Genomic DNA, 72,089 nt, shown 5'->3' with positions numbered 1-72,089 from the left:
TATATAACTGTCTATTGTGTCGCTGGAGGAAGAATTGCTGTGGTGCATGTATGGCTTTTTTGGGTACATGTGCTGCAATGCATTGCTGTATAGATATTGATTGATCGTGCACAAAACCTGGTAACAGTATATAGTCATTTATTTAAACCCTTATCAAATCCAGTACACTGTAATATCTAAATAAACATAATAATAATAATCCAGTACACTGTATACTGAACGAAGATGATGGACAAATGTTACACATAAATGTTAGTGTGTGCGTGTGTAAAATCTCAGTTCCTTGCAGTTGTACTTATGGATGCAAACCATTATATTTACACCTCTTCCTTACAACTTTGTAGCATTTCTCTTCCACTTTTTTAGAATAAATTTTATAAAGTCAATTTATTCAAAAGAAATTTTTATCAATGCAAAATAAAAAACACATTTAATAGCTTAAACTTCAGTGGTTGTTTTGTGAATGAGTCTGTGTTAGGTGGTGATGTTTATTTTCATGGGTGTTGTCCTCGGGGTTGTTGAAGGTAGGGTTTGGCTAGGTGTTGTGTGTAGGGGTGTATTTTTTGGTGTTCCGTCTATATACAACACTTTTTGTTTGTTTTCTCCGAATCACCGGTCTCTGTTGGTCTTGAGCAGGATCGGGTTTTTAATAAAATTTGTTGTTTAAAAAAAATATCTTAATTCATAGAAACCATTGTACTTTGTATTTACAGCAGTTGGAATGTTGGATTCAACTCCAGTAATGAAGGATATGAAGAATGGTTTCTACTTTCTAAGGGAATTCTTAGCTGTAGATATTATTTCTAGGAACCAAAATTTTGTGTATATGTTAATTTGTTGTATAATGTACCTTTATTTTTTCAACCACACAACGGAACTAATTTTTCCAGCACTTTTAGTTGATTAAGATGGCCATTAATGCCACTTAAACTAATAAAAAAAATTCCTCTTCCTTTTTTTTATAATGAAAAATATATCTTCACAGCAACAAGTTTGAACCATTGTAATTTGTGAGATATATGAGTAAAACCCTTACTCGTTATTATCTTAAGGAAGAAGTTTAATTTTTACTCCTTTATGAAGTTTATTAATTTGGTCGTGCTCAATCTCCTTGTCATTTACTTATCTCAGAAGGACTCCTAAGTATAAAGAATACTTATCATAGAAGGACTTCAGTTGGTCCATAATTATTAATTTTGTAAAAAAAAAAAAAAAAAAAAAAAACATAAACCTAGCTGAATGGCTACCAAAAAGTTCCTTCGCATGGCTAAATGAAATTGTTGAGTTCTTGTGTATTTAAAGTGAAGTTAAGTAAAACAAAGGGAAAAATGAAGCAATAAAAAGCATATTTCAATTTTTTTAAATTAGAGATAGTTTTATTTGTCTTAAAATCAACAACTAGGTTACATTTTTTAAAATAATAAATATGTCATAATAACTATTTTCTGAAATGCAATATCTATACATAACATTTTATCTTCTTTTTTTTATTTTATCAAAATGACTTATTTAAAAGACTATATTTGTTAACAAATAAACCAACAAAATTTAGGGTCAATCTAATATGGACCTTTAAAATATGGTCTAAAGGTGGATTCTGACCGTTTTTGGTAAAAGATGAATTTTATATTAATAAAAAATGGAGAACATATATAAAATTTTATTCTTTCAAAAAAATATATATAAAATTTTATTTAAATTTACTAAAAATGGTAAGATCCATCTTTAGACCGGGTCGATATTAGACACGTCTAAATTTTAAGGCATGAAAATAAAATACATTTTTACAAAGTAAATATGTCTCAAGATTAGATGCATCTAATACGAACCTCTAAAAAATATTCTGATTGTGAGCGGTCTTATAAATAAAGTGAATCTTATAATAATAAAAAAATGAAAGACATATATGGTTATTATTAAAATTTACAAAAAAAAAAAAAAAAAAAAAAAAAGGTTAAATCGATCTTTTGATTTGATACATAATATATGGTAGCCCTAAGTTCAAAATAGAACCAATGTTTATACTAATACTCAAAGGCAAAATTAATAAATATAGTGAGGTCTCTAAAGCCATTTTCATCTTAATCTTTAGTGCAATTCCTCTCAACTATGACCCATTTAGGGTGATCAAACGATGCTACACTATATACATAAATATGAACACATCAATCTCATGCTTCACAAAACTACTTAATGTAGTTTACTAAAAAATCTATTTAGTGTATGTTTGGAATAAACTTTGTGAAATCACTGTACGTCATCGTAGTTTTGACAAAAATATACATTTTAAAGCATTAATAAATTTAGTGTCAATGTGATTTCGTCAAACTCGGTGTAATTAGAAACATACACAAGCTAATAAACAAAGGAAAAGAATTTGCTTCTTATACCATATGATCAGTACACAGAAACCAAAAACCTGCATGCACAGTACATGTTTACCCAAACAGCACACTAAAGAAGCATGAGGAGAAAGGATGAAAACAGTAACCAACTGATGTAAACATAATAACTGAAGGGACAAACATACATAGCAATAATACAATTTCAATCCCATCTTCATGCATTAAAGTAAAGAAACTCACATGATCTTTTGTCATATTCCAATAAGCAAGTGAACTTTTCCACTTTATCTCCATCACTAAACTTGAACACATTATTTTTCTACTAGAATTCCCTTAAACACATCAAATACATATTTGGAATCATGGAGTGAGTTTGACGAAATTACAATCACCCCGTGATTTCGTAAAAGCTTTAAAGTGTAACGGATTTTTACAAAATCAAGGTGGTTCATTGTGATTCTGCCGAACTCACTGTCAATCCAGACATGCATTTAGATCGATCGTTTAACAATCATCGATATCTATACATAAACCCTCATCGGTTAATGGTTTTGGTTTACTTTATTGATCTTCAAGCCAAAATTCTCCCACAAATTTCCACCCTCACTAATCATGAAAGGAAAGCAAGTATCACCATTAGCAACATTTCCAACATTAGAATCAGAAGGTGAAGAACCATGATCATTCCTTTGAAGTTTCACAATCTCCTCTCTTTGATCATTAACATCACAATAACCACTTCCTTGATTGTACATAGAACATTGTTCATTATTGTTGAAGTAAAAACTCTCCTTTCTCTTTCTGTTTCCTTCTTTAGAATCATCCCTTGGAGTACAATTATCAGAACCTCTCACAGTACTATTCAAGATTTCACTCCCATCTTCATTTTGATTTTGAATCTCTGCTCCAGTTATTACATTTACACCCTTATGATCATGAGCTTCTTCAACCTTAACCATTTCTCTACCTCCTAAATTCTTCAAAGCTTCCATTAAAGCAGCATCCCTTGCTTCAATCCATGCTCTCTCATTACTCCAAAACTTTTGTTCTTTTTCTACCCTTTTGGCCTCTTGTTTCCTCCACTCTTCTTCTCTTAACGCCCTCTCCTTTTCCTTATCCTCAAGTGTTTTCACAAGCTTACTCAACCACTCCTCTTGCTTCTCCACAAGCTTCTTCATTTGTGCATCAATGAAGTCTTTTATCTTCACCTTCCAACTTCTTCTTCCACTACTCTTCCTCTTTCCCTTCACATCATTTCCATCATCAGACGACGACGTATCGATTTCAAAGTCAGTTGAGTTAGTAGTGAGACTGAGGCTATGATCATTGTGAGGGTTTTGGCTATTACTTGTTTGTTGGAAATGGAAATTATTGTTGTTGACAAAATTGGTTTCTGGTAGAGAAGTTTGGTTACTGTTTTCACCATATAAAGCTTCAAGTTGACGAAAAAACCTGTAATGCTTACCATCATGCCTTCCTGCTTTACCTTCTTTTGTCTTCTTGTAATATTTGTACAGATTCTCAAATTTTTCTCTGCACTTTTTTCCACTCCTTTGATATGCATGTTCTTCAGACATTATCCTAACCAAAATGGTATCAAACAAATATTAATTATTAAACAACTAACATATAAATTACATCTACATGAGAAGGAAAACTAATTTTTTATATTAATTATAGCACAAAATTGAAATAGAATTAATGATGACATCATTGTGGAGAAAATAGAAATAGAATGTATAGAACCCTAGCTAGCTAGAAATGTGTGAAGAGAGAGTTTAATTCCTAAAGAAGTCTAATCATGTGATGTGACGATGAGATATGAAAATTAATAATTTTATGCAATGCCATGCACTGACGTTTTTGTTGTTCTTGTTACCTAGTTATAGCAAACATAACTAAGCATAGGACAAGTCAAATTACAATAGAGAGAGAGTAGTTTTTGAAGCAAGAGCTAGCTAGCTTGCCTCAGCTTGATGTCATTTCATACAGATTTGTAAGCAAATGCAGACATTGGAATGGTCAATGAATTGTTTTATCAAATTAATTTTCCAATAAAGAAAATGTACATGATGATGATATAAAGATGAAATTTAATAAAGGGAAACAAATTTTGCACTTAAAAGAGGGGTACAAAGTTTCAAAGTGGAAAAACGAGACAGTGGTGGAATCTTACTAAACTTGGTATCTAAACTTAAATGCTTAAATGCTTCTCTAACCAAGTACATATCAAAATATTATAAACAAAAATTAGAAGATTATTATAAACATTTGATTAATTAATTTGTCATCACATATACTCATTTTAAGCTTAACAAAATTGCTCATTATCATATATATTAGTTTCTTTCCCGAATCCCCAACAAACAAATTAACTCCAAGTGCAGTCATGTCATTTCAGAATTTAGTAAATCCCAAAGGAGCTATACACAATCTAGAAAAGTAGCATTTTGTCGTCATTTTTTTTTTATTTCTAAGAATCAAATCAAATAAAAATAAATAGACTATCATTTTGAAATGATTAACATCTTCAAAATAAATAAATAAAATTTAAAAAAAAAAGATGCAATCTAGCTACAGTGCTACTGAGATGAGTATGAATGGGAAGAAATAATTACATAAATAATTAGGAAAGAAAAAAATAATTAGTAAAAAAAATTTGTACCTAGAGACTTCATCCCATAAAGGACCTTTTTGATTAGCTTCTTTAAATTTAGGGTCAAGACGAGATCTGATTTCAAGAAGAGTAAGAGTTTCTTGTCTTGGCCATCTTCCAGTGGATGCATCTCCACCCATATAACCTGTGGTCTCAGGAGTTGAAACACTAGCACTAGCAGTGGTGGTTGCTGTTGTTATTGTTGTTGAAGGTGGTGGTGGTACATGAGTAGTGATACTATTGAAATCTTCAAGAACTACTCCACGCCCTAACATCATCATCTCATACTGGTTTTGATGTGTCTGTGGATGAGTAGTAGTTAACAAAGCTGTCAGATTCCGGTGACCGGAGAAAAACTCATCCGTAGCCGCTGTCGGTATAGATGGGAAATGGGTTGACCTTGTTCCATTTACTAGCTGTCTTAGATCATATTGTTGTTGATGTTGATGTTGATGATGGTGATGGTGATGGTGATGATGACCATGATTGTTATGGTGGTCATCCATTTTTCATGTATATATGAGAGGCTAGGGTATATAGTTTGAGAGATGAGATAGAAAAAAAAAAGAAAGGTTGAAGAAGAAGTAATAAGTGAGGGAGAGAGTGAAGAAAGCAGCGGCAGAGTCGGATCCTGTCGTGCAGGAAAAAGGCTCAAGTTTGAAGCTAAGGACAATGGTATGGTCCCATGTCTGTGTGTACACAAGTGTGTGATGAGAGAATGAGACTGTATGAAGTGAGTGAGTGAGAGAGAGAGAGAGAGAGAGAGAGAGAGAGAGAGATGAGAAGAGTAGGAAACTCTCTTTCTCTCTCTTTCTGTCTGTTTATACTACAATATTGTATTAGAGTATATGTGTATGTGTATTAGTGTTTGTGAGAGTACATTAGTCTCTCTATTTGGCTTTTAGAACATTAATATGCTGCTTCCTTCTCTGTCTTTGTTCCGTACGGTGGGGTTGGATATGGGGTTGGACTTTAGAGTAGTGCTTTTAGAGAGGGAGTGAGTGACTTTTGAGTAGGCACCAAAAAGGGCCAAAAGCCCTTAGGGTTTTATATGTGCATTTATTCATGTGGTTATTTATTTAAATAAATAAATGTTATTAGTTAATTTGTTAAAGAGTTCGACAAACTTCGAACATATTTAAGATGAATGTAAGATTGGATATGTAATGACACTTACACCTCTTTCACACAACTTTTAGTTGTTTGAGAGTGTATATATATATATTTATTTATCATTTACTAGAAAATTAGTGATCAATTTTTTGCGATTTGAAAATTCACTTAAAGAGTTTATCTCTCATTAATTGTTTATCTATACACAATCAACCAGAGATAAAGGGGTCACATGTTAAGGACTTTTTTGGTTGTATATCAAAATCTTTATATGTTTAGTATCAGAGTAGTAGTTGATGTTCCTTGTATTGTCTACGGTTTTTCGGTAGCTCGTTAATTAGTGGCTTGGAGCGAGACCCTAAGAGTCTCTTTTATTCGATTTCCAGACAAATTTTGGCAACTTGTTCTAAATGGGGGGCTTATAGTGGTATTATTGGTGTTAGAGACTATATATCCCTTTAGGAGCTCTTTGGCATCTTTGTTGTTCTATTTGGTGTTGTCAAAGGGTTATGTCCTCTAAAAAGCATTCTTGTTATTTTTGAACATCTTTTTAACATTTCTTGTACTAGGAGATGTTCTTCCATTATTTTAATAAAATCATATTTTTGCTTCTTAAAAAAAAAACTAAAGATGAATTCTTTGATTACGTATTTGAAGGACTCAATTATCTCTCAAGTGAACCACACTTTGTTTAGTACCTCACAATTTAGTACTATGTAATCAGATTATTATTTATTTTAAACAATTAATATTTTTATACTACGTACGGAAAATAATTATTAAAAACAACAGCAAAAAAAATTCCTGTAATTTATTTTTGAAGGGACATTCCTATGAAAAAAATTAAGTAACACTCCTATAATATGTTTATTTTTACAAGACACTCCTATAATATATGTTTAATATAATTTGTCACCTCTCGTATAATATGTTTCTAGATCTATCTCTGCGTCCTCTTTCATTGTTTAGGGGATATCTCTGAGTCCTTGTTAATGCTCTTTGAGCATCTCAATCTTTATCACTATGATATACTTTTGGGGACATTGACTTAATTGATTTGAAATCAGATATTATGCAATTTAATTATCCTTCAAATAATATCACTTTCTATTTACTTTTTAAATATATTGATATAACAACAAATATTTAAGATTATCACTTTCTATTTACTTTTTAAATATATTGATTTAATGGGATTCTTTTTTTTGTTACAGTTAATGAATGAAAGGTTAAACTACTTTTTTTAACCAATATAGGTTAGACTACTTAAAAAATATTAATTGATAAATTTTTGTTATGGTCATTTGTCTTATGGACTACTTATGAGAGATGGTTATATTTCATAATTTAAATTTAGATCTTCTTTTTTTTTTTTGACAAAAATCTTATAATTTTTCTTTACAAACTATAAATATTACGGTGAAATTGAATTAATTAGTCACGTGTGTAAATTTTTTTTTGCATAAATACATACTTATAAAATTCTTAAAATATATTAAATGAATAAAAAAATTATTTAACTGAACAAAGTAATTTTTTGAAAATATTTTTTTAATATTTAAAAGTTGAATACGATTATCATTTTTACATATATATATTTTCATCAAAATATCAATATTTACTTTTTTTTGTTGTAAAATTTCATTATTTTTTTATACTTATTTTATTTTAAAAGGAATCTCTGTTATGCTTATATAAATTAAATAAACCATTCCTAGAAGAAAAATTAACCAACTACTCCTTCCATTTTAAAATGAGTGTCAATTTTAGCAACAAAAAAAATATGTTTTAAAATGAATGTCACTTTCAGTTTACAATGCAATAATAAATTTTTCTTTTCAATTGTACCATTCAATTAATACTATATACACTATTTCCAAAGAATTAATTTTTCTTTAATGAAAAACAAACCAATAATTGATTAGGATAATTTGGTAAAATAACATCTCTCTTTCTTTTAATTAATGTATTTCTTAATATGTGTGTAAAAACCTTAAACGACATTCATTTTGAAACGGAGGGAGTAGATACATATTTCCCTCTATAATGATAGAGGGTATAGTTTTTTTTTTTTTTTTTTTTTGTGAAGGAGATAAGGTGTAAGTTAATATCTCAATTTCATTATTTCCAAGTTTTTTTTAAGAAGCTCAAATGAATTAAATTAACCAAACACATTGCCTCTTCCCAGCACAAGAAGTATCCAGAAAGGCAAAGTACAAAGCATACGCTATATCATAAGAACCAAAGAAACAAAAGAGCTGACAACCAAAAGAGGGTCGTTACAAAGAACCTCCCAAGCACAAAACTGGATTAAGCCTCCACAAATGATAGTGAAAAGCAAAATTAAGGTGGTTCACCTTCAACCACCAGAAAGATGGTAGCTTAAATTTATCGAGTAGCTGATCGAAAGTATCCTCTCTTTGTTGGAAAACTCAAGCATTTCTTTCTCGCCAAATAAACCACACATTGACATTCAGATCAGGTACATAATTAATCGATTTGTGTTTGAATTGCCTCGCATTGAGCCGAACTAAATAAGATGGTCTGAAACAAACATTGGATTGACTGTTATAATTCATAACTGTTAAGGATGCAACAGTCATGCAGACAAGTCAAGACATGTAATTTAATTACTATCAAGTCAATGCCAATATCATATCTCTCCCCATAACTTGTAATTAATATAATGGTTCTCATGTTTGGTCTGGTACTGGTCTTGACTTTGTTCTACCAATTATTATCCATAATTGTATTTGTCTCAAGTCATTATTCCCTGTAAACAATCACTGTATAAATGTATCAATAGCAATATGAATAAAATTATCGATTCATTCATTCTCTCATATGGTATCAGCCTTAAACTAGCCTTAACAAGCAAATCGATCCTTCTTTCTTCCTAATGGCAACCACTACCACCACTCCATCCAAACAGTCCCTTCTTCTCAATGCTTCCATTACCTTCAAACTGTCCCGCAAAAACCATCGTGCTTGGAAGCGTCAGGTCATAACCTTACTCTCGGGTATCCAAATTATGGGCCACATCGATGGAACCACCCCAACTCAAAATCCTGACATCATCACCGACGGCAAATCCAGCCCCAACCCGAAATACACCAATTGGTTCACCATTGATCAATTAATTATAAATCTTCTCATCTCATCCATGATTGAAGCTGACAGTCTTTCCTTTGCCTCCTATGACACTGCTCGAACCCTATGGGTTGCCATCGAAGCTCAATTTGCAAACACTTCCCGCTCTCATGTCATGACCATCAAAAACCAAATTCAGCAATGCACCAAAGGTGACAAAACCATCACAGACTATCTGTTCTCTGTCAAAAGTCTTGCAGATGAACTTGCTGTCATCGATAAAACACTTTCGGATGATGATCTTACTCTCTACATTCTCAATAGCCTTGGATCAGAATATCGTGATATTGCAGCCTCAATTCGTACTCGTGAGCGTCCTTTCACTTTTGAGGAACTTCACAATCACTTGTTGGCCCATGACGAATACATTCGTCGTGAATCCCAAGTGGATATACAAGTACCAACTGCCAACATTGCACAACGTCATTCCAAAAATGATGGTCTTCTTCCAACACCATCACATGGCAAACCACCTCATCTCAATACATCTAATGGTCGTGGCTATCAATCTCGCAAGACGCGTGGATTCAACTCACGTGGAAATAGACCACCACCGCGTTGTCAATTTTGCTCAGCCATTGGTCACATAGCTCGCTATTGTCTAGAGATACCTAAGTCTAACAATTCTCCAACAGCTCACTATGCATCTGCTTCTCCTACAACTCCTAATTGGGTGTTTGATACTGGGGCCAGCCATCATATCAGCACAAATCTGAATAATATGCACATTCACTCTGAATATGATGGCCCAGAAGAAGTGCAAATTGGTGATGGTACAGGTTTGAAAATTTCCCATGTTGGATCCACCACTCTTCCTACACCAAAAACTATTTTTAATTTGCAAAATATTCTATGTGTTCCTCATGCAAAACATAATCTTATTTCTGTCTCAAAATTTTGCAAAACAAACAAAGCTTACATTGAATTTCATTCTTCTTATTTTTGTGTGAAGGATCAGGTAACGGGGGCGGTTTTGATGCGCGGTCCAAGTAATGGTGATTTGTATACCTACAAGCCAACCTCTCCATCACCCACTGCCCTATCAACAACCATAATCTCTACCCCCCCTCTGGCATGCTCGATTTGGTCATCCTACACCCAAAGTTCTCACACAAATGTTTTCTAGTTCTGGCTTATCTAGGAATTTGAATAACAAAAATTTTCATTGTAATTCTTGCTCTATCAATAAAAGCCACAAACTTCCTTTTTCTATATCATCCATAAAAACTAATTCTCCTCTAGAACTTATTTTCTCTGATGTTTGGGGACCATCCCCTATAACATCCATTAATGGTTATAGATACTATCTTGTGTTTGTTGACCACTTTACTAGATATACATGGATTTATCCTCTTAGAAGCAAAACTAATGTAGTAGCCATCTTCCCACAATTTCATACTAAAATTGAAAATCTTTTCTCCAACAAGGTAAAATCAATTTACACAGATGGTGGAACTGAATATATCTAACTCAAATCTTATTTCAATACACATGGAATATCACATTACATAAGTCCACCTTACACTCCTGAACATATTGGCATTGCAGAACGCAAACATTGCCATATAGTCGAAACTGCACTAACACTCTTATCTCATGCTTCCATCCCACAAAAATTTTGGTGTTATGCATTTCAAATGTCAGTCTACCTCATAAATCGCATGCCTACACCTAAGTGTCAAAACAAGTGTCCTCATGAACTAATCTTTGGATCACAACCCAATTACAACAATCTTCGTGTATTTGGAAGTCTATGTTACCCATGGCTACGTCCTTATTCTCAAAACAAACTATCAAACAGAAGCATGCCTTGTGTCTTTCTAGGTCCATCCACTCAACATCATGCCTACCAATGCTACCATCCTCCCACTCAAAAATTATATCTCTCCAGACATGTAGTTTTCCATGAGTCAATCTTTCCTTTCAATTCAAACTTATATGCTTCTAGCCCTACAACTTCAACCACACATTCACGTCCCCCCTTGCCCATATCTCGCCACCTATTAATTTTTGAGCAACTAGACACACATATACCTCCTACAAAAACTCCAACCATTGCTCCCCAAAATTCAATATCTTCACTATCTGCCCCTCTTCTCACTACAAACATCCCAAATACACCTACATCATCCTCTCCATCAGTTGACCAATCACCCCAACATACCTCTATAGAATCATCATTACACAAGGAATCGCACGCATCAGTACAGCCGCCGGAACCTACAGTTCTTCGCCCAATCACAAGAGCAATGAATGAAATATCAAAACCAAATCTCAAATACCTCCTTACCACCAAATACCCACTTCCTATATCAGTTGAACCCACATGTGTAAGTCAAGCACTCAAAACAATTGAATGGCGAGATGCCATGAGCAAGGAATTTGATGCCTTAATCCACCAACACACATGGGATCTTGTCCCTCGGCCCAACAACAAAAATGTCATAGGCTGCAAATGGATCTATCGAGTTAAGAGGAAAGCAAATGGTGATATTGACAGATACAAAGCCAGACTAGTGGCCAAAGGCTTCCACCAAAGACCTGGACTTGACTATACTCAAACATTCAGCCCAGTCGTTAAACCTATAACAGTAAGGTTGGTTCTTTCCTTAGCCTTACAACATAATGGTCATTACGCCAATTAGATGTGAACAATGCATTCCTACACGGCTCTTTATCTGAAGAAGTCTACATGCAACAACCTCCAGGTTTCATTAATCCTGACAAGCCGCGGCATGTTTGTCGTCTCAAAAAGTCATTATACGGCCTTAAACAAGCACCACGTGCTTGGTACCAAACTCTGCGCAAGTTCCTTTGTGACTATGGGTTTGTAAATTCAAAATCTGATTCATCTCTATTCATTCCCAGAGACAAACAGTTGGTGTTATACACTCTTGTGTATGTTGATGACATTATCATCACGGGAAACTCAACTGATAAAATCAATGAGTGCATAACCAGGCTTGCAAGTTCATTCTCCATCAAAGACTTGGGTCCATTGCATTACTTTCTTGGTGTTGAAGTCATTCAAACCGCTACAGGTTTATTCCTCTCCCAACATAAATACATTGCTGAGCTACTTGAAAGAACAAAAATGACTGATGCCAAAGCAGTGCTCACTCCATTATCAACAACCATTTCATTAAACAAAGATGATGGTTCGCCAAGCACTGACGCTACATTTTATCGCAGCGTTGTAGGCAGCCTCCAATACTTGTCCATGACACGGCCTGACATTGCGTTCTCTGTTAATAAACTTGCTCAATTTATGCAAAGACCCACCACTACTCATTTGACTGCTCTTAAAAGGATTCTGCGTTATCTCAAAGGTACAATCTTTCATGGTCTTCTACTTCAGAAACCAACATCTTCTGCCCTCATTGCATATAGTGACGCTGACTGGGTTGGGAATAAAGATGATCACACATCTACATCAGCTCACCTTGTTTACTATGGCCCCAACCTCATCTCATGGAAATCATCCAAACAAAGAGCAGTAGCAAGATCATCAACTGAAGCTGAGTATCGATCCTGAGCAAATACTGCAGCAGAATTATCCTGGATAACCTCTCTTCTCATTGAATTAGGTGTATCTTCTTCATCCATACCTTCTATTTTGTGTGATAATTTGACTGCTACATATCTTACGCACAATCCTATGTACCACACTCGCATGAAACATATCGCCATTGACATTCACTTTGTTCGCGATTTGGTACAACAACAGAAACTCAAAATTCATCATGTCAACACAGTTGACCAACTAGCTGACTTCCTCACCAAACCTCTCTCCAAAGCGCGTCATCAACTTCTACAGAACAAGATCGGAGTTACCGACGGCACTCCCATCTTGCGGGGGCGTGTTATGGATGCAACAGTCATGCAAACAAGTCAAGACATGTAATTTAATTACTATCAAGTCAATGCCAATATCATATCTCTCACCATAACTTGTAATTAATATAATGGTTCTCATGTTTGGTCTGGTACTGGTCTTGACTTTGTTCTACCAATTATTATCCATAATTGTATTTGTCTCAAGTCATTATTCCCTGTAAACAATCACTGTATAAATGTATCAGTAGCAATATGAATAAAATTATCGATTCATTCATTCTCTCATAATAACCAATTAGAAATGACATGCCAAACTTTGCCAAAAAAAAAAACAATTGAAAAAGAGAAAGATGGTTCATATTCGTCCATATTTCCACAACCACCCACACAAATTTGCGCATCAGCCTCCAAGACCCCCTTCTGATTAAATTGTTTGTCGTAGGAATTTTTCACGGAGAAGCAACCACACAAAAAAACATCCACTTTCAAAGGGACCTCTTTATGCCAAATAATATTGTTGTTGTAAACTTGAATAATCTCATCCGTGGTAATCAAATAATCATAAGGGCTACTGACATGGTAGTTTTAAAAAAAAAAAAAAATGCAATTTTCAATGCTACATGTCATTCACATCATACTGCAAAACAATTGAATTTAGCAAACACTACAGTCCCAACTTGTTCCTCCTCCCCAGCCAACAACCTTGTATGCCGTTTTCAAGCCTCCCACCCGCAATCTAACCCCCTTCATCTCAGCCATTGTAGCCTTCTTGTTGTCTGCAAGATTAAAAACCTGACTAAACCTATCCTTTAAAACTCGTCCAGTCAACCAAGGACCCCACTAAAACAATGTCGTAAGAGCATCTCCCACCTCGCGCCAAACATTAACATCAATTCATCAATCACCTTGCGCTCCAACACCATTTCTTGTGTTTTAAAAATTATTGCACCAAACTGATGCCCGCGTGTCACCCTCAATAATGATACCCCCTCCTCACCATACCTAGCCGAAAGCACTTTATACCATAAACATTCATGCTCCTCCTTCAGCCTCCACCACCACCACCACCACTTACCTAACAAAGCCTTAAACGACAGACCCATAACCCACTATTTTCCTTTTTTAAGAAAATAGTATCCCAATCTATCTAAGATATTTTCATAAGATTCTCACATAAAAAAAAATTATATAAAGATTTAATAGAGGAAATTATACATGCAGGAGCCTTGAAGAAGAAAACAAAATAGACTAAAAGAGAGGACATGACCTACTTCAGAAGAACCAAACGGCCACCTAAAGAAAGATGTCTACTCTTCCAATTTGACAATATATTTTATTTTCGAACTATCAAGGGATGCCAAAAATTCAATTTGTAGGAATCACAACCAATAGAGAGCCCCAAATAAAGGAAAGGTAGATGACTATTTTTACAATTCAACACCAAAGCGGCCTCTATTAACTAAGAATCAACCGCATTGACACCATCCAACATACTCTCATGAAAATTAACCTTTAGACCCGGAATCGCCTCAAACAAAATAAGTGATGCTTTAGGTTCATAACATTCGTCCAAATTTTGACACCCACCAACAAAGTGTCGTATACAAAATGTAGGCGAAAAATCAATACGGTATCTGATAGGCCACCTGAATAACCCTTCAAAAGACCAGCCTCTACAATCCCTTGCATCATAAGATTAAGACCTTCAGCGACTATTAAAAAGTAAAAAGGTGAAAAAGGACCACATTGTATTAATCTTCTTTCAAATTTTTAATCTTTGATTGGGCTCCCATTCACAAGAATTGACGCTAAAGTTGTACTCATAAGTTCCATAATCCATTTTCGCTACACAGTTGGAAAATTCATTTTAATCATCACTGCTTCAAGATACCTCTAGTCTTTTGAATTGTAGGTTTTTTCAAAATCAACTTTAAACAATAACAACTCAACTCAATTTTTAACTGCCTAGTATCATCCACCAATTCAATTGCGATAAGAATCTCATCGAGAATCTACCTACCTTGAATAAAAGCTTATTGAGATTCTGCAATTACACTTCCCATGACATTTTTCAATCTATTTGGTAATACCTTAGCCAACACTTTATACAAACTACTCCCCAATGATATTGGTTTAAAATATGCAAGGCCTTTAGGGCTCTCATTTTTTGGAATAAGAGCAATAAAGGCGTTGTTAATGCCTTTCGACAACTTTATTAAATGGTTTAATTAAATCACTGCTTTGCACCAAAGTAAAAAAATTAAATTTAGATTTTCCACTCCTGAAAGTGGGTGGAAAAATGATTCAAACCCGCAACCCTAACACAATTCACACCTTTCACTTGCGACCCATTAACAAAAATCTAAATAATATCATTAGAGCGTCGCCTAGTAGACATAATACCATAAAAAATTTAGAGTTAGTGTCTCCCTCTTTCAACCAATTCAATCTTGATTGTTGCCATTTTGTACTTGTATTTAATTTTGATAGAGAAAATAAATTGAATGTGATAAATAATGTAATTTCTCCACCTCTTTCTAGTTTAAATTATATCAGGGAAGCGTATAATTTAGACGAGGAAGAGGTCGAGTAATTACCTAAATATTTCCTTAAAAAATTAATTATTTTTTAGTCAAAAATATTAAACTAAAAAAATTAAATAATTGTTTTTAATATATTGTTTTTAATAGTTGTTTGGTATTTTAATACTATACGTTGAAATTAATCTCATATAAAGTTAATGCAAATTATTTAGTTTTTAAAATTAAAAAAAATTATTCATGCAAATATTTGGTTAATATAACTAATTAATGATAATTTGTTAAACAAATTTTGTCAAAAATTGATAAATTAATAAAACTACAACTTATCTAAAATAAATTGGGTCTTAAATTATTGGAGTGGTAAGCCAGCCACACCATGTAGCTCTGTATTATTTTTTTTGAAAATTCGGTATCTGATTCAAGAACACACCATGTAGCTCTTAATATTCTAACTTGACTGACTTGTCATACCTTACTATGCACTAGTATGACTTTTCAAGTCATTGCAAACTCACCTCGTCCAACAAGGTTCAATGTGAAGTTGTGTCAGTTCACTTCGTCCAACAAGGTCTTACGCAAACACTAGCTTGATTGTTTAAGTCATGTTAGCTCACCTCGTCTAACAAGGTACTACCTCGATATTTGTATGACCAATTAAGTCATGTCATCTCACCTCGTGAATCCAAATCTTGCTTCAAAATTGGTTTGGTTGTATCAACTCATGTCAGTTCACCTCGCACGTATCTTCTGACTCCATATGTTCTGTACAAACAACCAAAGTATATGAAGTAAGGTTGTCATACTCGCGAGTTTACATGGACTAAATGGTGTCTCGACTCGTAAACACGACCCGTAGACTCGTATGAATCTATGAAAAATTTAAATCGATTAAAAAAAAGAAGTAAGCGGCACGTAAATGACACATATATTTACAATATAACACCAATTAACATAAAAAACTAAAATTTCAACATTGCCCCCACCACTACTTTACACATCATATTAGCATCATTAGTTTCCACAATATTTCGACATACACGAAGAGAACACCGTCGCTGAAGGAAGAAGAAAATATTGTTGACAAAGGGGAGCGTGACATGGATTCTTCTAACATCCGTGAGAGTTTTGTTTCTAAATTGAGAGTGAGAGCAAAAAAGATAAAGGACTCTAGGTTTTTTTTCCTTTCAAATTTTGTTTAGTTTGAGCTTGTTTGATTTTTTTTTCAAAAAAAAAAAAAACTCATAGACTCGCAAGTCTGGACAAGTCTAAACAAGTCTATTTGAGTATATCGCATAAATGATTCTATGTGCGATTTCACTCATTTTAACCTTCTATATTCATATACGAGTTAAGTCTACTCATTTTAGACAACCTGATATGAAGAGCATCTCAAATTCACACGTCCAACAGCCAGATCCACGCATACCAGACAATTAATGAAAGATCTAGAACTTAACTTAATGGGTTTGTGTGATCAAAGAAAGGTCATTATATTATATCCACAAATAAGGTCTATAAAAGTAGAGAAATGATATTTGAACATCCATTTAGTGACAACTTTTGCAACAACTTTCTCTCCTATACTCACATTATTTTTTACTTTATCGCTCTATTGTTATGGTTTCCGTGTCAATACCACTTTTTTCTTTGTAAAGTATGGTTGTCAAATAAGTTGTCATCAAATTGGTTGTTCAAATAACACTCCTCATAAAAGTAGGAACTTATGATGCATTATGGATATATTCTAATGAGAACGTGCACAATGTATTTTCATCTTCAGTTTTAGAATATTCTTAACATTCTAGCTCCATTGAATAAAGAGTGGTGATACATGTACACCCCCATGCGGCAATACATCTCTTACATCCACACAAAATCCTGACATGTGGCAAGGAAAAGGGAGAGGAGATGAAAGAGAAAGTATGATTGCGAGATGAATTTACTAAAATATCCTTAATGCATGGGGTGTACAATATAGTGTATGATTAAAGAATGTTCATCTAACATTTTCCTTGAATAAATCAGTTGTTGTATTATATTATTATATAAGCTTTTCTATCACTTGCAATATTACAAATGTTAAGAAATTTAAAATAATAAATTTGTATTCAAAACTATCACTTTAAACTTGCTACTTTTAATTACTTTTAAGTTTGACATGTTATAGAAACTTGCTACTAAAAATTGTCGATTTAACTTTCATTTATTTTAAATCGAATGAAATATTAAGAGAAATGATATTTGTACAACTATTTTGTGATAACTTTTGTACAACTTTTTCTCTCATAATCGCATGATGGTCTTATCCTCTCTCTTCCTTTTTCTCTCTCCATTATTTTTGACCAATAAAAAAAAAAACAAGATTATCACTAAAGTTATTATAAAATAGATGTATAAATATGATTCCTCCATGTATTAAATATGCTCATGCTTGTTCTAGTGCTATTGAAAGCTCTAAACTTAGCCAAAACGAATGGAAGACAGCCAGTTTGCGTTGCTGACGCGTGTATAGTGCCTTGGATGCTGCCTTTTTGACTTTTTGGTAATCATTCGCCACAACCCATCACTCACACCATTTGCTCCCCATATTTTTCTCGTTTATTTTAGATATATAAAATATTAACAAATGTCATGGAATAAAAATGTTTTTATTTATCCCCGTGAGCTTAGCTCAGTTGGTAGGGATATTGCATATTATATGCAGGAGGCGGGGTTCGAACCCCGCACACTCCACTTCTCCACAATTAAATTGTGTGAGCTCTAGCCACTAGGCTACTTGACCAAAAAAAAAAAAAAATGTTTTTATTTTTGTTAAATAGTCTAGTGGCTAAAACTCACATAATTTAATTGTGGAAAAGTGACGTGTTTGAAATGCAATATCTTTACCAATAACTGAACTAAATTCACGGATATTGTTTTTTATTTTCTTTTTGGATACATAGAGGAGTTTGTCAAATAGCCACTATAAAATATGTATGAATTGAAGTTTAAAATCTAAGTACTCTACTGTTTTTCCATAAAAAAAAAAAAAAAAACTAAACTAGTTATTTTTTCGGTCAAGATAACTAAACTAGTTATTGTTTAGTACCATCTAAAATTGCAATAGATAATTTAATATCATTTATCAAAAGTCTCAATGAAATAACACTTAAAATAAAAAAATATTGAAGTTTTTAATTGAAAAATTTTCAGACTAGGCATCAGCCCACATCGTCGGGCGAACACATGAAGGCCCCATGACCCATAATTTTCTCTACTTGAGGATGAAAAGAGGATTTTCCATTCGCTCGACGACGATGACAATAGATACCTTTTGGACATGGTATTAGAGTGTTCATCTCTATACTCACATTTATAAATAATCTATGTGTCCGAGCTCATACCTTCCTAGACAATAAATTTGGTGCCTGTTTCCATATCCTATGGGCCCCTAACTGTTCATACTCGCGCCTATTACACACACTTTAACAACAAAAAGACGATAAATAACAAAATATATAACAATGTAATCAAAATATGATCTAAAATCTTATAAATCAACTTAAAAAATATTACTCCCTCCGTCCCATTTTAACTGAACCCTTGACTCATTTCACACTTATTAAGAAAAAGTGTATAAGTGAAAGAGAGAGAAAAATGAGTTTGAGTGCCTTTATCAACTATTGGTGCATTCTTCTTTATCATAAATGCAAAATAGAATATATTGAATTGGGAGTGATGAAAATATTATTAATTAGTGTTATAATTGGAATAAAGTAATTAATATTGTATTGAAAAGTGAAATGGGTCAATTTTTTTGAGACAATATTTTTTTGCAAATAGCTCAGTTATTATGGGACGGAGGGAATACACAATATAGTACTTAACCAAACAAAAAACATCAAAAGTATAAAAACAAGTGCATATAACAATAAATATTAAAGACTTAAGATTAATTAACTAATTTTAATATTATAAAATTATAATTATAGTAATATAATGTGCAGGGTGCGGGGAAGCTGGATACTAGAGTGCCCGTATCCGTGCCTATAATCATTTGAATTTGCGGGTAATTACCTAAATCCGAACCAAAACCCAACAAAGTGTGTATTTATCTGCCCATCGTTGATATTTTTTATGGATGCCGATTGGGTTTGGATCCAATCGACAAAAGAATTATTCTCCCTGCATAAAGATGGCTTCTCGCCACAATGAAGACAACACACGCAAAATTCTATATAGTCTCACTAGAGAATTACCTCAACGATTCGCCGCATCTCGGTTCATAACCATTTTTTCTTTTCTTTTTGGATTTACTAAAGTTAGTGTTCTAAGAAAATTTCTTAATGTACTCTAATATCAAAACATTTTCCCTTCTCATCCTCTCTCTCTCTACCCGAGCCTCACTATCTCTTCTCTCACCTTCATCAATTCTCCACCAAACCACCATACAGTTCAGTTCCACATCCAATCCATCATTCTTCATAATTCCATCATTTTTGAGAGAAAAGTTCGAAGAAAAAAATTAAAGTTGTATTGGAAATGTAAAGTAACATTTATTTTAAAACAATTTTTTAACTAAAATGACACTTATTTTAAAACAGATGGAGTATAAGATAAAAAATTGAACTTCTAGTGAATTTTTGAAGTGCTACGTCCGTAGTGCCCCAATACGGGTGGTCGTAGATTCGTAGTCACCTCTGGTTTATGTACCGATGAAGAATTCCCTCCACTGCAACTGTTACGGCCATATATATCACTCTACTACAGATGGCTGTAGGAGCCTTTGTACTTAGTACTAGCTAGCTATATTTTTTTAACCCTAGACTTAGGTTTTTGTCAAGCTGTGATTATGCAAACAATCCATTAGTTATAAGCTATAATAGCTTGTATATGGTAGACAATTTCCAAGATTGTAAAGGTGTTAAGTGATTAGTAAAGAAGTTGAGGCTAACATTAATTATTGATTTAGTAAAGTTTATATGTCTAACTTCATATAAGTTAAAAGTTGATCATGAATAATTGATTTAGCAAAGGTATCACATTTGTAGTAAGTTCACACTAATGTTTTATGCATGTTGTAGTAAAAAAAATGATAATAATTTTCGAGTAGTTGTCCAATGATTGGATTATTGATGGTCGATTTAACATATATACTAAATTATATTGTCATCGTGTTGTAATATTTATATAAGTTCGTCTCTACAAGAATCGTGAAATTTTAATTTAACTACAATGATTAAAATTAGGAAGTTTAAATTGCTCGGGGTTTGCACATGGAAATATTAGGTTCACACTTGATGAGATAAAATATGATAAAAAGGGTGATTATATTATGCTGGATTCCCTTCTCTTTTGCTAATTGGTAACCGTGTCGAGAGCCTACAATTGCCTATTTAGTTTCACGAAATTCTAACAAAATTATGAACATTGTCTTGGACCATAACCATCTTCACTGATCATAACCCCCCAATATCTTAGGTGAGTTCGTAAACATTGAAGGTTTGGTTGCACGTCAAAATTATTGCCACAAAGGTGGTAATATAATATGTCTAAAGCTATTACATATTGAATAGTTACTATTAGACCAACTTCTAAAAGTTAGGGTTAATAGTCATTCAAAACCTAGATTGATTTATGAATATTTATAAAAGGAGAAGAAGCATCAAGAGAAAATTTTAATTGAATAAAATCAATCAACTCTCTTGTGTTCAAAGATACTCAACGGATTATATAGCTCAAGTAATTACAAAGAAGAACCTCTACATAGGATCACTAAACATAAACACAAACATAAAAAAAATGTAATACATGAATATAAGTGATGATTGATCATCTTACATTATTCTTAGCATGTTTTTCAGTTATTTTCAATCAGTTTTCATCCATAATGGAGGAGTATTAGAATTATTGCCTATGGTTTTCGGGACATTTGTAATGTTTTCTATATTGAGTCATGTAATTATAGTTCTTCCTGAAACATAGCAATTTTAGGGTGTTTTGATGTAATCAAAGAAGAAATCATCCAAATCGGCTAAGCAAAACATTTGAAGGCTTGTGAAGACTTTGGAAAGACCATGAATGAAGATTCAAGAGGCATGATAAGACATTTCAAAGGGAGGAATTCTAAAATCAAGTCCCAATACATCTTATATGGAAGCAAACACACAAAAAGACAAAGAAATAGGAGATTTCACGACGGAAACATCACTCATGTGCCTAAGGCAAGAGCCGTGCGCCCAGCCATGCGCCTGGGGCATGCTGGGAGCTGGTCAGAAACCACTTTGTCCACATTTTAAGTGGAAAAAGCCCGCCTTTTCAGCCCAACTCTAGGTCAAATCTCTCTCTATAAATACCACTCATCTCATAATGATTCATTCAGAATAAAGCGGTTCAAGAGGAAGGCAAGCACTAGGAGCTTCAAGGGATGAGTCTTTCTCCTCAATCTAAGTCTCTAGGGTATGTTTTGTTTGTTTTGTTATTTGTCTTTAGTTATCATGAGTAACTAACCTTTCTAGGCTTGAGTTTTAAGATGAACCACTAATTTATTTGTTGGATAATTTAATTTAAGTTCTTTATTCAGTTATTTTTCGAATCCTATTTAATTTTACTATTGTGTAAGATTTGTCTCCTCTGAAGCGAATCACTCTGAGATAACGGTGCTTAGAAAGGAGACATACCTAATATTGGTGCAAACGTACCTAATGTTAGATTCCTGACATCCAACATATCACCTAGAGGGTTCTTCTTGAGGTTAACATTCTTAACCCAGATGATCTTAGTTATTGAGGAGTGATTTCTCACAAAAGAGTGAATGCCTCGAGGCATATAAACTTCTCTTCTTCACAAAGTCTTCAAAATTTGCGAACTTAACTGATTAAAATACATGACTTGACTTATGAGTCTCTGACTAATGGTAATCCTGAAATGCATATAGACTTTGATAGTTCATTGAAATTTCAAAAGAAATTTCTCACTATTTGGTTAGAGTAAAACAATGGTTGATTCAACTTAGGCCCCGTTTGGATTGGCTTATTTTGAGCTTATGTGGGCTTATCTATTCCCATAAGCCTTTTTAAAGGTGTTTGGGTAAGTAAATAAAAATAGCTTATCATAGTTTCATAAGCTGCTTATGCCATATTTTAATAAGCCTAAATTTTCAGCTTACCTTCTGGCTTAACAAGGAGCTTATGAATTTATGTAACCTCCTTCGATTATCTCTGGATCCACATTTTCAAAACATATATTTTAATTTAATTTTTTTGTTTTTAGAAAAAAAACATATATTTTAATTATAATGTTAGTTATCTTTGGTTGTGCATGAGTAACAAAATTGCTATATACTTATCTTACTAGAGTAACACACGTAACTAAGATTTTTTTTAAGGAAGATTTTTATTATTTTTTTGTTACGTAACAAAAAGAAACTGAATAAAAAAACAAACTTAACTGATCTTTTTTTGGTAACAAACTGTACATTAATATTTATATATATGGTAAGTTTACAATCATAATTTCTCAAGTTTTATATTTATATTATTATACTTTTTTTAAAAGAAAGCTTATCATATATTATTATACTTGTGTATGATGATGTTTAGACTATTTATTTACATCTCGAATGTTAATTTTGTCTTATATGCAATACTAATATTTTTTTAATGACGAATATTGATTATACTATATATATAATTATAATTAATATATTATAATATTGTTTTTTACATCTTGATTAATTTTATAGAAAAAAAATCTTGACAATTGTGGTTCGATTTTTTGATTTTTTTGTTAAATTAAAAATATTTAAAATTTCGATAATTGCTTATGTAATGTCACATCCAAACATTTTAATTTATGTAAGTACTTTTTAGTGTACATATCCAAACATAAATAGCTTATCAAGTATAAAAGCTTATGATGTAAGCTCTAATATTATAAACCCTAATGCTATAAGCATCTATATAAGTTGTTTATCCAAACGGGGCTTTAGTTATGTCTCCACGAGTACTTAACAACTCTTTGAGACGTTTGATTAGGACTCAACTACTAGTGTTTTACATTACAATGATCAATTTTCTCTAACTAAGCTTCGTATTCTACAAAGTAGAATGATTAGTTGCACACAATATTTTATTGAAAATAACAATCATAAGTTAAAAAAAAAAAAAAAAATCAGTTTATACACAAAGAAATTGGTAATTGAAGTTTTCCACATAAACTTCCACCAAGTTTTTTGAAAAATAGTTGAAGTATTTTCTCATGTGAATCATGATTATAACTTGTAGGTTTTCTATTTGTATAACAAAACTTGGTTTTATCGTGAGATAAATCAAGGGTTTTTCTATTAATGTCTCTTCTCCTTTGAGCAATAAATTACGTAACAGTTTTTATTGTAAGATGTTAGGACATAACAAAGGTTTTTATACTATAAACGACACCGAGACTCAGTTATAAAGATCACTGAAAGTTGTTTGGGTTTCTAACTATATAATGAATCATATGTTATTCATGAGATAGTATTTTAACATTCAAAAGATGAAAATAATATTACATCGTTTTATAAGAATAAAATTTAATATTCTCTTTCAAATTTACTATCAAACTAGTGATTTAGTCGAGATATCATCTGATTAGTCCTCAATTATGATTCTCTTTTTTCAAGAGATTAACATTAAGGGTGGAATCATAATCCTCAGTTGTGGGTTCCTTAATTGCTAGTAGAGTGTTAATTACACTTGTTTTGGGTTTGTTGCTACAAGACTAAAAAATCCATGTAAATAAAGATAAATATAGTGGTAAAGGTTTAAATAACATAAGTAACTTGTGTGTTGATCGATTTTTTCTCCGTGATCCACAGACAAAGTTCAATATGTGCAACCTTACTCAAAACATTCTTCCTTCTCATCACTCCTTACAAAGTTAATGCCGTTATCGAGTTCTATTGAACTTTGACATAGTAATAGTATTATATCCTCAAGGTCCACGCTCGTCTAAACCTAGCGAGTATGTCTGATTATTTTAGTTTGGTTTAATGACTCTTTGGGCAAAATAAATTCAATCGAGAGATGAGAATATGAATTGAATGACGTGCACGAGTGGGGTGGATGGAGTTAGGGCCACCCACTGTGTCCATGAAGCAAGCTGACCAGGTGCTGCAGGCTGACATATACTCACAGCGTAGCATAGCATAGAATGGCCTGTGCCCTAGCCCTACTCATAGACGTTACAGGATGATGACGTGATATATTGTAGATTAAAATGATTGGTTGATCTATATATTTTGAACGTAAGAGGCTATGGTCTGGCAATGAATTAATAGTATACTGGGTTTCGTGAACTCAAGCCCCAAGGCTATTGTCTGGAGGAATTAATTGAAGAAAAGGAATAGGGATGTGGGATCCATCTATCTAGCTGGCCATTACATAGTGGTAGTACGTCATTGTCTCCTAATATGGTTTTCTGATGGACGGACAGGATTGGATTGATGGATCACAAGTTGACATTTGATTTCACTGTACACACGAACACACTGTTTTGAACACTCCACAATCCCACACTCTTTTGTCCATTCATTGAAACATCGGATCACACAATTTGCAAAGGGTAATATCAGAATAGAAATAAAATGTGCATATGTGTTTCAAATTTAATTCGGAACGGTTGGAATTTAATTTTGAGACATATTGATATCTCTTATTTTAGAATGAGAAAAATTAAGATATAAGGCTTGCGGGTGATGGATGGCGTATGTATGTGTTAGCAGTTAAATACGAAACTGAGAAAGGGCGAATTAACAGAGGGGGTTGGTTGTCTTCTGTGTGGTGGAAAGACTTGTGTGATATTCTTGAAGGTGAGGATGATAATGACAATTGTTGGTGAAAATACTTCTTTTTGGAGTGACACATGGTTAGATAGTTGAGTGTTGCGGTATAGGTTTCAACGTTTGTTTGTGTTGAGTGTAGATCCTTCTGTGGCTGATATGTGGAGGGTGGGTTGGGAGGTTAACGGGGTGGGTTGTGCGGTATAATATAAATGACAAATGGATTTGGAAACATGATCGTATAGAAGGATATTCGATAAAAAATGTCTGTCATATTCTTACAACTACTGATGAACTTCCTAATGACATTCACTAAGAGGTCAATTGGAGTAAATTTGTACCACTCATGGTGTCCTACAAAGGACAATTTAAGGCGTAGATGACTGTTTCTAGCCAATTTTGGTTTGTGTTTAGGCGGTTGCAGACAAGAGGATGTTGGAACAAAATGTGTTTTACAATGAACCTTAATGAGTTTTGATGATAACAAGGTATTAAAAATTGTCAATTGATTATTACTAATAATTGTTCAAGTATACAGGACCAAATGCTAGTCAAGTAATTTCAATAGGTCTTGGAAGAACAATGGAAAACAAAGGAATTCATAGCATCTGAAGAAAACTGCGTCTGAAGCTTGAAGTGCTCCTGAAGCTGAAGTGCATCTGAAGTGATGACGTCATCAGAAGCAGAAGCTCATCAGAAGCAAGGTTTTCATCAGAAGCGATATCATCACCAGAAGCTACATTTTATCCGTAAATTCAAACTGAAGATCCAAAGTAGCTGTTTCTCATTTCAACATTATCTAAGAAGAACGAAGAATTGAAAGGGAGGTATCAACGGTCATTTGGATAGCACTGAGTATTTGTCCTTCGTTAACAGAGTTGACAAAGTACAAGTGTACAACCACTACCTCCACTACTCTGTTTTGTCCACGCTACAAGACAAGACAACAGCTATGCCTGCAGAATTTGTGCCTTCAAGATGAGAATGAATTTGAAGCTAATTCTTCAAAGGACTACACCCAAATCAGGCAAACGATTACTGGTGAATGATCAAAGGATTCCAAACGACTCTTTAGACGTGCAAATCATCTCAACGTCTCTTTCACACCTCTATATAAAGGAGTGAAGACTTGAAGATTGTAGATAGAGATATACAAGTTAAAAAGCGTCAAAACTCTGTCAATTTGATTCTACAAAGCACACTAAATTTCTGCACTGATTTGATACATCTTAGAAATTCAAAAGTCTAGAGTCTTTAACGTATTGTATTGTGAACACCACTGATTATATATCAAGTGTTCAAGTCAAACTTATTTCATTGTATTTTTGTTTGATCAGAAGCCTCTTGCCTGCGTGCTTGAGCATTAGAAGACTCTTGCTTAGTGCTTGAGCATTGGAAGACTCTTGCGTGTGTGCTTGAGCATTTTTGAGAAGTCTCATACTTAGAGAGTATTGAGCATTTTGTAATCTTTGTGATTATAGTGAAATCTCCTTGGAAGTGCAAGGGGGACTGAACTACTTCCGATTTGTGGAAGGAACCAGGATAACTGCTTGTGTCTTGCTTTTCTTTTCTCTGCTTTGATCTTTTCCGCTGCATATCTGATTCTGATCTTTTCATCAGAAGCATTCACAAACTGCTTCTGAAGTTTTATCAGAAGAAGTATTATTTAAGAGAGAAAAAGAAAACACAATTCAACCCCCCTTCTTGTGTTTTTCTCACCTTCAATTGGTATCAGAGCTTGCTCTGTTATCACAAGCACTTAACCGTGTGACAGTTCAAGATCCAAAAGAAAAACATGTCTGGAGGAGAGGAATCAACTACTACAAAATACACAAGCGTCAAACATGACTATGATACTGCTGACAAGAAAACAGACTCTGGAAAAGCTCCAAAGTTTAATGGAGATCCAGAAGAGTTTTCATGGTGGAAAACAAATATGTACAGCTTTATCATGGGATTGGATGAAGAGCTATGGGACATACTGGAAGATGGAGTTGATGACTTGGATTTAGATGAAGAAGGAGCTGTTGTGGACAGAAGAATACATACTCCTGCTCAGAAGAAGCTTTATAAGAAACACCACAAGATTAGAGGAATCATTGTGGCTTCTATACCTCGCACCGAATACATGAAGATGAGTGACAAATCCACTGCGAAAGCTATGTTTGCGCCACTATGCGTCAACTTTGAAGGCAGCAAGAAGGTGAAAGAGGCTAAAGCTTTGATGCTAGTTCATCAGTATGAACTTTTCAGAATGAAGGATGATGAGAGTATAGAAGAAATGTACTCAAGATTTCAAACTTTAGTTTCTGGATTGCAAATACTGAAGAAAAGCTATGTTGCTTCTGATCATGTTAGTAAGATTTTGAGAAGCTTGCCTTCTAGATTGAGACCCAAAGTAACTGCTATTGAGGAAGCTAAGGATCTAAACACTTTAAGTGTTGAAGATCTTGTTAGTTTACTCAAAGTGCATGAAATGAGTTTAAATGAGCATGAATCCTCTAAGAAGAGTAAATCCATTGCTTTACCATCTAAAGGAAAGTCTTCAAAATCTTCTAAAGCCTACAAAGCCAGTGAATCTGAAGAAGAATCACCTGATGGAGATTCTGATGAAGATCAATCTGTGAAGATGGCTATGCTGTCCAACAAGCTTGAGTATCTGGCAAGGAAGCAGAAGAAATTTTTGAGCAAGAGAGGTGGCTACAAGAACTCCAAGAAAGAAGATCAGAAGGGGTGCTTCAACTGTAAGAAGCCTGGTCATTTCATTGCTGATTGCCCTGATCTTCAGAAGGAGAAGTCTAAAAGCAAACCCAAGAAATCAAGCTTCAGCTCCAGTAAATTCAGAAAGCAAATCAAAAAGAGCTTGATGGCGACCTGGGAAGATTTGGACAGTGAATCTGGTTCTGATAAAGAAGAAGCAGATGATGATGCAAAAGCATCCATGGGGTTAGTGGCAACAGTATCATCAGAAGCAGTATCAGAAGCTGAATCAGATTCAGAAGATGAAAATGAGGTATATTCCAAAATTCTTAGACAAGAACTTGTTGATTCTCTAAAAGAACCCTTATCACTATTTGAACACAGAACCAATGAGTTGACAGATTTAAAAGAAAAATATGTTGATTTAATGAAACAACAAAAAAACAACTCTATTGGAACTGAAAGCTTATGAAGAAGAACTCAAAGGGTTTAACCTCATATCAACAACATATGAAGATAGACTCAAGATTCTTTGTCAGAAGCTACAAGAAAAATGTGATAAAGGTTCAGGCAACAAACATGAGATTGCCTTGGATGATTTTATTATGGCTGGCATAGACAGAAGCAAAGGTGCTTCTATGATCTACAGCACATACAAAAACAATGACAAAGGGATTGGATATTCTGAGGAGAAATCCAAAGAATACAGTCTCAAGAGCTACTGTGATTGTATCAAGGATGGATTGAAATCCACCTTTGTGCCTGAAGGTACAGATGCTGTAACTGCTGTTCAGTCAGAACCTGAAGCTTCTTGTTCGAAGGCTAAGATCACATCAAAGCCAGAAAAACTCAAGTCTAAGGTTATGACAAAATGTGATCCTAAGACTCAAAAGATTAAAATTCTGAAAAGATCATAACCTGTTCCTCAGAATCTGATTAAACCAGAATCTAAAATCCCAAAGTCAAAGGATCAGAAGAAGAAAGCAGCTACTGCTTCTGAGAAAACAATACCGAAAGATGTTAAACCTAAAGTATTGAATGATCAGAAGCTACTCAGCACTCACCCCAAGGTACAAGGGAGGAAAAGTAAAACCTCCAGAACTAACCCAAAAGGACCCATGAAGATATGGGTACCTAAATCTAAATTGGTTAAAACTGCAGGTGTGCCTAAGGGCAAGAGAGAAACAAAGGTCATGGTACCTAGACAGCGGATGTTCAAGGCACATGACTAGAGAGAAAGCCTTGTTCCTTACCCTTACCATGAAAGATGGAGGAGAAGTGAAGTTTGGTGGCAACCAAACTGGAAAAATCATTGGTACAGGTACTATTGGTAATTCCTCCATTTCAATTAATAATGTGTGGCTTGTAGATGGTCTGAAGCATAACCTATTGAGTATTAGTCAATTTTGTGACAATGGGTATGATGTAATGTTCAGTAAGACCAACTGCACACTAGTCAACAAGGATGACAAATCCATTACATTCAAGGGAAATAGAGTTGAGAATTTCTATAAAATTAATTTCTCTGATCTGGCTGATCAGAAGGTAGTTTGCCTTCTATCATTGAATGATAAAAAGTGGGTATGGCATAGAAGGTTGGGACATGCAAATTGGAGATTAATTTCTAAAATTAGCAAGTTACAACTTGTCAAAGGATTGCCTAACATTGATTATCATTCAGATGCACTTTGTGGTGCATGTCAGAAAGGAAAAATTGTGAAAAGTACTTTCAAATCTAAAGACATTGTAGCAACCTCAAGACCCTTAGAATTACTCCATATTGATCTTTTTGGACCAGTTAACACAACATCTTTATATGGAAGTAAATATGGATTAGTCATTGTTGATGATTACAGCAGATGGACTTGGGTAAAATTCATTAAAAGTAAAGACTATGCATGTGAAGTGTTTAGCAGCTTCTGCACTCAAATACAATCTGAAAAAGAATTGAAAATTTTGAAAGTCAGAAGTGATCATGGTGGAGAATTTGAAAATGAGCCATTTGAATCTTTTTGTGAAAAACATGGGATTCTCCATGAATTTTCTTCTCCTAGAACTCCACAATAAAATGGGGTTGTAGAGAGAAAGAACAGAACCTTACAAGAAATGGCCAGAACCATGATCCATGAAAACAATTTAGCTAAACATTTCTAGGCAGAAGCAGTTAATACTTCATGTTATATTCAAAATAGGATCTATATCAGACCTATGTTGGAGAAAACTGCATATGAACTCTTTAAAGGAAGAAGACCCAATATCTCTTACTTTCATCAGTTTGGATGTACGTGTTACATTCTAAACACTAAAGACTATCTGAAGAAATTTGATGCCAAGGCTCAAAGAGGAATCTTTTTAGGTTACTCTGAAAGGTCAAAGGCGTACAGAGTGTATAATTTAGAAACACATTGTGTTGAAGAATCTATGCACGTTAAATTTGATGATAGAGAGCCTAGAAGTAAAACTCCAGAGCAAAGTGAAAGTAATGCATGTACAACTGATTATGAAGATGCATCAGAATATGATCAACCTTCTGATTCTGAAAAGCGTCCAGAAGCTGAACATACTCCAAAAGCTGAGTCTATTTCAGAAGCAGAACCTAGTCTAGTAATACAGAATGATAATGCTTCTGAGGACATTCAAGATAACACTCAGCAAGTTATTCAACCAAAATTCAAGCACAAATCTTCACATCCTGAGGAGCTAATCATTGGAAGCAAAGATAGTCCTAGAAGAACAAGATCACATTTCAAACAAGAAGAATCTTTGATAGGTTTGCTTTCAATAATTGAGCCTAAAACTGTTGAAGAAGCTCTCTCAGATGATGGATGAATATTAGCTATGCAAGAAGAGCTAAATCAGTTTCAGAGGAATGATGTGTGGGATCTGGTACCCAAACCTTGTCAGAAGAACATTATTGGAACAAAATGGGTATTCAGAAACAAGCTGAATGAACAAGGAGAAGTAACCAGAAACAAAGCTAGACTTGTTGCACAAGGTTACAGTCAACAAGAAGGCATTGATTACACTGAAACATTTGCTCCAGTTGCAAGATTGGAAGCAATCAGGTTACTTCTATCCTATGCAATTAATCATGGCATAATATTATATCAAATGGATGTCAAAAGTGCTTTTCTTAATGGTGTTATTGAAGAAGAAGTGTATGTCAAACAACCTCCTGGGTTTGAGGATCTTAAGCATCCTGACCATGTTTATAAACTTAAGAAATCACTATATGGCTTGAAACAAGCTCCTAGAGCTTGGTATGATAGGCTAAGTAATTTCTTAATTAAAAATGATTTTGAAATAGGACAAGTTGACACAACACTCTTCAGAAGGACTCTCAAGAAAGACATTTTGATTGTGCAAATATATGTTGATGATATAATATTTGGTTCTACTAATGCATCTCTTTGCAAGGAATTTTCTAAGTTAATGCAGGATGAATTTGAAATGAGCATGATGGGAGAATTGAAATTCTTTCTTGGAATTCAAATCAACCAAAGTAAAGAAGGAGTATACGTTCATCAAACAAAATATACAAAGGAGCTTCTGAAGAAGTTCAAGCTAGAAGATTGTAAAGTGATGAACACTCCAATGCATCAAACCTGCACCTTAAGCAAATAAGATACTGGAACTGTAGTAGACCAGAAGCTATACAGAGGTATGATTGGTTCTCTGTTATACTTCACTGCATCTAGACCTGATATTTTATACAGTGTATGCTTGTGTGCAAGATTTCAATCAGATCCTAGAGAATCTCATTTAACTGCAGTTAAGAGAATCTTCAGGTATCTGAAAGGAACAACTAATCTTTGACTCCTGTATAGGAAATCCCTAGATTATAAGTTGATTGGATTCTGTGATGTTGATTATGCTGGTGACAGGATTGAAAGAAAATCAACCAGTGGAAATTGTCAATTCCTGGGAGAGAATCTGATATCCTGGGCAAGCAAAAGACAAGCAACTATTGCTATGTCTACAGCAGAAGCAGAATACATTTCAGCTGCAAGTTGTTGCACACAACTACTTTGGATGAAACATCAGTTGGAAAATTATCAGATTAATGCTAACAGTATTTCCATCTTTTGTGATAATACTGCTGCTATTTGTTTGTCTAAGAATCCAATTCTACATTCTAGAGCCAAGCATATTGAGATCAAACACCATTTTATCAGAGACTATGTTCAAAAAGGAATTTTAGATATACAATTCATTGATACTGAACATCAATGGGCTGATATATTTACAAAACCTTTATCTGTTGAAAGATTTGATTTTATTAAGAAAAATTTGAACATGCACTTTGTGTCTGATTGAAAAATTTGCTTGCCTCTGAATAAGAAGTTTGGTTCTGAAGTTCATTCAGAAGCATCTGGTCCATCAGAAGCTCTTAACTGAGGTTCTGAGGAAAATGTGCTTCTGAAGATGACGTCAGCACCAAAACTTCAGAAGCGGTATTCTTTGCTTCTGAATACCTGGCTAGTGGGATCGTTTGCAGTTACTTTTTTGTAACAGCTGTCCCATTACCCAAAGGTTAGTTTTCTGAAAAGTTTCTGACGTGGTCTATTTGTACTGGAGTATAACAAAAAGGGCAATGATGTTTTATTTGTTTTTAAACATACTAACACGCGCCCCCAATGTGTCATTAATGCTATGTTTGTTTGTCTCATTTGAATTGCAAACGTTTTTTTATAAAAACACTTAAACAAACACAGACTACTCACTTCACAACTCACACTCTCATTTCACTTCAAACCTTTTCTGCTAAGAAACTCCAAAAACCCTAGAAACCCTTTTCTTCTTCAATCAATCTTATGGCTTCTTCAAGTTCTGCACCTGGTTCATCATCAAACATGCAACAAGAAGAGGCTCCTGCCTACGTGATTAAAGGAAGAACCATGTCCTTGGAGGAATGGGATTTGAAGATTCAATCAGAAAATCCAGTGGATTTTGCTTCTTTGGCCGCTCACAACTGCGATATTGGAAGTTTCTATGAAGCGCAAGGCTTGGGAAGCTACTTCAATTTTCTGAACGGTCCAACTTATCAAACGTTGGTACGACATTTCTGGGTTAGAGCCAGTATCTTTGATAGAGATGCTGCTAAGATGGAAGAAGATGAAAAAGTTCTTCTCTATCCAGAACTCAAGGAAAAATCCAGACAGGAAATGGGCTTGGAACCATTTACTAAAACCCATATACGATCAAGCATCATGGGGATTCCTGTATGGATTAATGAGGATGTGATTGCTTTCGTCCTCAGAAGACCGACAGAAGGAGATTATAAAGCTGGAATCACTAAACCCAAAGATAGTCCCTGGAATGATATTGTGAATAAAACACTCTACAACAAGGTCAAGGACTTCGCCTATGCAGATATGAATGCCAAGACCAAAGTGATGTTGAAAATTCAAAATGACAACCTACTACCAAAAGGTGGTGGTAGTGATCAACCTTCTCTGGAACACAAAATCCTCTTACACTTTTTCATAACTGGTGTAAAGACTAATGTGCCCAGATACATCTTCTGGCATATGGTACAACAGCTCAGAGAGAGCCAGCTGAAGAATAGGTGTTGGGTACCCTATGGAAGGCTACTCTCTGAGATTCTTCATCAAGGAGGTATCATCAAGATGCTGAAGGAGGCAGAATTCTTCACGGATGAACAGTTGGGAACTGTTAGAGGAAAAATTATTAATGGAGAAACACTGAGGTCCATGCATCTGGTTGGTGTAAAAGACCTTAAGAAGCTACCCACAGATATGAAGGCATCTGATGCCAAATCAGCGTTGATTCCCAACTTTCCCCTCATCTGTAAGCAAGATCCTCTGGATGTTCAGATGAACTTTATCAGAGATCATTTTGAAAGGACAAGGGAGAAGATCAGTCTGAAAGATGTGCCTGAACAGATGTTTGGAGGTGTTCTTCCTGATGCCAAGAGCAGGAAATCAAAAAGCAAACCCCTTTCTAAAGAAGAATACTTGGAAGAAGAAGAAGCTAAAAGGAAACCTTTCAAGATGACCAGAAAAGAAACAAAGGTAGAGGTTGCAGCACCAAAGCCCAAGAAATCCAAAGCAAATGTTTCTGCTTCTGAACAAGCTGCTGCTTCTGAAGAAGTTCCTGCTTCTGAAGAAGATGCTCAGAAGCAAAAAATCAAGAAATCTGATGTTAGGGAAGCTGCACTTCAAACCATCAGAAACAAAAGAACAAGAAATCTGAAGACTTCTGAAGGAAGCACGGAGGAACATGTTGAACAGCCAGGAGTGTTGGAAGAAGAGCCAAGTGCTAAGAAGGCTAATAGTAAGCCTAGTGTAATGTCAATGTTTGTTCCTACAGAAGAACAATGGCAATATGCTAGAAATTATACTGCAACTGAGATGGCTAGGAGGAAGCAGTTGAGACAGCAGAAGAAAAGAGAGGAACAACTCAAGGCTGCAGGGTATAAGCTTGCTCCTGAGAAGGCTGCTGAGTTTGCTGCTTTAGCTGCTGAAGTTGAAAAAGAAACTGTCCAGGAGGGAGTAAAACTGCTATCTCAAGCTTTGAAAGACAAGCAGGCTTCAGGAGCTACTTCATCAGAACCAGCTTCTAAAGCTCCAGAAGCAGCTCATCCAGAAGCTCACACTTCAGGTACTTCTTTAAAAGCTGATATCAATACTCAGATTCCTGACCTTCCATCTTCACCCTCATCATCATCCACAGAATCAGATGACCAACCCCTTAGTCAACACATTGAAAAACTACTAAATCGCAAACCTACCAGACTAACAACCTATGGAACAATTGATTATGAGCAGACACAAATTGAATTCTCTAAACAGAGGATAAAAATCTGTGAAAAATTCAATTTGCCTCCTGATCACTTTTTTCAACCACAAATTCCAGAAGCTGTTAGCATACAATTTCCTGAATCCAACCCACAAAATAACCAATCTCCACAAAAAGCCTCTGAAGTAGTTTCAGAAGCAACTACTTCAGAAACCCCCCAACACCAAGAATCATCAACTCTTCATAACTTAGAAAAGCATTTAGGTGGTGAAATGCAACCTACACCCACAAAGGCCTCTAAGACAGTCCCTGAAAAGACTGTTTTGGAAAACCAACAAACAGAAACCCAAACAGAAACTCAAACCATCCCTGAGCAAACTGTTCCTGAACATACTGTTCCTGAACAAGTTGCTTCTGACCTAGAACAAACTGTTCCTGAATCAATTGTTCCTGAACAGACTATTTCTGACCTAGATCAAACTACCATAGAACAACCCCAGACCAACACAGAACAACAACAACAACCAGAACCACCAATAATTGACCTAACCTCTTCTGACCATCAAACAGCCTCTAATCAACCTTCTACATCTCAAACACCCATCCCAGACACCATCCTGGAATCTGAATATATTGATGAACAGCTTATAAGGTTAAGTGATGAGATTCAGACACTGATTCTTCTCAGAACAGTTCCTGTACCTCCCATTCACTATCTTGATCAATGGATGAATCTGAAGAAAGGCTTCAATACACTGCTGGATCAACTGAGCACAAAATGTGTCTCATCTCACTCTGCTATGTTGAAGAAATTATTGGATGATATGCATGAAGCAGCTAGAGTGAAGGAGCTTGATTATGTGCCTCTGCTAGCCAACGCACCGTTCTATCCAGAAGCTGTCTACATCTCAAGAGCTGATAGAATTCAAGAAGGGCTGAGAAGAAGACTGAGAGCAAAGGATGAAGAACTTCAGAAGCAGTCTGAGCAGATCAAATTCTTATTGGAACAAATGTCTAAGCTATCCAAACCTTAGTTGCACACCAATTCTTTTTGAATGTTTAGATCTTGTTTTAAGTATTGCATTGCTTTGACTATGTATTTTAACTGGTTTATCATTGCTTCTGAATCAATTCAATATTTCTCATGCTATTTTCAAGTTGTTGCTCTGAAAATAATTGCTATATTTGTTTATCCTTCTGTTGCTCTGATACTCTTTCTTTTGTTTTTCATTACTTACTTTTTGTTGATGACAAAAGTGGGAGTAGATGTATAGTATTTTAAGGCTTTGAGCCCCATTATAATAACTTGATTAAGTTAACTTTTTGATATGAGCTTTGCTCAGAACCACCTTCTAATTTTTTTTAATACTTCTGATATTTTATAAGTATTTTATTGAAATTTAATTAATGAGTAGAGAACTCAGGGGGAGCTTACAAACCTCACCTTAAAGATCTATAAGACTCAGGGGGAGATTTCAAAACTCTGCCCCAGTAGTCAACTTATTAATTAGATCAACAACAATTGAACATTTTAAATACTATTGTTTGTCATCATCAAAAAGGGGGAGATTGTTGGAACAAAATGTGTTTTACAATGAACCTTAATGAGTTTTGATGATAACAAGGTATTAAAAATTGTCAATTGGTTATTACTAATAATTGTTCAAGTATACAGGACCAAATGCTAGTCAAGTAATTTCAATAGGTCTTGGAAGAACAATGGAAAGCAAAGGAATTCATAGCATCTGAAGAAAACTGCGTCTGAAGCTTGAAGTGCTCCTGAAGCTGAAGTGCATCTGAAGTGATGACGTCATCAGAAGCAGAAGCTCATCAGAAGCAGAAGCTCATCAGAAGCAAGGTTTTCATCAGAAGCGATATCATCACCAGAAGCTACATTTTATCCGTAAATTCAAACTAAAGATCAAAAGTAGTTGTTTCTCATTTCAACATTATCTAAGAAGAACGAAGAATTGAAAGGGAGGTATCAACGGTCATTTGGATAGCACTGAGTATTTGTCCTTCGTTAACAGAGTTGACAAAGTACAAGTGTACAACCACTACCTCCACTACTCTGTTTTGTCCACGCTACAAGACAAGACAACAGCTATGCCTGCAGAATTTGTGCCTTCAAGATGGGAATGAATTTGAAGCTAATTCTTCAAAGGACTACACCCAAATCAGGCAAAGGATTACTGGTGAATGATCAAAGGATTCCAAACGACTCTTTAGACGTGCAAATCATCTCAACGTCTCTTTCACACCTCTATATAAAGGAGTGAAGACTTGAAGATTGTAGATAGAGATACAAGTTAAAAAGCGTCAAAACTCTGTCAATTTGATTCTACAAAGCACACTAAATTTCTGCACTGATTTGATACATCTTAGAAAGTCAAAAGTCTAGAGTCTTTAACGTATTGTATTGTGAACACCACTGATTGTATATCAAGTGTTCAAGTCAAACTTATTTCATTGTATTTTTGTTTGATCAGAAGCCTCTTGCCTGCGTGCTTGAGCATTAGAAGACTCTTGCTTAGTGCTTGAGCATTGGAAGACTCTTGCGTGTGTGCTTGAGCATTTTTGAGAAGTCTCATACTTAGAGAGTATTGAGCATTTTGTAATCTTTGTGATTATAGTGAAATCTCATTGGAAGTGCAAGGGGGACTGGACTACTTCCGATTTGTGGAAGGAACCAGGATAACTGCTTGTGTCTTGCTTCTTTTTTCTCTGCTTTGATCTTTTCCGCGCTGCATATCTGATTCTGATCTTTTCATCAGAAGCATTCACAAACTGCTTCTGAAGTTTTATCAGAAGAAGTATTATTTAAGAGAGAAAAAGGAAACACAATTCAACCCCCCCCCCCCCCCCCCCCCCCCCCCCGCTCTTGTGTTTTTCTCACCTTCAGAGGAAACAATTAATCATCTTTTTTTTTTTTTTTGGAGTGCGACTTGTTTGGTAGAATTTGACATCTCGTTCATCGCTGGTTAGATATTTTAATAGTTGTTTTGTCAGATATTGGTTTTCATGCACAACAATTTTTTTGCACCCATGCTTTCAAAAAGGAAATTTGTTCTTGTTTTCAAGTTGTTTGGTTGGTCTGTCTTTGGGTCATTTTGAAAGAAAGCAATCTGAGATTTTTTTTTTTAACAACCAATTTGAGAATTATTAACAACAAAGGTTCGTCTCATGATCAACTTATCGATAGTACACTACTAGAATTTTGCGTATTATTGGGGAAATTAAACCCTCAGTAATAAATAAAAACCTCAGTAATAAGTATTACCGGCGGATTGGTGACAAAACAAATCATTCAATAATGCTAGTAATGTTACTGGTGGAATTTTTCCTTAGTACACTACTAGAATTTTGCGTATTATTGGGGAAATTAAACCCTCAGTAATAAATAAAAACCTCAGTAATAAGTATTACCAGCGGATTGGTGACAAAACAAATCATTCAATAATGCTAGTAATGTTACTGGTGGAATTTTTCCTTAGTAATGGAGTGGTAGATCTGACAAAGCACTACTAAGGATTTTTTTTCCTCAATAAATAGTGGCGGAACAATCTGTCAATAATTACTGACAGTATAATCCATCAATAAGATTCATCCCATTAATAGTAGCGGATTAATCCACCCATAATGATTGCGCAAGCATTACTAACTGAAATTTTACCCAGCGATACAATTTCAACTTTTTTTTAGAGCACTTCCCACTTTTTTTATTTAAATTAATGAAATAAAATTTTTAATATTTTTTGGATCAACGAAATATCATTAGCAGAAGAATGTATGAGAACTACCAACTCTCGCAAATAAAAGAGATACAAAGGTGCCTAAAAACACGGACACCTTGAACCCATTCACATCCCATAATAGTAAACTAAAAAACCGCTTGAGCACACACAAACAGTCCTTGGGTGTGCTCCCAAAATCTTACGGATCAACATTACCGACACATTAGGATGAACACATTATGACCAATATTATAAACACTCGCATTAGCAAAAGTGCAAATGACATATCGGTCATGTCGATCAACAAAAATCTGCACATTAAGATCATGCAGGTCCTCAGGTGTATAATCGAAGTCAGAAAGACTAGGATCAACAGGTAGATCTACATGTGGTTGTCTATCATGCAGATCTACACACGGTTGTCCATCAGGCCGGTGAGTCTGTGGCATCGGAACAAATGATGAATGATGGTTGGGATTTCAGGTCCTCTTCCATGTGGCCTTAGTGGCTGTGGTGGTGACAGGGACGGCTGTGGTGGCTCTTCTTCGGCCATCTATATATAGCAAACGCAAAGAAACATGTATTATGTTTAGTTGAATTAAAAACATGTATTTTGTTGAGCATCATTTTCAGAAACATGTATGACTCTAAAGCATCAAAATCATTCAAAAATTTATCAAAAAGAGAATAAATTGTCATAAACTCACTAGATGGGAAGCGATTCAGTTTGGTGACATGCGTGTAACTCAATCCCTCTCCATTCCCCTCATGCCTGAAAGTTTAGTTACCAAATTAACACGAAAATTCAACCTAAAGTTCCCTTCATTAGGCAAAATGGAAATTCATATTCAACATCACATCAAGGAAACATCGAAGCAAATGACGAGGGTATCTTAATCTGAAATTACATGAAGAATTTAACTTCATGACTTTGGTGGCTGTGTTTATTGTTAGCTGTTAGATTACCGTTCACATCTGATCATGTGGCCATTCTAGAATGCTTTTGAGTCTCTTAAAGTACTCTGATAGACTCCTATTTGTAGGAAAATTTAGTAGCAGCAGTTATGTGCTTTCTATTAAGAAACAACTCACTAAATATTCGAAACCAGATCATAAATGATATTCTTTGTATTATTTATTACTCTTTTTTCCAATACTTTTTGCCAAGCAAAGACATTAAGGTGAAAAAATGTCGATTCACCCAACAAGCAAGCAAATGGCGAATCAAATTATCACTTTACATAATCTATAAATAAAGCACTTCACTTTTCAGCCATTCTATCACTTGATCAATTTGAGAAAAATATAGAGTGAGTAGGAATAAGAACAAGGTTGATCATTGAAGGCTTGTAGATTCAAGTCATTTGATGCAATATCTTGTCATTCTCTTTTTTGAATTGTACATTACCTTGACAATGTGTAACTAATTTCCCTTTCACTGTACTTTACCTTGGTCCGACTAGTTTTGTGTGTCTGTATGCGCGCATGTGTGTATTCTGAATGTTTCTATTCTTGTACTGAATGTTTTTCCAACGTGCAATTCGAAATTGATCTTTTAATTTCCAACCTAGAAGTAGACTTTTTTTTTATCTTAAGAACATGGAATATAAACATTTGTAGATGATAGTTGCAAGACGTGAATCTAAGTTTACAATCACAAATATTATAGCAACTCAATGCTATTTTATCATCAAACTGAACAAGATATTAAAAGTTAGGGGAAAAATAGATTTTTCATTATCTACGAGACATCGAGATGTTTTAAAAGCAATAAGGGAATGCATAGTTAAAATAGCCGTTGGATTATATAGTCGATTAAGGAAAGACATCCCGAACAAAACTTAATTCAATAACAGTTTTTTTTTTTTAGGGAGTTCAATCACAGTAACTAATAGTTTCACCAACTTTTACCTCAAATCAAACAAACAACTTTTCAACAACCCCGAACTTAAAATAGCTGAACAGTTGGCACTACCAATTCGCACTTATCACCAGCATACACTTCTGTATTGTGATTCTTTGGCACTTTAATTTTGCTTAAAATATAGAGAAATAAGAGTTATTCAAGTATACAAAACAATGAAGCATAATTTATTTAAATTTTTTATTAGTCTTCCAATACAAATGAAATTGCGCGGTGAATGCTCTCAAATTATATGAGAAGGATTTTTTTAAATAAAAATAAATATTTATTTGAATTGATAAAAATACATCAAAAATAAAAAAATTCAACTTTTTTAAAATTGAAAAATGGTAAATCTATGAACAAACTTACAATAGTATAAAATGAGAAATTGTCCACATATATGACAAAACTAATGTGACCAAAATACACGTGCCTACACATCTATAACCTGTTGACGCTCAATTTATTGATTAAGTCTGCAATGGATCAAACTTATATTTCGATCTGAACCAAATGAATCCATAATTAGACCAGAACATGAACAATGTTGCACCAAGACGACAAACAAAATAACGTCGTTGCACCCAAAGGATAAAATAACAAAACAAAGAATACAAAAGAAAGTCAGATCTAGGTAAAAAAAAAGAAGTAAAAAAGGACGTCATAAAACATGTATGCTAATGAGTATGCTATTGTGATTATTTGTCTTGAGAAATTCTTGTGTAGGATCGAACCTAACCTATCATCCTTACAAACAACAAATTAAAATATGACACGTCGTTGTTTTCTTTTAAAATAATTATAAAAAAATAAATCAACTAGTCCTTTCTCTCTCTCTCCACCGCCACTAGTTCGTGATCTTCCATCACCATTCACCACCAACACCATTCATGGTGGAAAAACAACGACGTGCCATATTTTAATTTTTTGTTTGTAAGGATGATAGGTTAGATTCGTTCCTACACAAGAATTTCACATTTATCTTCTCTCTCGAACTTTACTACTCAGACCTAAAACTTCATCTACTCTTTCGCACATCAACTCCACTTGTTCTCCATATGCACTTTTAACGTTTCGGAAACTCATGTTTCTACCTTGTTATCCCTAATATTTTTTGGTGTTATGTTTCTCGTAATTAGTCAATGTTTCTGAAACAAAGCCCAAAATCTATGTTTTCTTTATTCTAGGAACTATAGATTTTGTTAATTTATTACTCCTTCCGTTCCAAATTGTATGTCACTTTGAAGAAAAAAAATTGTCTCAAATTGTATATCGCTTTACAATACCAATGAATCATTAATGTTACTTTTCCTATTATATCCTTCACTATTTATTGCCTTCTCTACTTCCAAGTCATTCATTTATCTTTCCCATATCATTTATTAAGGACAATTTTGTAAAATAACTCATAATATCTCATTCCCACACAAAATTAATTATATTTCTTAATACGTGTTAAATGTTCAAAACGTCATACAATTTGGGACGGAGGGAGTAATTGTATAGTGTTTTGACAATTAGTAGATATAAGCATTGTCACAATTATTAATCTGATTTAAAAACTTGTGAAAAAATTGGGGATTTAATTGTATGAGTTGTAAAAAAAAAAAAAAAAGGTCGTGATGGCATACATTTAATCTGATGGTGATTATTTAATCCTTTCACCTCTTACAATACGACACTCATCTAACACAATTCCATTAAGATGTAAAAAGATAGATAAAACATTGGGTTCTTAATCCCTCGAAATACAAGTTTTATTAAGATCAAAATGTATTACATCAATGATTAATATTCCAAGGAAAACATTCAGAACCCCCATGATATAGAACCCGACATGGTCCCGATTTTTGTATATACCAATTGCAAATGTAACATTTGGTACTATCTCTACTTGCTATGTATATATCATACCATTTAAACTCACCCTTCCATTGAAAGGAACAAAAGAATTGTGTATCACCAAAAAAATTATTTAGAAATTTAAAGCCATAACTATCACCATGATGAAGAAGATGAGATCCAAGATCATCATCTGCAGACTTGCAATGAACGGTTAAGTCCAAATTATCTTCCAAAGAGTTAAGAATGTTCACATGGCGACGGGGCACTCCAAGAACATTGTCCATTGATAGCAACGTCAATACACATATGAGAAGCAATTTTTGGATTAACAGAGACATTACACCTTCAATTAATTTTATTTTTTTTGGAAGTAAAGAAATTATGTTTTATGAAGGTTACAATAATTGTTAAAAGAGAAATATATATTTATAGGATTATTTGGTGATTAAAAAAAGATTAAATTTATTAATATATTTTATTAAATGTACTATTTTTATTTTTTTTATCAAGTAGCCTAGTGGTTAGAGCTAACACAATTTAATTGTGGAGAAGGGAGTGTCCGGGGTTCGAACCCCGGCTCCTGCATATAGTATGCAATATCCCTACCAACTGAGTTAAGCTCACGGGGATAATGTACTATTTTATAGAGTATAAAAAAAAATCAAAGAGAGTATTAAATATTAATACTCCCTCCGGTCATATTTATAAGAGACAATTTACTTTTTAGAAACATTAAATAATTTATGTATTTGCTTTAGGTTCTTAACTAGATACATACATTATTCAATGTATCTAAAAAGTCAACTTTCTCTTGTAAATAGGATCGGAGGAAGTATAAAACTTCAGATATTCAAATACATTTTAAAGTATAATAAATGCTTGATTGGAGAAAATGTTGACCAAAGATATTAAACAACATAAATTCAAGAAAGGTAAGGTTTTTATTTAATCGAATAATGATATAGGAAAACATTATCCTTTAATTTAATTGATTTGAAAAGAGTTTTAGTTTTGAGTAATTGTATTGAATAAAGTACTACATCCGTCCTTAATTATAGGGTCCTTTTGAAAAAATAACGGGAATTAAGATAGTGGATATTTGTATTAAATATGTTTGTATTAGTATTGTTTTTACAATTTTATCCTTTAAGAGAGAAATTGTTTATGTTTTCAACATGTTATTTATTGTTGATTGAAGAAAAAGATGTATAATTAATAGGGGCATGTATGTAAAGAAATAATTAATATAGTTGGAAATAGCAAATGGGTCTTAAAAAAGGGACAATTTTTTTTCTTCAAAAGGGTCTTATAATTAAGGACTGAGGTAGTAAATTGATTTAGCTTACATCTACATGAATGGATTTCGAGTAGAATTATAAGTACAGAAAAAATGAAAAACACAAAATCGTTCAAAACTAACTTATGCAATGAAATACAATATTTGATTTTTAGTCATTCATTCAATTCTGTTAACCTTCGATGAACGTCATAATAAATAGGTCAAATATATCTAAAGGTACTTTAAGTGTTTCATTTTTCTTAAAGTCGTCCTTTAAGTTTCAAAAGTCTCAAACAAGTCCTTTTAGTTTTTGAATCGTTTTAAACAAGTCCTATTGTAGATAGCATAGTTGGTAATTGCTTCCTTGAACTCATCTTTGATACCAAATCTGGTTCCTAACACCCACTTAAAATTAGTCATCTTTTTAGGCATGAAAAATGGTGGATAATGCTCTTTGTTGCTATCATCTAAATCATCACCATCATTCTCTAAAAGAACTTGTTTGAAACGATTCAAAAACTAAAAGGACTTGTTTGTGGCTTTTGAAATTTAAAGGACTTGTTTGTGGCTTTTGAAACTTAAAGGACGACTTTTGAAAAAACAAAAAACTTAAAGGACCTTTAGATGCATTTGACCTAAAAAATATTATTCATAATTTAGGGATGTTAATATAATAAAAAAAAAAAACGGATACTACCATGAAGGTGAGAAAAACACAAGAAGGGGGGGTTGAATTGTGTTTTCTTTTTCTCAAAATAAAATCCTCTTCTAAGATCACTTCAGAAGCTGTTGATTTGCTTCTGATGTGTAGTTTAGAATTGGATACGCAGCGGAGTAAAAACAGAGTAGAGAGAAGAAAGAGAGACACATGCAATTATACTGGTTCCTTCCACAAACCGGAAGTAGTCCAGTCCCCCTTGCACTTCCAAGGAGATTTCCACTAAGTTTAATCACACGGATTACAACTGCTCAATACTACACCTAGTATGAGACTTCACAAATGCTCAAGCACGCAGTCAAGAGACTTCCTTTGCTCAAGCACTAAAGCAAGAGACTTCTATTCAAACAGAATTACACAGAAAATTGTTTGATTTTGAACACTTGATATACAATCAGTGGTGTTCACAATACAATGCAATTGAAAGACTCTCTAGACTTAAGAATTTCTAAGATATATCAAATGAACACTGAAATTCAAAGTGCTTTTCTGTGAAACAAATTTGACAGAGTTTGGACGCTTTTAACTTGTTGTCTCTTCTCTACTGATCTTCAAGTCTTCACTCCTTTATATAGAGGTGTGAGAGAGTCGTTGAGATCTTTAAGCACGTCAATAGAGTCCTTGTGAAACCTTAATTAAACACCAATGATCTTTTGCCTGATTTGGATGCTGTCCTATGAAGGATCACGTTCAAATCCATTCCTATCTTGAAAGAACATTTATGCAGACAGAGCTGTTTATCCTGTCTTGTAGCGTAGACAGAGGCAGTGTCGTGGAGGTAGTGGTTGTACACTTTGTACTTTGTCAACTCTTATAGAAGGACAAGCACCCAATGCTTTTCAAATGAACTGCTGCCACCTTCCTTTTAGTCTTTCGCTTTCTTAGACGAGGTTGAATCCAATAGACAGCTATTTGAAACTTTCGGTTGAATCTTCTTATCAACTTCAGTTTCTGGTGTTATACAGCTTCTGATCAAATTGGCTTCTGAAGGTCTTGCTTCTGATAAACTCACTTCTGATGACGTCAGCAGATGCATTTTGGCTTCAGAAGCACTTTCAACTTCAGAGGCAGATTTCTTCAGATGCTTTAGGTTTCTCTTCTTGTTGATTCCTTTGCTCTCTTTTGTTCTTCCAAGACCTATTAAATTTGATCAACTTTGTCTATGGTCCTGTACACTTGAACAAATATTAGCAATATCCAATTGACAAATTTTAATATCTTGTTACCATCAAAACTTATTAAGGTTTAATGTAAAACATATTTTGTTCCAACATACCAATCTGAACTTTAATACTACCTCCGTCCCTAATTATAGGGCCCTTTTGAAAAATAACGGAAATTAAGATAGTTGATATTTGTATTAAATATGTTTGTAATTACTATTGTTTTTACAATTTTATCATTTAAGAAAGAGAGAGTTGGTTTATGTTTTGTAGTATATACTAATAATGTTAAATAACTAATGTGAAACAAAATAATGTCAATTGAATTCATGAAACTCAAAATTACGAATTCAAAAATAGGATTTTTTTTTTTTTGAAAGAAAATAAAAAAATAGGATGAATGTGGACAAAATAAGACAAGTGATGTTTCAGTCAACGAAAAAGACATAATGACTTCCCTAAAAAAAATCAAAACGATTGAACAAGTAATGTGCCAAGTCAACATTATATTTTGAGTAGTGATATATGTACATCCATTTGAAGACAACTTTGATGACAACCTTATTTCTCTCTTTTTTAATTGGTCAAAAACAATGGAGAGAGGAAAAGAAAGAGAGAAGAAAAGAATATTATGTGAATATGAGAGAGAAAGTTGTTCAAAAATTGTCACAAAATATATGTACAAATATCATTTCTCTTATGGATTTTAAAAAAAGCCAATCCTAATAATCTTTCATTTTAGGATCAAAATAGATTTTTTTTATAACATAATTTTTCTAAAAATCCTAAACAACCACTTAAAAATGAAAAAAGTGATTTTAAAAAAAAAATAAAAAAAAAATCTTAACCAAACGGGTCCATAATTTCTTTTAAGGAATTCACATATGTAATATTATAATTTATTTAAAGAAAATTCTAAAGAAAAGAAACTTTATTAAAATAAATAGTATTAAATTATATTCATTATTATATATTATAGAGATTACATAAGGTTTGATAAACAATAGTCTATTTTAGTGGAAACTGGAAAGGATGTATTGAAAAAATGTTGTCACGCATGTGAAACGAGACACTAATCAATTAGTGTGGATACTATTACTTAAAAAAAAAAATTAGTGAGTTACTAGTAGATAAAATGAAGCATAATTTATTTAAATTATTTTATTAGTCTTCCGATACAAATGAAATTACGCGGTGAATGCTCTCAAATTATATGAGAAGGATTTTTTTTTTAATAAAAACAAATATTTATTTGAATTGATAAAAATACATCAAAAATTAAAATAAAAAAAATCAACTTTTTTTAAATTGAAAAATAGTGAATCTTGCGAACAAACTTAAATCACCTAAGTTAATAGTATAAAATGAAAAATTGTCCACAAATATGACAATTAATGTGATCAAAATACACGTGCCTACAAATCTATAACCTGTTGACGCTCAATTTATTGATCAAGTCTGCAATGGATCAAACTTATATGTCGATCTGAAACAAACGAACTCATAATTAAACGAGAACATGAACAACGTTGAACCACGACGATAAACAAAATAACGTTGTTGCACCCAAACGATAAAATAACAAAACAAAAAATACGAAAAAAAATCAGATCCAGGTCATAATAAAGTACGTCATAAAACATGTATGCTAATGAGTATGCTATTGTGATTCTTTGTCTTCTCTCTCAAACTTTACTACTAAGACCTAAAACTTCATCTACTCTTTCGCACATCAACTCCACTTGTTCTCCATATGCACTTTTAACGTTTCCGAAACTCATGTTTCTACCTTGTTATCCCTAATATTTTTTGGTGTTATGTTTCTCGTAATTAGTGAATGTTTCTGAAACAAAGCCCAAAATCTATGTTTTCTTTATTCTAGGAACTATAGATTTTGTTAATTTATTAATTGTATAGTGTTTTGACAATTAGTAGATATAAGCATTGTCACAATTATTAATCTGATTTAAAAACTTGTGAAAAAATTGGGGATTTAATTGTGTGAGTTGTAAAAAAAAAAAGGTCGTGATGGCATACATTTAATCTGATGGTGATTATTTAATCCTTTCACCTCTTACAATATGACACTCATCTAACACAATTCCATTAAGATGTACAAAGATAGATAAAACATTGGGTTCTTAATCCCTCGAAATACAAGTTTTATTAAGGTCAAAATGTATTACATCAATGATTAATATTCCAAGGAAAACATTCAGAACCCCCATGATATAGAAACCGACATGGTCCCGATTTTTGTATATACCAATTGCAAATGAAACATTTGGTACTATCTCTTTTTTCTATGTATATATCATACCATTTAAACTCACCCTTCCATTGAAAGGAACAAAAGAATTGTGTACCACCAAAAAAATTATCTAGAAATTTAAAGCCATAACTATCACCATGATGAAGAAGATGAGATCCAAGATCATCATCTCCAGACTTGCAATGAACGGTTAAGTCCAAATTATCTTCCAAAGAGTTAAGAATGTTCACATGGCGACGGGTCAGTCCAAGAACATTGTGCATTGATAGCAACGTCAATACACATATGAGAATCAATTTTTGGATTAATAGAGACATTACACCTTCAATCAATTTTACTTTTTTTGGAAGTAAAGAAATTATGTTTTATGAAGGTTACAATAATTGTTAAAAGAGAAATATATATTTATAGGATGATTTGGTGATTAAAAAAATATTAAATTTATTAATATATTTTATTAAGTGTACTATTTTATAGAGTATAAAAAAAAATTCAAAGAGAGTATTAAATATTACTTCCTCCGGTCTTATTTACAAGAGAAAGTTGACTTTTTAGATACATTGAATAATGTATGTATCTAGTCAAGAACTTAAACCAAATACATAAATTATTTAATGAATCTAAAAAGTAAATTGTATTTTATAAATAGAACTGGTGGGAGTAATATAAAACTTTAGATATTCAAATACATTTTAAAGTATAATAAATGCTTGATTGGAGAAAATGTTGACCAAAGATATTAAACAACATAAATTCAAGAAAGGTAAGGTTTTTATTTAATCGAATAATGATAGAGGAAAACATTATCCTTTAATTTAATTGATTTGAAAAGAGTTTTAGTTTTGAGTAATTGTATTGAATAAAGTCCTACAAGTCCCTAAGGGCCCTTTCGAAAAAATAACAAGAATTAATATAGTGGATATTTGTATTAAATATGTTTGTAATTAGTATTGTTTTTACAATTTTATCCTTTATGAGAGAAATGATTTATGTTTTCAACATGTTATTTATTGTTAATTGAAGAAAAAGATGTATAATTTATAGGGGCATGTATGTAAATAAATAATTAATGTAATTGAAAATAGAAAAGAGGTCTTATAAAAAGGGACAATTTTTTTTTTTAAAAGGGTCATATAATTAGGGACGGAGGTACCTCCGTCTCTAATTATAGGACCCTTTTGAAAACATAACGGGAATTAAGATAGTAGATATTTGTATTAAATATATTTGTAATTATTATTGTTTTTACAATTTTATTCTTTAAGAGAGAGATGGTTTATGTGTTTTAGTATATCCTAATGATGTTAAATAACTAATGTGAAACAAAATGATGTCAATTGAATTCATGAAACTCAAAATTACGAATTCAAAAATAGGATTTTTTTTATTTTTTTTAAAAGAAAATTCAAAAATAGGATGAATGTGGACAAAATAAGACAAGTGATGTTTCAGTCAACGAAAAAGACATAATGACTTCCCTAAAAAAAAAATCAAAACGATTGAACAAGTAATGTGCCAAGTCAACATTATACTCCCTCCGTCCTTTAATAAGTGACACAGTTGACCCGATTACGCATATCAATGCGTAATTTTGAGTTTAAATATCTTGAATAATATATTGGAAAAAATTAAGAAAATTTGGTACTTTGAAAATACTCATCGTGATGAATCTAACGACATCTTATATAATATTATTTATCTTTGTATATTAGTAGAAAAATATGGTCAAAGTAAGTTAGGTCAAAATTGTACATTTTCAAACAGATCATTTATTGCGGGACGGAGAGAATATTTTTTTGTGGTTGTCAACATAAATTTTTTTAATGACCGTACATCATTTTTTTCCCGAGACTTTTCATTACCATCATCATTATTTTCATTTTGATTCAGATATAGGATGAGTTTCTTGCAGCTTTAAAAAAACTAGATTTTATGTTAGAATAATTTAGAGATTTTTAAAAAAGTTTGAAGTTATTTTTGTTTGTCTACTATCTATTTAAAAAATAAAAAGTTTTAACTTATACATATGTTACGTCCTTATTTTTGAAAAATTAAATAGATTTTAAAAAAAGCGAATCGTAATAATCTTTCATTTTAGGATCAAAATAAATTTTTTTTATAACATAATTTTTCTAAAAATCCTAAACAACCACTTAAAAATGAAAAAAATGATTTAAAAAAAAAATCTTAAACAAACGGGTCCATAATTTCTTTTAAAGAATTCACATATGTAATATCTAAGTGTAATATTATAATTTATTTAAAAAAATTCTCTAAAGAAAAGAAACTTTATTAAAATAAATAGTATTAAATTATATTCATTATTATATATTATAGAGATTACATAAGGTTTGATAAACAATAGTCTATTTTACTGGAAATTGGAAAGGATGTATTGTAAAAATGTTGTCACGCATGTGAAACAAGACACTAATCAATTAGTGTGGATACTATTACTTAAAAAAAAAATTAGTGAGTTACTAGTAGATAAAATGTTGCGATTAAGTGAGTTGAGGTATGTTTTGATTGAGCTTTATCTAATATAGCTTATGCAAATAAATAAATTTTAATCTTAACTTATAAGTTTTCACTAACGAAAATTGTACTTTCTTAAGTTGTTTTTTCATAAACTACATTAACAAACTTATATATAATACATAAAAGCATATTTATTTGCATAAGTTGTTTTATATCAGCTCTCAAATAAGTCAATCCAAACATACCGGTATTTAAATTATTAATCGCTAATGTTCAAACGGACACCCATCTTCGTCTATTCGTTCTTTTTACTGTGGTAACATGGGTGAATTATGAACAATATTTTTTTATGATATTAGTTAGATTTTGATTAAAATTATATGTATATATATTTGTGATTTTAAATTTTAACAACATGTTTATCTCTTTAAATTACACCAACAATAAAACAAATATAATATAAAATTTTATCTTTTTCAATGACATCAACAATATAATATTATTCATTACATGTTACCTAAAGGCTAATAATGTTTCTTTTGGGTTTAGGTATCAAAATTGGTGGATTAATCCCTTAACATGTTTGGGTCTAGTGTTTCATTACAGTTTCTTTTGGCTAAAGGCTAATTGTTAAAGAGTGATATTACGCCTAAATGAATAATTTAGTTATTTAGTTTCAGAGTAAAATTATATTAGTTTGTCCTTCACTTTAGTTGTTGCTAGTTGGGCCTTAAATTAGGTCTTTAGTCTCAAGCCGATTAAGGTTACTATGTTTCTTATATATAGTGTCTTTGACACACTATCCAAATCAATGAAATGAATCAAAAATTATTTTATTTTATTTAGTTTATTTATCTTTATTGTTGTTATTGCATTGTTTCTTTAATTTCCAGCAATGTTGTTCTAGCTCTCTAACACTAATAATGTTTCATTAACATGTTAGCTAAAGGCTAATAATGTCTCATTACAGTTGGCTAAAGGTTAATAATGTTTCATTAACATGTTGGCTAAGGCTAATACTGTTTTTTTGGCTACAGGCTAATAATGTTTCATTACAATTTGTTCAGCCTGTCTAGCCCAGGTTTTAAAACACCGGTAAATTGTTCATTTGGTCGAGAAGAATTGAAACTAGAATGAAAGAGTTAGTGGAAAATCTATAAATATTTTGGACTAGTTTGATTTTTAAGTTGAAGAGAATTAAGGTGTGGTGGAAGAAATGTTAAGAAAATATGGAACTTATGTTGATAAATGGACGGTTGAACACCAATTAAAGTGATAAAGGTTTTGAGATAAATTTTGGATATTTAAATTTCACATGGCACGTGAACATTGTAAAGGATTAAGATTTTGTTTGGGTTGTTAAGGGGATTAAGAATGACCAAGATGACAAGCTTAAGTGAAGGAAGAAGAATTAAGTAGTAAAAGAAAAGTGAAAAGAATACAAGTGGGATCGAGTATGCTAATGATGGCAACAAGAAAAGAAAACATTGTGCATAGAAGCAGAAAAGAGTAAGTTCAATAAGTATCCAACAATTACAAGAATATAACTAGACTTAAGATGGAGAGTTCAATGGTAAAGTATGAATTTGAGGTGAAAAACGTTTTGAGTTTTGTGGGTTTTATAGTTTTAGATTTTTTCGAGGAAGTGTGGAGATGAAATTATTTAATTTGTGATTAAAATGAGATTCTAATATGAACCTATGTGGTCACGTGTAGTAGCACGACTTAATAGAGTTAGTGATTTAAAGGCATTGCTGAAATTATGGAATTCATTTAAGGGATGGTTGTTTCTTATTGTGTGGATCGGTTTCATACTCTGTTGCACATAAACCTTTCTCTATTGCACACAAATCAAATTGAAAAACCCCTTAACTCTTTCCTCACTCCGTCCCAAATTGTATGTCACTTTAGAAAAAATATTTGTCCTAAATTATATGTCGCTTTACAATACCAATGAAAAATTAATGTTATTTTTCCTATTATATCCTTAACTATTTATTACTCTCTCTTCTTTCAATTCCTTCATTTATCTTTCCCATATCATTTATTGAGGACAATTTTGTAAAACAACTCATAATATCTCTTTCCCACACAATATTAATTACATTTCTTAATATGTGTGAAATGCCCAAAACGTCATACAATTTGGGACGGAAGGAGTATCTTTTATTTATTTTTATTGCTCCCAAATAAGTAACGCAAATTGTCTAGTTGGAATGATAATCCTTGTGGATACGATACTCTACTTACACTTTATTACTTGGTAAACGATTTGGTACACTTGCCTAAATCCGACCATCATACCGTGGCATCAATGCGCACCTTAAGCCGCATGTAGGATCTGTAAAACGTGTTATGATTGTCACATTCCTTCAAATCACTAAGGAAGAGACCTAACCCATGTGCAACTTGTGGTTGAATGAGACCAAAAGGAAGGTTGTGAACCTGAATCCATATATCAAGATGGTCCAGGCTCACCTGTTGGGAACAACCCCAGGGGCTACTCTATCGACCACTAGATGGTAGGTGTCATAAAGTCATGGTCCTTCATCAAGCACCTTAGTCACGTCGAGATGATGATGATACTGAAACAAGAAGCGATCATCACTAGCCTGCATAATGGTAACACGTTTTCTAGGTGTCCGAGTACGACTCATTCTTTCCCTAAAGTAAGCAAATTTAATATGTTTGTATATGAGAAATCGACCTATTAAGCCATGATCAAGTATTTCAACAACATGATTTTTTGAATCCAGGGTTAAAGGTTAACATTTCATCAACGATAGTGAGACCTTCAAGGGTTTAAGGCAAAGGCATCCATGAGATGGGTTTTGATAATTGGAACGCTAAGGAAAAGGATGATTTAAATAGTGAAAAGGTTTGGAAGCATGTACAAGAGATTGTAGAGGTTAGAGTTTTCAATGTGGAGAAGAATCGACCCATGAGAGTGTGCATATATAGGAATGGGAGGAAACATCTGGGTTCAACTAAAACCAGATGAAAAAAAATTTGTCTCACAGAGATTTGGATCCAACTGAGATGGTGACAGCTGCCCAAAAGAGGGTAGCAGCTAAACCCTAGCACAAGAAATCCTTGGAGGGTAAACCTTTTTAAGAATCATTGAGGGGGACATACTCTCTCAAACAATTTTGTTTTTCAATTTTTAATGTAATTTTTTTTAAAAAAATTCAATGATACTCTTTAATTAACATGTTCATCACTCTCAAATTAGTATTTCATTTTAAAGTTATGATCCTTATCTTTAATGAGGATAGTTGATAAAATTTTAAAAATAAATTTCTTTCATTTATGTTATTTTCGTAATATGTATGAAATGATCAAGTACGACACTTATATCATGAGATTTACTATGAAAAGGATCAAGTAATAAACATGAAAAAGATACAAATTTTATTTGTGATTTACTATGTCAAAAAATAGATTAAATAGTTTTGTTTTGTTTCCATATAAATGATTTTTCAAAGAACGGTGGTTTTGAACATATAATTGATGATTTTGCTAAAAACAATTTTATAAAGAGGAAGCTATTTCATTGATTAAGAAGAGATTTTTTTTTTTTGAAGGATTGATTAAGAAGAGATTATTCCTATAGTTTGAGCATAATACCAAAAATCTCAAAAACCGACCAATATTAATTTTGGAGTTAAGTATGTTTTTGGTCTCTATAAATATGTTAATTTTTTGTTTTAATCCCTCTAAAATTTGTATTCGACTTTTAGTCCTTCAAAAATTTTCCATCTTCACTTTTGGTCCCTCATTTTAAGTAAACTTATATATAAAATTCATATTTTTAAATAAAATTTTATAGAAAAATTTATAATATTATAAGAATCTATTCCAAAATAAATTAGAATTTTTTAACAAGCATGAATTAAATATGAATTTTTATATTTTTTGTGGTTAAAAATTAATATTTAATTTATGTTTCGTTAAAAAATTCTAATTTTTTTGGGAGAGATATTTACAATATTTTACACATTTCTGCACAATTTCTTTAAAAAAAAAAAACAATATTTGACTTCAAAATAAGAACTAAAAGTGGTGATTGAAATTTTTATACGAACTAAAAGTTGAAGGAAATTTTTAGAGGGACTAAAACGAACATTTAATATATTTATAGGGATAAAAAAACATATTTAACCCTTAATTTTGTACATATCATTGAATTATAACTCCAACTACTTTGTATAGAATTATTCAAAAAAACTCCAACTAATTTGTATAGAAGGTTTGTTTAATTAGGGTTTACAAATTGGAGTGCTAAAACGTATCAATTTTCCCATAGACTCAAGTCCATTGTAGTTTCCCCGCCAACCCAGTTGAACCCCCTCTGCAACGCTGGTGGTGTCATAATCAACCCTTCTGCCATGCTATTTATCAAACCCGGCATGTTGTAAACCTCCTCCTCATCCCAAAAGAATCCGTCAGAATCTTCCAAAAACTTCTCCACACAACCATTAACGTTATAATCCGCAGACTCAGAACCATTCATTGCAATATCAGCAACGAATGATTCCAAGTCTTGACAAGAAGACAAATGTTTTTCAACTGCTTTCGTCGAAGCAAATTGAATAGACCTAATAGACGATGTTTGTGAATCAAGACGCGGCAGCGAGGTAGCCGCATGAGGGAAAATTAAGGAAGCAGTTTCACCTTTGAAAGCTAAAGGCGCAACATCATAAGCTATAGCTGCCATGTCGGGGTGGGAAAATGTTCCAAGCCAAACACGAGTTTTGTTGTTTGGTTGTCGAGTCTCGCGGAACTTCTTCCTTCCAGCTCTTCTTTTCTTCATCTTGTGTGTGTAATAATAATATTGTATATGTATTCATCTATCTATCAACTCACCTTATATATTGATACCTTATTAAATGGAACAACGTGACACATGCAATTGTGTATGTGTAAACGTACACACGAGAAAATAAGAAAATAGTTAGTGACTAAATGAGACACTTTTGTCACTAACTAAGAAAAAGTTTTGTGTGGATGTATGTATAGTGGGGAACGTGAGGAGACTTGTGTGAAATGTGTGGAAGTTTTGACAAAGAAAGTGACAAAAGGGACAATGACTTATTTTTATAGCATCAGAATGGTGTGAGAATCGTGCTAATTAAAATTATCTTTTTTATTAATCGCGTTTTTAATATGTTGGGACCATGATATTAAGAGATTATTTAATATTTTATACTGCACGTGGATGGGTCTGAAAACTTGATCAAGAAACTAAGCCACGTGCTTGAAAAACAAAGTGAACAGAAGTTATTTTATTTACAATTAAATCGAGTAAATAGGCAATTATCCACCGAAATTGTAAGTTTCGTCAATTAACCCCCTCAAATTAACAAAATTTTAATTATCTCCTGAAATTGCACAACGTTAATCAATTTACCCCGTTCGTCAAATCGTTCTGTTAGTCAACATGACGTTTTGCAAATATCCCCTGAAGTTTTGCACTTATGTGCAAAATGCCCCTCGAACTTAAAAATTTATATTTTTTTTATACTTGACTCAAAGATATTAAGGATCTTGTTAACTAGTGCTTTGGGTACCGGTTAAAAAATTAAAAGTAGAAAATAAGTTCAAATTTTGCATGCATTGAAAATAACACTTTTTTAACTTTAGAAAAGTAGTAATATACAATTTTCAAAATAGTATTTCCTTTTATAATTTCTTAATAAATGTCCTAAAGGCGTTTGTTAACATTTCCCATATTTTAATATATATGAATAGAAAAAAAATTGTTTTATCTGGAAAAAGAATTGTTTAATATTTTTCCTTTCAATTTCATCGTTCACTTTAACTTTTTTGAAGGATCTTTCACGTAGGGTATATTTGGTTGACAAAAGAAAGTGAAAGGAAAGAAAGTGAAAGGAGAAAAAGATCATGGAAAGTGAGATGATTTGTTTAGTTGTTTGGTAAAAGTGAAAGTGAAAAGAAAGTGTGAGAGAAAGAAAGGAGTATAGTTATGAAAAGACATAAATATCCTTGAACATAATAAAATATATTACAAAAATAAGATAATTAAGAATAATAGTACCCTAATTAAATAAATACTCAAATATAAAATAGCTCAAGATTGGTTGATAACACAATATGACCATATTTTAATATAATTTAGTAGTTAACTTTTCTTAAATTTAAAAATGATAAATAAAGTACTAATTGTTGTTTATTTATAATAAAATAAAAGGATGGTAGATATTATGGTCTTTTTCTTCAAAAAGTAGCAATTTGCACCCTTTCTGTCCTATGATATGCGGAAACATATTTGAGGTGGGTCCCACCCAAACTTTCCATCCTCTTGTGCTTTTTATGTTATTCCAAACTGAAGAAGGATGTTGGAATCCGTTCCTTCTTTTCTACTTCAATCTTTCCTTCATGTTTCTAGCCTAACCAAACACACCCTTAAACTTATTTTGTTGTTTCCGTAACAATTAAATAATTTATTTATTTAACAACAGGATAAAAGTTTATAACTTTCATTATTTTTATGGATAAAAGTAGAAAGACAAAAGCAATAATGTTTGTCTTGACGTTAGTATTATATATGATATTTTTAGGTATAGTACTATAAAGATTATTTCGTATTATTAAAAAAAGATTTTTATATTATGCCTATATGTGTTTAAGTTTATCATTAAAAAATAGCTTGAAGACTGTCTATTTGATAAATGAAAATTGGTCAAGTTGGTAAGTAGTATTAGTTAAGAGCATCGATAATGGCGGGTGTTTCACCTGTTTATCACAAAGTTAAATGGGTATTTTCATTGTGGAGTGACCTTTTTGAGTGCTTGTAGAGAAAATATTTATTTAGTTTGTTGGATCTCTTAGAGAGGGTGAGAAAAAGGTTTTATGATATTGGTTCGACATTCTCAGCAAATGTTGAGCAATTGGTGGATAAGATTAAACACTTAGGAAATGGTGTTTTTTTTATAAGCTTCATGGGTTGTGCAACCTATTCTATGTTGGTGTCAGTAGGGTTAGTGTGATTGTCGGAGGTGATTATTGTGTGTATTTGTATGTATGGTGGTGTAGTTCCCAGTTCGACCGTAGGTATAGGCTGGGGTACGACGGCTTAAGGCCCATGCAGGTAGGGGGGCCAAATTTTTTTTTTTTTTTATGGTGGGGGTGTATATAAAAATATTTGGTTTTTTTGGAGGTGTATATAGATTTTTTTTTGGCCAACTACTAGTTCCTTCTCCTTTCTCATAGTAGTGTAGCATTTTTTGAGTTTTCTTACCGTGGCTGGTTTAGGGTTTTTCTTCTAGTTGGGAGTGCTCCCTCTGTTGTATTTTTCTTGTTATTTCTAGTTTCGCTTATTGTTTTTATGTTCTTTTATCTTGAAGTACTTCTTGTTCTCTGTGTACTCTCATGATATTTTGATGTTTCTCTGTTTATGTATTATATTTATTTGCCATTCATTAAAAATGGAGAAGGGTGTCTATGGAGATGATCCTCACTTTCTTAATTTTTTTGCAGACCCCACTTAATTAAATTTATTAAAATAAATGATTTTTTTTGGACAAAAACAAAACGATATTCATTCATTCAAATTGATAGAGTACATCAGATACAAACATAGCTAAAAACGTAAATGATAAATCTACGAACAAACTCACAACACTCAAGTTAATAGCATACAACATTGAAGTATTATAAAATCTAAGTCACCGGAATACTCATGCTTCCGGATCTGCAACGTTGAAGCCCAAATCATTGATTTAAATTGTAATTTATTGATTTCGATCTTTCAATACGACAAGACGCAAAATCAAATGCCACACTTGGACAGCGAAATCACAAATAACACAAAAGGAAAAACTTAATATATGTGAAAACCACTTATTTAGATTGAAAGAAAAGGAGAAAAAGATGTAGATGTGTGATTCTAGGTCAAAACCTAAAACCACTCATCCTTGATGAACGAAGGAGAGAGAAAGTTTAGAGAGAAGTTAGAGTTTCTCTCACTAGAAAACTAAGGCCGACTTCTTATAGTAAAATTAAAATAAATAGATGTTATTGACATATACTATTTTAGAATTATATTTAATTTTTTTGACATTAAAGTATTATAAAATGAGTGAAATGTATATGTAAGGCCCATTTAAACATTCAAATATGAGAGGGTCATTGCAGATGCTCTAAGAATAATACTCCTAAATAGAATAATATTATGTTGATAGTTTAGGAAATTAGTTAGTTGATTAGTTGGTCGGTTTGTTAGTTGATTAAGCTTCATATATGCTATAGAGCTCTTGTATTTTATTTCTTGTATCTTTTATCAATATCAAATTTAAGGGGCGGCATTTAGCATGAGAAAGGGAAAGAGTTTTCCACCATAGGAAAGCTAATTTTAACCATAGCAAGATCGTTCATCTTACACCAACCTTTCTGATGCCACCATATACTACCCCTCACACATACATTTTTACTATGATTTTTGGCAAACCATTAGTCCTCATGACTTTCTCTATTGTTTGACATGAAGATATAAAGATGGAAAAAAAATTCACTGCCACTGCTTCATAAACCACCATAAAAACATACAACTATACAATCGCTTCAGTCCCGCGCATCCATTCCTCGAACAACACCCACAGCAGCTTCCGTGGGACTTTCCTCTACATCAGCGGCTGCTTATACTCACGTTGGTGCTTTGACTTCTTCCCCAGATCCTTCTAGGTGGTAACTTCCTCAGCGTGGGCATCTTAAATGCAACATTGATGCCTCTTTCTCAAGTCAGTTGAATAGATCAGGTATTGGCATATGTTTATCCGACGAAGATGGAGAATTTTGTGCCGCCAAAAACCCTATGCTTTACTCCTTTTTTTTTAGGGAGGCTTTACTCCTTTTATCATGTGGAAGTTGGTGAAGCGCTAGGATTATTTCATGCTTTGGAAAGGCTTAGTGATATGCAGTTTGATAACGTGGATTTTGTGCTCGACTCAAAAACCACGGATTTTTAATAAATATATGAATTAAATATTAATTTTTAAGTGCTAAATATGAATTTTTAAGTGCTAAAAACTTAAAAATTAATATTTAATTCATCACTTGTTAAAAATAAAATAAACTTTTGCAAGAGTGGTAATGCAGAGACCAAAAGTTGTGACAGGCAATTTTTTAGGGACCAAAAATTGATCAAATTTTTATAAGGATTAAAACTTGAAATTTAAAAATTTTATAGGGATAAAAAACATATGTATCTCTTTTTTTCACTAAACACGTCCTGATGTTTTAACACATAACAAAATTGATTTCAAATAAGGGTCTTGCTTTTGTCAAAAAATAAATAAATAAATAAGGGTTTTGCTAACGAGTGTCATAATAACACTTTTTAAGGATTCTCAATTAAGAAATTATCAATTGAAAAAGTCTAACGTTTCAATTTCCGCTGTTTTAAATGCACAAGTTTCCATAAAAATTTACTCTCTTTGGTCTCATTTATGAACACCTTTTGTTTTTTCAGATTCATTAAATAACTGATGTATCTGAATTATAATACATAAGTTATTGTGAGAATTTGAAAAAAAAATTTGCTTACAAATGTGAATGGAGGGAGTACTATCTAAAAAAAAATTACGAGTGCCCTTAACACTCATTAATATTTCCCTTCAAATAAATATTTTGTTGATAAAAACATGACTTCAACATTTTTCACAAGACTATTTTTTAAATTCTAGATGATAGGGAATTGGTTTGAGTGATAATTATTTTATACTCATTACATTTCAAATTTCAGTTTGAAAGAGATGTTTATATTTAAATATCCGACGTATTTTGAATAAGATTAACTCTAATGGTAAAAATCTATAAAAAAATTCCAAAAAATTCTACAATCATTTTCTTTTACAAAACATGGTTTTATTAAGCAATTAAACCAACTTTAAAAAAAGATAAAATACAAGAAACATAATCCTCAATTCAAATATTACCAATGAAGAATATGACGATTAAGCTAAAATATGAGCAGAAACGTTAGCACATCCTTTCACATGTTTTACCATTAAAAAACGTGAATAGTCATTTTGAGTTATCTAGCAATCCTTGAACCACATTAAAAGAGTCTCTCTCAACCCCAACTTTGTGACACACCAAATCTAGCTCAAATTGAAGTAAGGCTTCATTCAAATGACCATGTGGATGCAAGCAACACAACCATCTGCACTATATTTCGAAATGAATACTCCATATATATAATTGGTTCATCGTGCCAACAACATCAACGTTAAAATTAGACAAATTTGTATTTATTCATAAACAAAAGGTGGGTAAAGTTAGTCATACTTAGTTGACATCGATCAAAATTATGAATTTATCTTTCACTATTTATGTTATGTATATTTAACATAAGTAGTAGAAGACAAATAAATAATTTTGATTGGTGTCAACTCAACATAAGTAACTTAACCCATCTTTTGTTGATGTTGATAGATGAGTAACGTAGTTTTCACCCTAAAATTAGAACGCGAACGAACTAGAACGAGTCTCTGTAGATTGATAGTTTGGAACCTTATTTTCTTAACTTAAGTAACAAGATTCTATTAAAATGAGAATTTGGAACTTGATTCGTAGCAACTATCAGTTGAGTGTTAAACATTAATTTGTGATCATAAAAAATGCTCCATGCCATGCTAATAATTTTATCAATATTATTGGTTTTCCTATCGAGGCATAAACAATGAGAGTGAGTGAGTTATTTACATTAGTAAACCAAGATATGAAAGTGTCTGGAACCAACTTAGTCTAGAAACAGTGACCTTAATATTTTGATGATAACAAAAGTTTAAGAACCATTTGTTCCTATGATGTTTACTCAAACTGTGTACAGATAAATGTATGATTCTGAACCGTTTTACTTGATTAGTGAAGGTTACCCCCAAAGACACACTATACATTATTATGTAGCTACTAATTTTAGACTTAAAGAGACGTTTCGCTTGATTTCATTCGGTCACATTGCTGGCAAAAATCGTCTTCATTATTATGACAACATTTGGAGACAAACATGCAACATTGGATCCTTTATTATTCAATTTAACATTACTATTTAATACCATTTCATTACCTCCTCATTACATCGATAAATAAAATAAAAGCCCATTAAATATTAATCAATACTTAATGGATCGATCAACACTAGTGTTAGCTTCCCCATAAGGTCCAAATATAGTATGATGGTATCATAGCCTAATTCGACTTTATGGAGAAGCATAGGTGGTTTCTGGTGATATATCCTGGATGCGAAGGGTCACATACTTGAGTGAGAGATGTTAATTTGTCAAATGTGAGTTGAAGTTCTACATTGAATGTAAGAGTAAATATTGATAAACATGTAAGTGAGAGATGTTATGTTGTCTATTCTCATGAAAGAAATGTATGTAAACATTTCTCCATGAAATCACCATCATCCCACCTTTTTTTTTTTTTTTTTTTTACCATATTGTGTCTCTAATGGACTTTATTTGGCCATGTCACCATATTACATATATGGAGAGAGTCTCACGTTTAAGAGAGAAGTGTTAATATGTTAGATGTGAGTTAAAGTTTCACATTAGATGCAATAGTAGATGCAGAAAAATATAAGTGAGATGACTCATATATCTAATATATTAAGGTTATGGGTGAAGATGTGGTGTCGATATCACTTTTGTGGTTTCTCTTGGCCTAATTTGATTATCCAACTTAATTTAGTCTCCTCCAAAAGCTACAACATTATGATGAATTGTTTTCTTATATATGGGTTTTTTTATCTTTAAATTTAATTTTTTTTGTGTCATTTAGTTTGATGCTATTTTTTTCTTCTACCTCTATTATTTCAAATTTCTTAACTTGTAGTCTTTGATGAGATCCGACAATGAAAAATAGTAGATGTTTTATGTTGAGATGACAAAAAAAAATTATTAGACATGTTGAGATGGTCCAACCCAATATAAGCTCCATTTGTAGTCCTAAAATTATGGTGAACTATTTTTTAGATGTCATTCACTTTTATAGTGTTTTTTATGAGTAAACCCTCATTTTGGTCCCTGAAAGTGTACCTCGCTATTAGACACGTCCCTGAATCAAGAAAACGAACCAAAAACTCCCTCAATGTCTCTTCTGCTAGTCATACACGTCCAAAACGTTAACCTTCTGTTAAATCTAATGGCGTGTCATTTAGTTTGGCCATGTCAGATGCTTACATGGGATGTCCATGTTGGGGAGGGACGAAACTGATAACAAAACCCCTTTGAACTTCTGGAAAAAGAAGAAGAAACTCAAATCTTCATCTTCTTCCTCCATTCCAAGATTAGAATCACCCGGGTTTTTCTCAAATCTCACATCTCAAAAACCAATATTTTTCATTTTTCTTAGATTTCACCCAACAAACTAAATATTGGTGTAGAAATCTTCAAAAATGTTTTCTTTCTCTGGACTTTTCAACAGAAAAGGAATCAATAAACACCAACAACACAAACACCACAATCACATACACGACGAAGAAAATGAAGAACCCTACGTATGAGAGTTGGTGTTGTTGGTTTTTCATAAAGAAGATAATGGTGTTGTTGTTGATGTTTAGTTTTGAGAAAGATGATGATGGTTCGATTTCTTGATCCAGGGACATGTTTGATAGCGAGGTACACTTTCAGGGACCCAAATGAAGGTTTACTCTTTTGTTTCTAGTACCAAAATTAGAGCTTGGTGGGGGTTTCAAAATGAGGGTTTTGTGGATTTGAGCCGACTGAAGGAACTATCGTCCCCCCATTCACTCACCCATCTTCATTTCTAAATTGAATTTCGGATTGGAGGTTTGCTTGTTGTCTGTTTTAGAAGCTTTTAGGTTTTTCTTTCTTTCTCATGATTTCAGCTTCAGATTTGTGTTTGCTTTTTCAACAGATTTGTCTCCTTTCTATTGTTACAGCAATAGTCATCATGCAATTCATGCATGGGCTGAGATTTTTGCTTATTTCAAGTGTGGCTGAAGTGAATTTAGGCTTGGTTATTATGTTATTTCGTATCTAGTTTAAGTTGTCTTATGAGAAATAATGAGCTTCCAATTAGTGCCCTCTGATGTTGTAATGTTGTGGTGTGTTAAAATTGAAATTTTGTTTCTATTTTTTATTCTTCTTTTCACAATTGATTTCAATTTTTTCCTTTGTTGTTATTTTTTTTGGGGTTTTTTAAATCTTTCTTCAATTTGGTTATAGAGTTTTGAGAAAATTTAGAATTTTTTATGTTGATGATGATCTTGAGTTGTTGGGTTGTGGATTTTGAGTTGGAGATGAAGATGAAAATAAGGAGGAAGAATCAATTTCGATTTGATTTTTTGAGTTATTTGTATGAATATGAAAAATTATGGACATAGATGTTGGACAGAATGAGTTTATGAGTTGTTTTGGAGAAGAAGAAGTAATTGGAGGTGTTGGAGATGATGAAGACAAGAACATAATTCTGGTCATTTTGGTCCCTCACCTACGTGGAAAGCCATACAACAGCTGAAGTGGTATGTGTAACGGACAAATCAGCACCGTTAACATCAAGTTAACGTTTTGGATGCATTTGACTAACAGAACAAACATTGAGGGAGTTTTTAGTTCGTTTTCTTGATTCAGGGACGTGTCTGATAGCGAGGTACACTTTCAGGGACCCAAATGAGGGTTTACTCGTTTTTTTATTCAACCTCTATTATTTCAAATTTCTTCACATTTGGCCATCTGTGGGATTTCGCAATGGACAAATGCAAATGTGTTATGCTGAGTCGACAAAATATATTTTTATTAGACATTTTGTATTAATGTGACCTTTTTTTTTTAATTAAGTCTATTTTTTTCGTAAAATATTTACCCAAAAATCTCCAATTCCATCAACAAAATAATATTTACCGGCAACTCACTCTTTTCCTATATTCTCACAAATAAAACAGACTACATATTTTCCCTTATTGTTCAAATTTCTTTTTCATATTCATTTTTTATTTTTTATTTTTGTCTCTCGTCTCATGAAAGAAAGGTGCGTAAACCTTCCTCTATGAAACCACCACTAACCCATCTTTTTTACACATGTTGTGCTTTTATTTGACCTTATTTGAATATGTCAAATAATTATTATGTAGCTACTAATTTTAAACTTAAAGAGGCGTTTTGCATGATTTCATTAGGTCACATTGCTGGCAAAATTCGTCTTCATTATTATGACAACATTTGGAGACAAACATGCAACATTGGATCCATTATTATTCAATTTAACATTACTATATAACACCATTTCATTACCTCCTCATTACATCAATAAAATAAAAATCCCATTAAATATTAATCAATATTATCAAGAGGATCTATATCTCGGATTAATAATAATTGTAACAAAATTCAATTAGGAAAAGTGATTTACAGCATTCTCATGGAACAACGAGCTACATACATGAGTCATGTACATATAACATATCTCCCATGTTTCCCCTTAAACCAAATTAAATTTTTTGGTCTCTCATTTTCTTTACTAAAACTAGCCTATTTTAAAATAAGTATGAAGTCATACTATAATCTTATAGTAATAAATAAAAAGAATAAAGATTACTAATTAAGTACCTCCTCAACTGCATCCAAATTTACCCACATTAACATACTAATTCCTCTGAAAATTCATCAACAAGTAAACAAAATATAGCAAGTTCAACCTCTCCAGCTAGCTCTTTTGTTTCCTCAGCATTTTTCTTCCACCCAATTTCCTCTCTAGAGAAATCCTCTTCTATCATCATATCAATAGTGTTAGATTCCACTTCTTTCCACAATTCCATTTTCTTGCATACCCTTTTCATTACAATGTCCATATCTTGTGAAAAATTAAGTTCTTTCTCTTCCTCCTTAATGAGATCATAAACTAGTCTCTTGAAAACTTTTTGGTCTTGCCATCTTTCATGAACACTTGGATGGCAAAGGATTTCATGAACTATTTCTCTCAATGCCTTCTCTTCACTTGATGCTTCACTTTCATCTTCTTCATAATCATCGTCTTCGAATGCTTCGTTGTCTTCTTGCATTCTTTTCTCAAGTTCTAGTGGATCTAATTCTGCAAGTTGCTCAAATCTACGAAGCCTGTCTAATAGTAGTTGCTTGCTTCCTGAAAATTTAATACAAAAAAAGAATATTAATAACAAATATCATCCTTCTATTCACTTAATTTTCTTGCAAGTAATCGAACAAATTTCTTAGACTCTTGGAATGTCACAACATTTCGTTAACTAGGCATAAAGAAAACAACAATAGGTACAATAAAGCAGTAGAAATTTGCGGATTTGTATTTTCTCTGATGAGAGATTCTCCCCGTCATTGCTGACAATAGATCTTGATTGTTGGATAAAGATCAGATCAATTAAATTCTAATTTAAAAATACAAACTAAACTAAGAATATGAATTGATCTTCATCCCACAACCAAAATCTATTAATAGCAGTAACTAGGAATTTTTTACTGCATCAAATGATTCAAATCCAATTCCCAAGCTTACAATGCCAAAAATAGGTTTGAAGAACTCAAACTAAATCAAGTGTATGCATGCCCACATGTGAATGAAGCAATAACTCACATGGGTTGTAACACTTTGACCAAGTTAAAATATTCACAAGAGTACTAAATTCTCAACAACCAAAAATTACCATCAAACATGCTTAAACTTTACATTGCTGAAACCTTATACAAACACATTGAATATAAGCATCACAATCAAGACAGATCTTCTTCTGACATGAAAATTTTTTGTGGGTCATGTTGAAATTTATAACCACACAGTGCTTATGTCTAATGGTAAAAACAAAGAGTATGCTAAGGTCAATTTCCACATTCAATGCAAAATGCCTTCTAAGTGAAAAACCACTGTAATCTTTAAATGGAACCCACAAAAGATAGATGTTAGTATTATATTTCAATTTCAGCACAATCATTTCACCGACTTGCCCCTCTTATGGTATTTTTTGTAACGGACAATCAACTTTGAAGAAACGTGTACGATGGTATTTTGATAGAAAACGACCATACAACAAAATAAATGACAAAACTATAAAATAATAGTAAGATAAAATAAAATAAACAAACCATCAACTTAATATTTAAATACCACTCTCTCCTACTTAATTTTTTGTGAATAAAAATAATATGTAATTTTTAAAGTATATATATATATATCACTTTAATCCCAAAAGTATATGAAAATTCGTCATGTTAGTCCTTGACATCTTAACAAGACTACAGTGACGGAATTCATGTACTTCTATTTGTTATTTCTACATATTTAAAGCCTATACTTTACTATTTACTATGATGCACAAATACGGACATCGGACACGGACACTAACACACTAACGCAGCTAATAATTTAAAAAAAAAACACATAATTTAATATAATTACAAGTGTCGGTGTTGTGTCGATATTGAATTCGACTCATGTCCGATATCAGGACACGTCTGATTCGATGAGTGTTCGTGCTTCATATATATTTTATCTACTAAATTGATTGATTATTCTAAAAAATAAATAATAATAATGACATACTTTGTACATTGGCGTAGCTACACTCCATATCAAAATCACCCTCATCATCATCATTTTCATGGCAATCATCATCATCATCATAATCCTCAAAGAGTGGATCTAAAACAGATACTGGACTAAATTGTTCCTTCTCATCCTCATCTTCCCCTGATTGGAATTTGTTGACGCCATCAACTCCATTATTTTCTTTGTCCTATGGAAAATTCACAACAACTTTAATTAGAATAATATCATAATTGGGGTAGTTAACATAATTTCTTAATCATTACTAATAATGTGTATGATATTGACTCAGTACTTGTTTCATAATTTGGGTTATTTATTTATAAATTTGGGTTGTTATATATTGACCTATCTTTTGTTTCTGTACAATACAATTAATGCCAAACAAAAATACAAATGAGAAACTATTCATTAGTAAATAGAATGTCGGAATCAGATATTAACAAAAGAACAAACAAAAACATAATACTACGACTTTATTTACCGAACAAAACTATTGAACTGAATTGACTTATGTAACCATGTTTTAAGTGCTTATATTTAACAGATTTTGGAAAAAATTGAAGGGTATAATTGTCAAAAGAAAACAAATTTCCGGCAAATATATCAGTCATAGGATCTGGATCTATTTGCCGACAAAAACAAACACAACAGTACAAACAAACACGGCAAACTCACGAGTTAAATATGGTGGTCCAACTCGCTGCAAAATCAGCTGATATACCATAAATTTATTTTCAAAAATGATTAATTATATTCTTATTAGAGTAATTATGAGAAACTAATTTTAGTACTTTACAAGAATTTATACGGAAATGGAAACTAAACGGTTGGATGACGAAATTTGTCCTCTTAAATACATTGTTCATAGAATTAGGAGACACAACCATGTTAAAATAAAATGTTAAATATCTTTTTTAATCTCGTATAAATTATGAGTTGTTCAGTTTAGTCTATATTTTAACTTTAATCTTTATTTTCTTTTTACCTAAAAATTAGTATTTTTAATCCCACATAAAGTTTCAGTAAGCTTAATTCAATTGGTAAGGACAATACATAATATATAAAACGTTCGTAGTTCGAATCTCACACCACAAAAAAAAGGGCATATATGGCTTGATTCAAATGCAGAATCTCTAATTAAGAGAAAAGATATCTCTTATTTATATTATCATCTCATCTAAATACTTTTAATTTTTGTCTTTTTTATCAGTCAAGTATCCTAGTGCAGAGAGTACGAGGTTTGAACCCCAACTTCTACATAATAATATTTTTGTAGCTATTATTAGAGGACTTTTTTTATTTTTAATCTCTTGTTTAATCTCTAAAAAAGAAATACAATGACTAAAATAAATAAAAATTAATAGTTATCGACTACTTTTTTATTGTCAAGAAGTCTGATGGCTAGAATTCACTTTTTAAAATGAATAGGTGGAGTATCCGGGTTCGAACACCGACTCATAGACATAACAATATTGCCCTGTCAACCGAGCTATTGGATATAGACTAAAAAAAAATTAAGGCAAATTTAAAAACTAAGTTTAAAAAAATGTTTTTTCTAGATTACCTTTGAAGAATGGTGGGTAATTTACCCACCAACCAATGAAAATGAACAATTTGTTGGTGGGGTCAAGATAGTTTATAGATACCACTTAAAAATATGCTTATGTGGCTAATGTGTATTGATTGGGGTAAATTACCCACTATTCTTCCATGGATACCCTAGTTGTCACCTTAAAAAAATCATAAATTTTATGAAACACATTTTCTTAAAGAATAAAAGCATATATAATAATATTATTATTTTTTTTATTAAGAAAATGACAAACCTCTATTTGGGGGCGCCTAGGTGACTCTGCCGGCGAGGAAAACTCCGGCGTACGACGGCCGGAGGAAGAGGAGGCACTCCTTTCAAGAGCAAAACGAAAAGGGCTTTCACAGAAAAATCCATGAGGATCAAAACAAGCACAATCTACATTTTCTTTCTTCTTGCTCATCACAAACTCAACCTCTTCAACAGATTCACAAGAATGACCACTACTTGAAGTTTCCATATCCAAAGATTTATCTTCATTACTCTCAGACCAAACACCACTACAACTTGGTCTTCCATTGCAAGAACACACTTCAAAGCCTTTGTTTTCTTCTTCTTCAACTATGCTGTTGAAGGATTTTCTATGTCTTCTTCCTATAGAAGAATCCCACCTCAAAATATCTTTAACAGAAACATTTTCTTCATTTTCACTCTTTTTGCTTCTGTTTCTTTGTGTTAGTTTCTTGAAAAACGAACCAAAAACACCAAAGGATTTGTTTTTGCTGTTGGGTTTTTTACTCTGAATTTTTAGAGCTGCTTCAAGTAAAAGTGATGCTGTTTTAGCAGGGATTCTAAGAGGACTTTTCACCGGTGATGAGAGTTCGAAAAGTGGTGATTTTCTTATATCTGGTGTGTTTTGGAATGAGAAAAAACAAGCATTTTTGCATAGGTTAATTGTTCTTGTTGGTGGTGGTTTTTGTTTCTTCAATTGTAAAGTGGTGTATGAGGAAGATCTTTTTATTTGGTTACGTTTGTGTGAAATGTAATTGTTTAGAAGAAATGGTTCTTGATCTTCTTTGAGTAGCTCATGTAAGTGCTTCTGAGCAGCCATCATATAGAAAATTAATGGTTTCCCAAACAAAACCTAAGTGTTGTAATTGTGAAGAAGAAGTTGAGAGAAAATTGAAGAGGTTTGAAGTTTGTTTAAAGAGAGTTAAATAGAAGAAGAGACACTGAGGAAGGAATGAGGAGAGTTCGTGATTCAAATCTAGATAGGTTAAAATATCGAGGCAAAATAGAGTGAACTTGTGGTAAACAAAAATATTATTAAATTAGGGCTTGGAAGGTGTAAAAATATATTGCCAGTTGTATTTTTTATTTTTTAAAATTTTGGGTGGAAACAAAGTGTAGGTGTGTTGTGTCTTTGGTTTGATTTGAGATTATCATAGTGAGTAGTAGGAGGAGGATTTTTTGTCGTTTATTGAAGAAGACTTCCACGTACAACAGCACAACCCTACTACCTACGTGAAAAATGATGGATCAATAATATGGAACATTAATTCTATTTTAATTCATGGTTTAGTTAGGCTGCTACAGGTGGGGTAATAGTAATTATAATAGTAACAATTATAGGGTATAGTGTTTATTTATGAGGATTGTTACGACGTGGTTACTAGGAAACAAGACATGCAGTCAATTGTAGTACTTGTAAGATGTGTTGTGTGGTGAGTGAGACCCGGTTCTGGTTATGATTCTGGTGTCACTGTTGTGGTATGGTGTGGTTCTGCCTCTTTTGTCGTGACTATGGAGCAAGCAAAGGGCTGGTTTTCACTTTTTTACTAGTGGCTTCAACCATGACCATATACGTGGACATTGGTTAAGATTAAAAAAATGGTGTATACTATTATAGGGGAATTGTTAAAAACCGAACCAACCTAATTGTATTTCAGCCACTTTTTCACTCAACTGTGCCATTTGGTTTGGTTTACGGATTTTGTTTTCCCATTTGAATCAAACCAAATCGCAAACATAAGGAACAATAATTTGATCCAAACACACATTTATTCCTTTTTCTTCTTCTTTTTCCAATTAATTTTATACGTACAAATATGTATATCATTTTCGATTCACTTAAAAAAGAAACTAATTGATTCATTTAGAGAGAGAAAGGGTTTACGCGATCTGATAACATGTTTTTTCTTATGTTTATGCTTAATTGTTTTAATGTAGTTAATTGTTGCAGATTTTGTAATTGAAATTAATCGTTAATTGTTGCACCTTATGCCTTAAGTTTATTTGGAGATAATTGATAATTGTTGCAATTAGCATAATCAAAATTGTTGGCCAGTTTCTTAAATTAAATGTTGTCTAGTAAGAAAGAAAAAAACAAACTAACCATAACCGCATTGGTTTGGTTTGGTTTGATTTGTTTTTTTTTAGAAGTCATTATAACCAAATTATGTTCTTGTTGGTTTAGATGACTTTTAATTGAATAACGTCGCGATTGTATTTAGAGAAGCCTTCTAAGGCACCGAATTGAGTCAAATGAACAGAAGTATGGTACGAATTGACCACGACAAAGTCAAACCAATCATAAACAGTGATCCAAACTTGACAATTATAGTCACAATGAAGAAAAAGATGAGTCATGTCTTCTAAAGTGCCACACCCTCCCACACAAGTTTGAGAAGTAGCCAGAATCACTCATCTTTTAATCGAGTTGTCTTTTGTTGGAAGATGGTTGAGAAGTAGATGTCACACGAAAGGATTAACTTTTAGAGGAACATCTTGATGCCAAAAAACAAGGCTATCATTTGCAATGATGTGATGATTTGCTGATTGTTGTAAAAAAATTGTAAACACTATTGAAAAAATAACCTTTTGGAACAATGCAAGCTTCATAACCACCTGTCATTGACATTAATTACACTTCTTAATTTGTGTGAAATGTTCAAAATGTCATATAATTTGAAATAAAGGGAATACAAAATAACTTATATTTTTTTATTTCATCTCAAGAGTTATATTTTCTTTTCTTTTTCTTCCATCTCAAGATGTTATGACTATAGTCATTAAATGTCCATGTTGATGATTTCAAATTTGAAGTGGTCAATTTTAAGATTTACACCATCAAAAAATAATAAGATACAAGAGAATTTATACTCTTACTTTAAAATTTTAGTTTTATTTTGGTCAAGTAGATTAGAGACTGAATTCACACTTTAAGTGTCTAGAAGTAAAGGATTCGAGGTTCTAAATTTGGTCTCAAATAATGTTCTTGGTAACTAACAATTAAACTACACTTACGAGATAAAATTTAGTTATTTAATATTTTTAAAATGATAAAAATAAAGAGAAAAATTTATTACACTTAAACTATTTTTTTAGGGGAACTACAGTGAAACTTGATATCTCATATATATATATATATATATATATATATATATATATATATATATATATATATATATATATATATTACGTTAGTCGTCGTTTCATAGCTTCATTCGGGTAAATTGGATGTTTCCATCTTGGTTGGTCAACATGCAGTGATACTCAACACGTACTGTCCACCTGTCTCGTGTCTTTGTGGTTTAGATGACCACTAATTTGGTCTAGTTGATTTTTCAAATCAAACAGTGTGACATCAACACAGACCTAAATACATTTGGGTTCCCCCGTGTTGTAGTGCACTATAA

General features: G+C 32.6%; 3 protein-coding genes across 3 annotated transcripts; all 3 read right to left on the bottom strand.

Moving 5' to 3' along the window:
• Window positions 1–2,478: 2,478 nt before the first annotated feature.
• LOC25483883 (trihelix transcription factor PTL) lies at window positions 2,479–5,849 on the bottom strand. Its single transcript, XM_013612597.3, has 2 exons — window positions 5,011–5,849; window positions 2,479–3,926 (listed from the first exon to the last, which is right to left on the bottom strand). Exons 1-2 carry the CDS (start codon window positions 5,505–5,507, stop codon window positions 2,888–2,890), a joined length of 1,536 nt encoding a protein of 511 aa, XP_013468051.1. The 5' UTR covers window positions 5,508–5,849; the 3' UTR covers window positions 2,479–2,887.
• A 48,620-nt stretch (window positions 5,850–54,469) lies between these two features.
• LOC25483880 (dehydration-responsive element-binding protein 1B) lies at window positions 54,470–55,163 on the bottom strand. The gene has a single exon (XM_013612594.3). The coding sequence runs from the start codon at window positions 55,111–55,113 to the stop codon at window positions 54,592–54,594; it is 522 nt and encodes a 173-aa protein (XP_013468048.1). The 5' UTR covers window positions 55,114–55,163; the 3' UTR covers window positions 54,470–54,591.
• Window positions 55,164–64,628: 9,465 nt separating this feature from the next.
• On the bottom strand, window positions 64,629–69,748 carry LOC25483879 (uncharacterized). Its single transcript, XM_013612593.3, has 3 exons — window positions 68,687–69,748; window positions 66,855–67,047; window positions 64,629–65,426 (listed from the first exon to the last, which is right to left on the bottom strand). Exons 1-3 carry the CDS (start codon window positions 69,503–69,505, stop codon window positions 64,924–64,926), a joined length of 1,515 nt encoding a protein of 504 aa, XP_013468047.1. The 5' UTR covers window positions 69,506–69,748; the 3' UTR covers window positions 64,629–64,923.
• Between the last annotated feature and the right edge of the window lie 2,341 nt (window positions 69,749–72,089).

Source organism: Medicago truncatula, chromosome 1 (assembly GCF_003473485.1).
Source record: "Medicago truncatula cultivar Jemalong A17 chromosome 1, MtrunA17r5.0-ANR, whole genome shotgun sequence".
Lineage (NCBI taxonomy): Eukaryota > Viridiplantae > Streptophyta > Magnoliopsida > Fabales > Fabaceae > Medicago > Medicago truncatula.
Note: the sequence above shows the minus strand (reverse complement) of the source record. Positions and strands in the feature narration are given on the sequence as shown.

Excerpts from the sequence above, each read along its gene's own strand:
- LOC25483883 (XM_013612597.3), bottom strand. The coding sequence starts at position 5,507 with ATGGATGACCACCATAACAATCATGGTCATCATCACCATCACCATCAC. Across the intron at positions 3,927-5,010 it reads TTATGGGATGAAGTCTCTAG|GATAATGTCTGAAGAACATG; the intron begins GTACAAATTTTT and ends CATTTTGGTTAG.
- LOC25483880 (XM_013612594.3), bottom strand. The coding sequence starts at position 55,113 with ATGAAGAAAAGAAGAGCTGGAAGGAAGAAGTTCCGCGAGACTCGACAA.
- LOC25483879 (XM_013612593.3), bottom strand. The coding sequence starts at position 69,505 with ATGATGGCTGCTCAGAAGCACTTACATGAGCTACTCAAAGAAGATCAA. Across the intron at positions 67,048-68,686 it reads CTAGGCGCCCCCAAATAGAG|GACAAAGAAAATAATGGAGT; the intron begins GTTTGTCATTTT and ends AATTTTCCATAG. Across the intron at positions 65,427-66,854 it reads TAGCTACGCCAATGTACAAA|GAAGCAAGCAACTACTATTA; the intron begins GTATGTCATTAT and ends TTAAATTTTCAG.